At 40.5% G+C, this 71,410-nt stretch overlaps 3 protein-coding genes across 5 annotated transcripts; 2 read left to right on the forward strand and 1 right to left on the reverse strand.

Moving 5' to 3' along the window:
* Positions 1-5,971: 5,971 nt before the first annotated feature.
* On the forward strand, positions 5,972-23,626 carry LOC110565033 (C-type lectin domain family 6 member A). 2 transcript variants are annotated; one of them, XM_060383364.1, is made up of 6 exons: positions 5,972-6,146; positions 6,618-6,707; positions 9,623-9,724; positions 12,570-12,721; positions 18,491-18,606; positions 23,009-23,626. In XM_060383364.1, the coding sequence occupies exons 2-6, from the start codon at positions 6,635-6,637 to the stop codon at positions 23,151-23,153; spliced, it is 588 nt and encodes a 195-aa protein (XP_060239347.1). In that variant the 5' UTR covers positions 5,972-6,146; positions 6,618-6,634; the 3' UTR covers positions 23,154-23,626. The 2 variants fall into 2 exon arrangements, with proteins under 2 accessions (XP_060239347.1, XP_060239346.1); XM_060383363.1 differs by having other exon boundaries at positions 5,972-6,141.
* A 9,948-nt stretch (positions 23,627-33,574) lies between these two features.
* Clec4d (C-type lectin domain family 4 member D) lies at positions 33,575-45,303 on the forward strand. Of its 2 annotated transcripts, none has more exons than XM_021662615.2 (6): positions 33,575-33,806; positions 35,484-35,576; positions 37,707-37,814; positions 38,677-38,825; positions 41,211-41,326; positions 44,809-45,303. In XM_021662615.2, exons 1-6 carry the CDS (start codon positions 33,779-33,781, stop codon positions 44,969-44,971), a joined length of 657 nt encoding a protein of 218 aa, XP_021518290.1. In that variant the 5' UTR covers positions 33,575-33,778; the 3' UTR covers positions 44,972-45,303. The 2 variants fall into 2 exon arrangements, with proteins under 2 accessions (XP_021518290.1, XP_021518289.1); XM_021662614.2 differs by having other exon boundaries at positions 33,578-33,806; positions 38,674-38,825.
* A 9,369-nt stretch (positions 45,304-54,672) lies between these two features.
* Positions 54,673-60,088, reverse strand: Clec4e (C-type lectin domain family 4 member E). Its single transcript, XM_021662617.2, has 6 exons — positions 59,887-60,088; positions 59,353-59,448; positions 57,628-57,717; positions 56,622-56,773; positions 55,904-56,019; positions 54,673-54,992 (listed from the first exon to the last, which is right to left on the reverse strand). The coding sequence occupies exons 1-6, from the start codon at positions 59,921-59,923 to the stop codon at positions 54,836-54,838; spliced, it is 648 nt and encodes a 215-aa protein (XP_021518292.1). The 5' UTR covers positions 59,924-60,088; the 3' UTR covers positions 54,673-54,835.
* Positions 60,089-71,410: the final 11,322 nt, after the last annotated feature.

Consider the following 71,410-nt stretch of genomic DNA (forward strand, 5'->3'; position numbering starts at 1 on the left):
GGCTAAAATAAAAAAACTCAAATGACAACACATGCTGGAGAGGTTGTGGAGAAAGGAGAACCCTCCTACATTGCTGGTGGGAATGTAAACTGGTACAACCACTTTGGAAGTCAATCTGGTGCTTTCTCAGACAATTAGGAATAGTGCTTCCTCAAGATCCAGCTATACCACTCCTAGGATATACCCAAAAGAGGCTCAAGTACACAACAAGGACATTTGCTCAACCATGTTTGTAGCAGCTTTATTTGTAATAGCCAGAACCTGGAAACGACCCCAATGTCCATCAATGGAGGCATGGATACAGAATTTGTGGTATTTTTACACAATAGAATACTACTCAGCAATCAAAAACGAGGAAATAATTAATTTTGCAGGCAAATGGTGGGATCTAGAAAAGATCATTCTGAGTGAGGTATTCCAGAAAGAGAAAGACACACATGGTACATGGTATATAGGTCACTTATATAGACCTATATAAGATATGATAAACATAATGAAATCTATACACCTAGAGAAGATAAACAAGAAAGAGGACCCGGAGTAAGATGATCAATCCTCACTTAGAAAGACAAATGGGATGTGCATTGGACATAGGAGAAAACAAGTATCAGGACAGGAGCCTACTGCAGAGGGCCTCTGAAAGACTCTACCTAGCAGAGTATGAAAGTAGATACCTAGACTCATAACCACACCTTCGGCAGAGTGCAGGGAATCATATGAAAGAAGGGGGAGTTAGTATGACGTGGAAAGGATAGGAGCTCCACAAGGGCCAATTATATCTGGGCCCAGGGGTCTTTTCTGAGACTGATACTCCACCAAGGACCGTGTATGGATATAACCTAGAACCTCTGCTCGGATGTAGCCCGTGGTAGCTCAGTAACCAATTGGTTTTCCATAGTAAGTGGAACAGGGACTATTTCTGACAGGAACTCAATGGCAGGCTCTTTGACCTCCCCACCGGCAAGGGAGGAGCAGTCCTGCTAGGCCACAGAGGAGGACTTTGCAGCCAGTCCTGAAGATACCTGATAAAACAGGGTCAGATGAAAAGGGAGGAGGTCCTCCCCAATCAGTGGACTTGGAAAGGGGCAAGGAGAAGATGAGAGAGGGAGGGTGAGATTGGGAGAGAATGAGGGAGTGGGATACAGCTGGGATAGAGTTAATAAAATGTAACTAATAATAAATTTTTTTAAAAAAGAAAATATTTTCTGGTTCTTGGAGCTGGGAATCTTCTCTTTCTTCTATTCCTATTATTCTTAGGTTTCATTTTTCATCGAGTTCCTGATTTCTTGAATGTTTTGTGTCATGAATTTTTCGTAGTTAACATTTTCTTTTATAGATGTATCAATTTCTTCAATTGTATTTTCTACAGCTGAGATTCTCTCCTCCATCTCATGTATTACATTGGGGATTCTTACCTCTGTACTTCTGGTTCTCTTCCTTGAGTTCTTTATCTCTAGAATTCCCTCAGTTTGTGTTTTCTTTATTCTTTCTATTTCCATTTTCAGATCTTGAACCTTTTTATTCATTTACTTCACCTGTTTGATTGTATTTTCCTGAATCTCGTTAAGAGATTCATTTGTTTCCTCTTTAAAGTACTTTATCACGTTCATAAAAATAGACTTAAAGTCATTTTATTGTGTTTCAGCTGTGTTGGAATATTCAAGGCTTGCTATAAAAGAATAGCTGGATTCTGGTCATGCCATATGGCCGTGATTCTTGTTGATTGTGTTTTTACCCTGCCCTTTAGCCATCCAGTTGTCCCTGGTGTTGGCTGGTTGTTTCTGGTACCTGCCAGATATTTCAGGAAAGGAGGAGGAGCCCTGGGCCAAGGGCTGAATGTAACTGGAGCCAGGGAGCTCTCTTCTAGAAAGTGGACCCAGCATTCACCCAGGAAACACAGATGCTTGTGTTCCACAGTCAGCAGCGCAGCCACATGCGCACTCCACAGTCACTGAGCTGAACCACCCGCTCCTCAGATGCTCTGTGTGCTGGGTGCTGCCATCCTGACCTTCTTGTTCTTTCTGGAGCCAAATGCCATTACCTGCAGAAAGTAATGCAAAGACACCTAAAGCAATAAAATTTGGCAAGTGGCTGTGTTTCATCTTTCTTTTTTTTTTTTTTTTTAAACTTTCTAGGAAGATTTCTTTTTTTTTTTTTTAAAGATTTATTTATTTATTATTTATACAGTGTTCTGCCTGCACAACAGAAGAGGGCACCAGATCTCATCACAGATGGTTGTGAGCCACCATGTGGTTGCTGGGAATTGAACTCAGGACCTTTGGAAGAACAGACAGTGCTCTTAACCTCTGAGCCATCTCTCCAGCCCAGTGTTTCATCTTTCAAAGTTTGCTAAACTAAAATTTATGCACCATAGTAGAATCACATCTTCAGAATTTCAATAAGCAATAGCTTTAGGTTCTAAGACCACTGATACTATAATTAATCACTTATTAGAAGTCATGGTAGTTATGGGAACACTTGTACAAATTATGACTGACAATAAAAAAATCAGACAAAACAAAATTACATTCCCTGTGTCTGTGTCTCCAAGTATACCCCATGCTTCTAGTTTAATCCTTACTGGTTATTATATTTTCCATAGTGACTTTTTACATTTTCTTTTCTGGATAGACACAGATGTTTTATATTTGTCTGCACATCTGATTTGAGTTCAGCCACAATTTTGCTCATGCTTTGATTTTCCATTTTCCCTACCAGCTTGCTTTCTTCTGTTTAATGTTACATTTTACTGAAGGACATTCTTCTGTTGGACTTTGTTCTATCACTTCATCATTCTTTATGCCTTCCAGCATAACCTGGAAGCTGAAGGGAGCAGAGACTAGAGTACAGGGTGTTAGTCGTCAAGACAGAAATCAGTGAGGGGAGTGCATTCTGGAGATGGGACAGGAAGCAGCGTATCTCTGCACCGCTTAGGGGATGTTTTCTCTTCCTCAACCATCAATCAACTCTACACTATAGTTTGTGCTTTCTCATCCCTTAGGGGAACTGGAAACACTTGGTGGGCGGTAGTGCGTTGGAGGTAACCACTTCTTCCTTCTCATTTTATGACTTAATAAATCTCAAACAACCACAGGAAAAAAAGGGGGGGACTTAAATCTATCCCATAATTAGTTGTAGCTACCCCTAATGCTGGTTCTTGAAAAGCTTCGTTGAGTTTAATCTACATTTGAGCTTTCTCTGAAGGTCTTTAATTGATCATGGGAGGTTGAACTACGTCTTCATCTCTTTTCCCCTTTGTGAAGGAGTGGGAGTAAGGGTTCCAACTGTCTCACCATAGTTGGTTGGTCCCATTTTGAAACAATCTTGGGGACTGGCAAGAGTCATCTCTTTAGCGCAATGTAAGGCCTGGTTAAAATAAACTGTTATGTGTAAGAAAAGCTTTTCCTTTTATATTTATTGCTCTGGAACTAATTTTTTTTTTTTTGGAATTTAATAAGTTCCCACAAAAATTGCCACAGAAGGATTTCTATGATCAAAAGACTTTTAGAAGTTCTGTGCTAAGAACCAAGTATAGAGTTCATATATGAACATGTTCTGCATCCTAATATCATACTTATCCTGTTGTATACTGCTTCCCTATGAATGTGGACGTGCTGGTAGTAAAAGCAGAGGGAAGGCTCCAGAGAAGAGAGAGTGGTAACAGATTTTATGAAGCTTGCCTCTGCTTTCATACCAATTTTTGCTTCCCTTAACCTACTGAGAGAACTCAAAAAATGTTCCTATCCTAATGAAAGAAGTCACAAAATGTTACTAACCAACTTTTGCCCACTGTAAGTAAGATTTTGTCTTATTGGACCAAGGTCAGTCTTATTAATTGGTCCCTGGCAACAGTTTCAAGCCTAAGGATTATAACTCCTGCCAGAGGAATATGCTCTTTCCTCTTCAATCATATGACAAGTCAGGCCCCACATAAGAGCAATTCACAAATCAATCAGTTTGCTTCAAGGAACACAAAGGCAGAACACAAAATGAAAAATAAAAAGGAAATAAAATGAAGACACGACTATGCCTAAGGGGTTGAAATATTTATTATAGATAAAAGGGAGCACATAGCCAGCAGCATCTGAAATGATCCAGAGTGGACCAGGCCATGGATGGGGATTGCAGGGAGGGCACAGGAACCAGAGGCTAAGAGTCTAGGAGTGAGCCAAGAGATCAGGAGACCAAAAGGACCACATAGCCAAAATGTCTGGGTTACATAGTGAAGAGAAGCTGGGGAAGGGGACATTCCAGTCCCTGGGCTGGAGAGTTAGGTACAAAAGTAAGGGAAAGGAATATATGGATATGTAGGCAAAAATGTGTAAAAGAAAATTAGTTGACACACAGCTTTAGGAATGAATGAACCATGCACTCCTGAATGAAATCCTATGGATGAACATTTTGTGACTTCTTTCATTAGGATAGGAACATTTTTTGAGTTCTCTCAGTCCCTTCCATGATGGTAATGGAAAAGATCCAGACTGCTCTGAAGTCATCAGCTTTGAAGAAAAGGACTTATTTGCCCCAACAGTCTCCACACCTATAGAATCAAGAGATGTGTCACACATGGCATCTGATACGCTGGTCACTATAGTCTAAGGAAGTGTCTATCTAAGAGGCCCAGATTCCAGCAGTCTTATTTGCATATTGACCTACAGCCATCAGTGTGATTGCCACTGTGAGGTCAAGATGATCAATCAGTTATTTGCCTTAGTTACAGCTTGTGTGACAAGAGGGAGTTCAAACTGGAGTTAGTTCTTTCAAGTGTATGGTCAAAATAGTCATAATTCAATACCACTTTCCTCAGATTCAAAAGAGCCATTACATAGCAAAATGCACATCACAATACCATCCCCATTTCACAATACCACTTCTGAATAATGCTCAGTGTCTTGTCTTTTTAGCGTATGTATGTATGTGTATGTACAGGTTCATGTGTGTGCGTTTGCACATATGTGTGAAGGACTGAGGACTGCTAGGACTCCAACCCAGGACAAACAGCTAATTTAGATGCCTACTAACATATCAAAACAGATGTCATCCGCCAGCCTCCCTCCGCATTGCTAGTACCTGTTACAGGACATCCTGGCTTGCATACCTTGCCCCTAAACCTAACTCTCCAGCACAGGGACTGGAATGTCCCCTTCCCCCAGCTTATCTTTGCTATGTAACCCAGACATTTTGGCTATGTGGTCCCTTTGGTCTCCTGATCTCTTGGCTCACTCCTAGACTCTTGGCCTCTGGTTCCTGTGCCCTCCCTGCAACCCCCATCTATGGCCTGGTCCACTCTGCATCATTTCAGATGCTGCTGGCTATGTGCTCCCTTTTATCTATAATAAATATTTCAACCCCTTAGGCACAGTCGTGTCTTCATTTTATTTCCTTTTTATTTTTCATTTGAGAACAATCTCAGGTATAACTCTCGGGAACACCATCCACTTTCTTTGAGGCAGGGTCTCTCATGGTTCTGGAAACATCAATTATGCTGGATTATATAGACAAGAAGCTCCCAGGGACCTGCCTGGCTCTGCTATCTCAGTGCTGGGACTGCAAGCATGGATCATCACACATGACATTTCCAAGTAGGTTCTGAGCATCAGTCTCAGGTCGTCATGCTTACAAGACCACCAACGACTTTACCATCTCCCATTCCTCCATGAACTTCTTATTATTTACTACATTAATTATAATATCTAAGTTTTAGCCATTCAATCAGACTTTTTATTGCTTCCAGAACCCTCTTAGATATCTGAATGAAGTGTTATATGAACTAAATAACCCACATAAGGTTTTGTAAGGAAAACCTAATTTATCTAAAGCTTATAGATAAATTTCTTTTGACATGGAAGAGAGTTCCACATTAGGAACCAAGCAAGCAATGAGAACATTCATGTCAAAGTTGTCATGCACGTTTCTCAACTTCCTCTTTCCTGTGTCTTTAAATCACCGGACGCCAGTCTTCTGTGTGCATCATTGGCCATCCTTGGGACGTTTAACTCGGAACTTGTAGAGGTTGATCGGAGCTCTGGCCTGTTGGAAGGAAGCCAGGTCCCTGATTCGTATCACAGAGAGACAGATCCAAGAAGACTGTGACCCTCTGAAAATAGACCTAAATAATGGTGCAGGAAAGACAGCGTCGAGGTGAGGTGAGCGCCCTGTCTCCCTTCGGAGGAGACGGTGGACGTGTGTGGTGTGATGACGAGTTACCTGGGGTAAAGACACAGAAAAGTGCGCAGGCTGAGGGCATAGAGGAGAGCCAGACAGCACACCTACGGGAATTTGAAGTAAGTGTGATATCTCAGAGCCAGAAGCCCTTGGAAAAATAAGAAGCCAGATACTGAGAGGGAATGTAATAAGATGGGGCATCAATGGAAGAATGTGATACTTAAGAAGAAAGTATAAGGACAAGGGAATTTCAGGTGTCTGAGGGTAAAATTTTTCTAGATTGTGTGTGTGTGCATGTGCGTGTGCTTCAGAGATGACCTGGTCATTTATTCTAGGACTTTGACAGATTTTTACTGCTTTATCTTTATAATTAGTCTGAGTGTTTTGTCTGGTTAGTCATTGCTCTAAGATTTTTGGTCTTGTGGTAAGTATACCTGCTTGCTCTCTCACAGGAAAGGGAGTCTGCTGGATGCTGAGACTCTGGTCAGTTGCTGTGATTTCCATCTTACTCCTCAGCGCCTGTTTCGTTGCGAGCTGTGTGTGTAAGTTCTTCACTGACGCATGTCTCTTCTGGGCACTTTCTTATCTGTTCTGTAGAGACTCCCAGGTGATGCTTTTTCAGTTTGGTTTTGGCTTTTTGAGACAGCGTTTCTCTGTGTAGTCTTGGCTGTCCTGGAACTCTGTGGACCAGGCTGGCCTTGAATTCAGAGATCCACATTCCTCTACCTCCCAAGTGCTGGGACTAAAGGTGTGGGCCACCACACCCAGCTGGGGCTATTTTTTGAGTCCCATTAACTGCTCAGACCTTACATGTACTGCTCTTTTTTGTTGTTGCTGACTTCTATTTCTCATTGTTTTCTTTCCATCTTTTAACCCCTGGGATTTCACCTAGCATTGCTAACACACTATTATTTGTAGATACCATCTGTAACATTGCCTTCCAGCACTGGGTTCACCAGCAATCCCATTCTCTGGTCACAGCATCAAGGAGTGCAACTCCAGTTGATTTTATGTCGGCAGTTTACATTCTTTGATTCATATGGGATTTTTTTTCTCAACACGGGAGGAAAAAGTAACCAAATTAAACAGTGAGGATTGAGGAGATAAAACATTCCTGCCCTGTTTCATCTGCCCACAAAGCCATATCTGAAGTCTATCGTGTGAGAAGCTTTGAGGATGTCCTTTGCGGTCTACAGTCTGCTTCTCTATTTGCTGTGAAGATGGTCACAGTAGTCACTGCACAGTCCAGGAGGGAGTGGGAGTGACTTACATCAAGTGCCTCATGTCTGCCATGAGACATCATTCTCACTAAAGCAGGATCTGCTCTAATTGGCACAGCCAGGTCTAAGAGGGCAGAGTATGGTAGTTAAGGATAGTTACTTTACTAGTCAAGAAGAAACAGAAGTTCAAGATCCAAAACATGAACTAGAAACATTTGCTTAAAACAGTGAAGAAATGTTTTTGTTAACATTGTTTAATATGCACACTCATGAACAAAATGATATTTTTATTATTACTATTTTTATTAATTTTTTAAATTTAAATTTAATTTTTTTCACAATTTATTCATTACATATCCTGATGAACTCCCCTCCCTCAACTCCCTCTAGCCCCACCCTCCCAACCTCTTCCCCCCATCCCCTTCCCCTAGTCCACTGAAAGGGCGAGTTCTCCACTATTGCCATCTGTCCATAGCTTGTTAAGTCTCATCAGGACTGCCTGGATTCTCTTCCCTGGTGGCCTGTCAAAGCCACAACATCAGGAGCGAGCGAGTGATCAAAGAGTAGTCAACTGAGTTCATGATAGAGGCAGCCCCTGATCCCCTCACTCAGAGATCCATATGGAGACTGAGCAGGGGGTCTAGGTCCTCTCCATCCACGGTCCTTTATTGGTGCATCAGTCTCTGCAGAACCCACTGAGCTCAGATCTTTTAGTTTTGTTGGTCTCCTTGTGGGGCTCCTGTCCCCTCCATGTCCCTCTATTCCCACCCCTTTCTTCCTCTGTAAGACTCCCTGCACTCTGAGCAAAGGTTGGCCTTTAGTCTCAGCATCTGTTTCGATCCCCTGTTGGGTGAATCTCTTCAGAGGACCCTCTATCTTAGGCTCCCATCCTGTTTCCTTTCTTCTGCCACTTCTGGTGTCTATCCTGTTTGCCATTCTGAATGAGATTTAAGCAACCCTACATCCAACAGATGTATATATCCAGGATATATAAAAAACTCAATAAATTAGACACCAACAAACCAAACAATCCAATAAAAAATGGGGTGTAGTGCTAAGCAGAGAACTCTCAATAGAGGAATATAGAATGGCAGAGAAACACTTAAAGAAATGCTCAACATCCTTAGTCATCAGGGAAATGCAAATCAAAACAACTCTGAGATTCCATCTTACACCTATCAGAATGGCTAAGATAAAAAACTCAAATGACAAAACATACTAGAGAGGATGTGGAGAAAGGGGAATCCTCACCCACTGCTGGTGGGAATGTAAACTTGTACAACCACTTTGGAAATCAATCTGGCACTTTCTCAGAAAACTGGGAAACTACCCCAAGACACATCTATACCGCTCCTGGGCATATATCCAAAATATGCTCAACTATACAGCAAGGATATTTTCTCAGCCATGTTCACAGCAGCTTTATTTGTAATAGTCAGAATCTGGAAACAACCCAGATGTCCTTCAACTGAGGAATGGATGCAGAAATTGTGGTACATCTATACAATGGAATATTACTCAGCTATTTAAAGAAATCATGGCATTTGCAGGCAAATGGATGGAACTAGAAGAGATCATCCTGAGTGAGATAACCCAGAAACAGAAAGACAGGCATAGTATATACTCACTTATAAGCAGATATCATCATATAATATAGGTTTAGCCATCTACAGACCTAAAGAAGGTAAACAACAAGGAGGACCTGAGGGAGGATGCTTAAATCTCATTCAGAATGACTGAATGATAATCTTAAAAAACAATTTTTGTTTATCCTTTAAAACTTTCATGCTTAAATACAATGTATCTTGATCATATCTACCCCAGATGTTTAAAGGACTCCTACCTGCAACCAGGAATGGTTAGGATATAGTAACATAGCCATTATTCTTGCCTAGAAGTTGCTCAAACAAATGAAGTCAGACATTGGTGTGTCAACAGATAATCACGAAGAACCTGTGGCAGATCCCTGATGCAGGGGATTGTTATTAATTGATATAGAGGATGAAATGTTTGTCCCAGAAAATAAAACAGATGTTATAGTGGGGGGGAGCAAATGTGGAGCTGTAGAAATCAGTGATGTAAGTGAATACAGGGAAGCAATACTTTAGTCTGGGCTTCAGTGGGTTTGCCTGGAGAAGTGGGGGAGGTGGAGAGGAAGTGCTCTGGCCTGGCCCACATAGAGGACATGAGGCTGCAGGGCTGGCTCTGATGATGCTCATTCCCTTCTTTCTTCACAGTGACTTACCAGTTTACGACGGACAACCCCAATAGAAGACTGTTTGAACTCCATACATATCATTCCAGTATCAGCTGCTTCAGTGAAGGGACCATGGTGTCAGGTGAAGATTCTCAGTATTTCCCTTGACTTGGGAGAAAGGCGGGGGTGTGGTGATTCAACTTGGAAACCATCAAGCTTTCTCTAAGCTTACATAGTCAGTTCGGGTTCTGGTTATTTCTATGAAATGATTCAATTCAGTTCCCAGGCATCTTGATTTTGGGAAACACTGTGAGCACACAACACACAGTCTGTCACTTAAACTCCGGAAATCATTCATAAAGATTCTCGTGAGTTTTACATTCATTGTGTAAAATTCTTTTCACCATTTACGTTTCTCAATTAATACTATCCATCCCTATTCCAAGTATCAGCTTTATTACTGGGGAAACTGAGCCTGCCCTTGTCCAGAATGCATAAATGGTAAAGTCATGCCCAGAGAGTTAAGTTGAGTATCATCTCTGCCTTACCTCTGTGTGATGCTAAAGACAGTTAGGCCCTTGTCTGTAGTTTTCCTTACGGACTTAATACTTACACATGAAAAGAATGCCGTCTAGACATCTGTCGGAGTCCTAATCCAAGAACTCATTCACTCACCATGCTACTTTCGTGGAGAAATTCTTGAGAAATGAAGACAGAGCAAAAGCTCCTCCTACATCTAGGAGATGTTGGGTTTCCTCCTTTTCCCCTTTTAGTTACTGGTGAGGATGTGTTGCCTAGCAATGCGACAGTGTTGTCAGCTCGCTCTAAGCATGCTTTTCTTAACTCGTTGAGTTCTTTGGGTCAAACAACTATGGAGCTGATTTTTCCCCCAGCGAAACATAATTTCGCAAAGATAGTCTTACTCCTATTTTTTGGAGATACTTATACAATAATAGCTCATATATCAAATTTAAGACAGAGTTTGACATATAGTCCAAGAAGTGTTCGACTCCTTGGGAAGTCTAAACTAGCTTGTATTCCCAATCCTCCTGGTTCAGCCTCTTGAGTGCTGGGATTACAGATGTGCAGGACCTCACCAGGTTACAACTGCAGTGTTAAAGAGTATCTTCCTGGAGAGGAAAAATGCTCCCTTTGCCTTCAGGAGGCCCTGAAATGAGACAGAAATGGATTTTAATTAAATTAACTTTGTATCCATCCATAAACACAATTCTTAAGTGTATCCAGCTTAAAATTACGGCCAAGCACACTGTTTGGCAAAGTTAATTCTATATGTAGATAAGTTTATGTGATGAAATTACTTTATACAATACCATATGAGAAAATAAAAATAATGGACATTTTGACAATACTCTTGAATTAATACAATAAAAAACTTTCAGTAAAAAACATTTTTATTTTGTCATTCGTGGTGATGCATTAAATTCTCTAATTCCAGCACTTGGGAGGTAGAGGCAGAAAATTTTCTTCAGATCTGCATTCAGTCTGGTCTACCTAGAGAGTTCTAAAGCTACACAGTGAGATTCTGCTTCAAAAAAAAAAATAGTTAGCTGGGTATAGTAGTCTGGGCTGGCACCTGTGGTCTCTTAGAGTATGTAGAACATCCATTCAGCCCCTTCTCTCTTTTTCAGCCTTCAATGAAAATTCAGCTGTTATTCTAATGCAGTCTTCTTTTATATGTCACTTGGGCTTTTCCCCTTGCAGCTTTTCATATTTTTCTGTGTTCTGTATGTATACTATTTTGATTATTGTGTGTTGTGGAACTATCTTTTCTGGTCCAGTCTATTTGGTGTTCTGTATGCTTCTTGTACCTTGATAGTCATCTCTTTCTTTAGGTTGGAGAAATTTTCTTCTGTAATTTGCTGAAAATATTTCCTGTGCATTTGATTTGTTTCTTTTTCCTTCCTCAATTTTTATAGATACGGTCTTTTTATAGATAGGATCTCAGATTTCCTGGATGTTTTTAGATTAATATTTTTTTGGCTGGGGTATCCATTTCTTCTATCTTATCTTCAATGACTGAGATTCTCTCTTCCATGTCTTGTACTCTGTTATTGAGGCTTGTCTCTGAGCTCTTGTTTGACTTCCTCAATTGTATCTCTGGGTTTTACTTAGCGATTATATTTTTACTTCCACGTCATGAATTATTTTCTTTATTTTATTCCACCATTACAGACTTCAAATGCAATGGTATTTTGTAGGTGATTTTGGTCTCATATTGCTTCATTTGGGTATTTAAAAAAATCTTACTGGTCTTTTGCTTGTATGTAATGGTTTCCATTTTTTATGGGCTTTGTTTCTTTCTGTGTCTCTGTGTGTATCTCTGTGTGTTTTTAGTGCTTTACTTTTATTTTAAATTATATCCTTTAAAAATTTGTCTGTCTTCTAAAGAAAGATTGACAGAAGGTATATATTTGGATGTGTGGAGAGGTGACAAGGGTCTTGGAGAAATGGGAAAGAAGAAGCCATAATTAGAATATTTTGTGTAAAAAATATTTTTAATTTAAAATAAAATCCAAAAAATAAAATTAGCTCATAAAGATGAGAAAAATGTCTATTTTGATCACAATTAAATAACAGTTAAAAAGCATACTTTATCTTCTTTAGTTCATTCCTACTCAGGGAAGGTGTTAAGAAGTTTCGATGCTCGAGTCAGAGCATAAGCCCATACTCTGCATCCTTAATAATCCACAAATGATGGTTATGATTCTTGAATGTTTGATATTCCATAAAAATTAGTAAGAAGCAACATTTCTGGCGCAGTTATTCTGAGCTAAATACTGTATAAAATGCTTCAGAGATATTATGTGATTAAATAACCCATGAAGTCAGCGCTGCTCTCAATATCAGCTCCCGGGCTGCGAATTATACACTCAGAGAACAGTACATGCTGTGGTTATAATGAGAAAGGGCCCGGAGTAGGGTAGCACATGCCTCCTTCACCTTATTTGCCTCATCTCGCGTCACAGAAAAAATGTGGGGATGCTGCCCAAATCACTGGAAGCCATTTGGCTCCAGCTGCTACCTCATTTCCACCAAGGAGAACTTCTGGAGCATCAGTGAGCAGAACTGCGTTGAGATGGGAGCCCATTTGGTGGTGATCAATACTGAAGCTGAGCAGGTAGCTCTTTCTCATTTTTCATTAAGCCCTTTTCTCTGCTCCTTGAACAGACTGTCCACTTCCTAATCCACAAAGGCTCTGGCAATCACACCTTTACTTCCTGGTTTTTATGAGTTTGATTACTTTAGAGTCTTCATGTAAGTGGAATCATGTATTATTATTATTATTACTTGTGTGTGTGTATGTGTGTGCATGTGTGTATTTTTCTCTGGCTGATTTCATTTGGCACAATACCCTCAAGGTTCATCCATGTTGTAATATGTGACTTTTTCCAATTTTAAGTTGGATTTATTCCATTATATGTTTATGTATATTGTTTTATATGATATTTTAGCATCTTAAGGTGTAACTGACAAAAAAAAAGTATATATTTCCAGTGTATAATGTGATTGTTTGCTATAGGTATACATTGTCAACCGAGTACTACAATGAAATTAATGCTCAAACCCAATACACGCATGTATGTATGTGTGAGAAAACACTCAAAATACCACCGTCTTTCCATTCAGTGAGTGGTTTTCATGCAGATTGCTTCCATTCTATGGCTGTTATGAATAGTGCAATGAATCTACTTGTGTAAATATCTTCTTTAATCCTAATTTTAAAAAAAGGTATTTCACACTCAAGAAGGCAGAAGCAGGTGGATCTCTGTGAGTTCAAAGCCAACCTGGTCTACAAAGCAAGTCTAGGATGGCCAAGGCTACACAGAGAAACCCTGTCTCAAAAAAACACAAAACAACAAAACAGCACTTCATAATTTCATTCTTCTAGAATCTTCTTTGATCAAAGTTTCCTGCATCATTTTCTCTTATCCTCTTTCTTTCCCTCTGAATTCCCTCTTCTTTCCAAATCTCCCTCTCTACTTTGTGTGTGTGTGTGTGTATGTGTGTGTGTGTGTGTGTGTGTGTGTGTGTGTATGTGAGACACTCATATTTCAATAACCCCATGAGCATGGGTGAGCATCTACTTGCTTGAGTGAGGTCAATGCCCCATCGGCAAAAGCTCTGAGAAATATCACTCCCTTTCTACTGCCGACTGCTCACTGCCCCTGGCTCCTCAGGGAGGGATGCGGTCTTGCCAGCCCCTCTCACATCCATGATGGAATGTTGGTGGTCCCAGTCTTGAGCATGTCTTTCACAGGTAGCCATTGCTGTTTTAACAGCATCCCTTTTCCTCTGTGATACCCACTGAGGTTGGGGTGGTGTAGATGTCCCATTGAAGAGCATTGACTTGTTATGAATCTCTACGTGAACTGTCACCTGCTGTAAATGGAAGCTTTTCTGAAGGCTCTGTGGCCTTCCTGATCAATATCTTATAAGGAGGTATCTCAGACCAAACACTGGGATTTTAATGATCACTTTATTTAATTCACATTGGTTAATAACTTCTTGAGCAGCTATATCCATAGAGGATAACTCCCTTCAAACTCCATTTTTTTCAGATTTACTTATTTATTATATATACAATGTTTTTATATGTGCAATGTATATATCCAACATACACCTGAAGAGGACACCAGATCTAATTATAGCCATGGTTATGAGACACTATGTGGTTCCTGGGAATTGAACTCAGAACCTCTGAAAGAGCAGCCAGTACATTTAACCTCTGAGCCATCTCTCCCATGCTCCATTATTTAATTTTAATTTTATTTTTTATTAATTACAGTTTACAGGTTGGGAAAGGCGCTTCACCAACCCTATATCTGACAGAGCGCTAATATCCAGAATATATAAAGAAGTTAAGAAATTAAACAGCAACAAATAAAGTAACCCAATTTAAAAATGGGGTACAAAACTGAACAGAGAACTCTCAATAGAGGAATATAGAATGGCAGAGAAACACTTAAAGAAATGTTCAACATCCTTAGTCATCAGGGAAATGCAAATCAAAACAAGCCAAACTCCATTTTGAAAATTGTATTTTTAATTGGCTTACAAAACAGTAGGTTTTCACATTGACTTTTTCACACATCCTAAGTTTTGGCTAAAACCTCCCCCCATCCATTCAGTTCCCTCATCACCCACCACACTCCCACCCAATTCCCAGTATCCACTCCATCTATTTTCATAGCATCTTGGTTCTACCATCCCTTCTTGGGCTGAGACTAACTAGTAACTTTTCCCACGCTGTTAATTTATCTGCACAATTCACAATTTCATTTTCTTTACAATTCCATGGTGTACCTGTCTCCCATTTTCATCTTTCATTTTCAGTTGGCGGACATCTAGACTGATCCCATTTCCTAGCTACTGTGCATAGAGCAGCAATGAACACGGATGAGTAAACACCTCTGTAGCAGAGTCCTTTGGGTGTGTGCCCAGGAGTGATATAGTGACAATTCCCACGTGGAATTTCTGGTTTTCATTTCTGTGGTGGTTGCACCAGTTTATACTGCCACCAACAAGAACAAGTATTTCTCTTTCCCTGTATCCTTGTCAGTATTTGTTGTCATTTGTTTTCTTGTGACTGCTACTCTGACTGGGGTGATTCTGAAACCAAAACAAGTTCTAATTTGCATTTCCCTGATGAATAATGATGCCAAACACTTTTAATCAGATAATTTCTCATGTGAGTTCACCGCTGCATTCCAACCCTTTCCTAAACCTGATTCCCTGTGTAGAATATCTTTTAACATTCCTGTTGGCCATTTGTAGATTTTCTTTGGAAAAAAAATGTCAGCTCAACATTACCATTCCCCACACTTTTTTTAATTTAATTTTTTTATTTTTGTATTAATCACAGCATTCCCCACACTTTTTAATTGTATTATTTCTTTTGCTCTTGTTGGTTTATAGGTATTTTTAAATATATCTTGGATATTAGTCTCTTATCAGATATATGGCTTTCAAAAATCTTCTTTAATACAATTGGTTGCTTTTTTTTAATTTGCTGTTTTTGTTGTTGTTGTTGTGTTTTGTTTTATTTTTTGCTTTTCAAAAGCTTTTTAGTTTAGTTTGGTATATTCCTTTGTCTATTTTTATTTTGTTGCCTGTTCTTTTGTTATCATATCCCAGAATGCATTGCTAATTCCAATGCAATGATGCTTTTACCTTAGGTTTTCTTCCAAGAGTTTACAATTTTGCACCATTCATTTAGGTCCTTTAAGTGCTTTGAATTAACTTTTGCATGAAGTATAAGGGAAGGGAACTAACTTCGTTCTTTTCCCACAACATTTATTCCCAACTCATTTTAAAAAGAGTTTGTTCTTTTTTCATCATGTAATCTTGGCACTTGATCAGAGACCACATGGGTATACATATGAGTTAATTTACCTACTCTTCATATGAGTTGACTTATGCACTCTTCAAGAAAATGGAATGTCTCTCTACTTACTAGCATAATCTCTGATTTTCTTATTTAGTGACTTCAGATTTCAGAATACATTGTTTTGCTTCCTGAGTGAGTTGGCTGTCCCCTGGGTTAAGCTTATTCTTACATAGCTTATTCTTTTTGATTCTATTGTAAAGAGCTGTCCTCTCACTTGCTTTTCAGATTTTTTTTGTTACTGTGAAGAAATGGTGTTGATTTTTGTATGTTGATTTTGTATCCTGCAACCTTGTTGAAAACCACTGGTGTATCTCCAGACAGAGTCCAAAATCCTGAGAACCAGGGGCATCAGAAGGCAGATAGGCAGGAAGCAAAATAAGATGAACTCCTCTCTCCTTTGACTCTGTTCTAGTCAGGCCCTCAAATGTTTGGATGATGTCTACCCACATGGATAAGGGCAAGTTATTTTACTGAGATCTCAGATCCTGTAGCCAGTTATATCTGAGAACATGTTACAGATATACTCGGAAATGGTATTTTAATCTGGGCATCCTTGGCTCTGTCAGGTAAAGACATAGAATCCAATATATTAACATTTAAACACTTAACATTTTATTTTATTTTTTTTGTTTTTTGTTTTATTTTTTTTATTTTTGTATCAGTTACATTTTATTAACTCTGTATCCCAGCCATGTCCCGATCCCTCATTCCCTCCCAGTCCCTCCCTCCCTCCCTAATCTCCACCGTGCCCCTTTCCAAGTCCACTGATAGGGGGGACCTCCTCCCCATTCATCTGATCCTGTTTTATCAGGTATCTTCAGGACTGGCTGCAAAGCCCTCCTCTGTGGCCTAAAAGGACTGCTCCTCCCTTCGGGGGTGGGGAGACCAAAGAGCCAGTCATTGAGTTCCTGTTAGAAATAGTCCTTGTTCCCCTCACTTTGGGAAACCAATTGGTTATTGAGCTACCACAGGCTACATCTGAGTGGAGGTTCTAGGTTATATCCATACATGGTCCTTGGTTGAATGTCAGTCTCAGAAAAGACCCTGTGCCCAGATATATTTGGTCCTTGTGGAGCTCCTATCCTTTCCCCATCAGACTAACTCCCCTTCTTTCTTATGATTCCCTGTACTCTGCCAAAGGTTTGGTCATGAGTCTTTGCTTTGAAAACACTGCTAGTTAGAGTCTTTCAGATGCGCTCAGTAGACTCCTGTCATACGTTCAATGCACATCCCATCTGTCTTTTTAAACGAGGATTGATCATCTTACCCCATGTCCGCTCAATTGATTATCTTTTTTAGGTGTATAGATTTCATTATGTTTATCATATCTTATAGGTCTATATAAGTGAGTATATCCCATGTTTGTCTTTCTCCTTCTGGGATATTTCACTCAGAATGATCTTTTCTAGATCCCACCATTTGCCTGCAAATTTCATGATTTCCTCCTTTTTGATTGCTGAGTAGTATTCCATTGTATAAAAATACCACAATTTCTGTACCCATTCCACCGTTGATGGATATCTGGGTTGTTTCCAGGTTCTGGCTATTACAAATAGAGCTGCTATAAACATGGTTGAGCAAGTGTCCTTTTTGTGTACTTGAACAAACTTTGGGTATATACCTAGCAGTGGTATAGCTGGGTCTGGAGGAAGCACTATTCCTATTTGTCTTAGAAAGTGCCAGATAGCTTTCCAGAGTGGTTGTACCAGTTTACATTCCCACCAGCAGTGGAGGAGGGTTCCCCTTTCTCCACAACCTCTCCAGCATGTGTTATTGCTTGAGTTTTTCATCTTGGCCATTCTGATGGGTGTAAGGTGATATCTCAGGGTCGTTTTGATTTGCATTTCCCTGATGGCTAATGAGGATGAGCATTTCTTTAAGTGTTTTTCTGCCATTCAATATTCATCTGTCGAGAATTCTCTGTTTAGCTCTGTTCCCCATTTTTTAATTGGATTACTTGTCTTTTTTACTTTTTTACTTGCTTTTCAGCTTCTTTAGTTCTTTGTATATACTGGATATTAGTCCTCTGTCAGATAAAGGGTTAGTGAAGATTCTTTCCCAATCTGTAGGCAGTCGTTTTGTTTTGATGACGGTATCCTTTGCTTTACAGAAACTTTTCAGTTTCATGAGGTCCCATTTATTGATTGTTGCTCTTAGAGCCTGTGCTGTTGGTGTTCTGTTCAGGAAGTTGTCTCCTGTGCCAATGAGTTCTAGGCTGTACACTTAACATTTTAGAAGAGATTAAAAGTAGAAAAAATAACCTAATGAAATTAGAGATGATCCTTTTAATTGGTGGAAATGAATAATGAAGGTTCATAGGTTAGGGTCTTCTGGCTTTGCAAGAAATGTTGATATTTTTGGTTCCTGTGCTATTGATTCAAATGACCATTCCTTTCACTTATGTTTTCTTCTATTTCATATGGCTGTGAAGTCTGTAAAGAATGCTCACTTTGTTCAACATGAAAATTCCAAGTTGTTAACTCCCTTTTATTCCTACAGACTTTCATTACCCAACAGCTGAATGAGTCACTTTCTTACTTTCTGGGGCTTTCTGATCCACAAGGTAACGGCAAATGGCAATGGACTGATAATACTCCTCTCAGTCAAACTGTCAGGTAAGTGCAATCCTAGATTAATGAACCATTGGGATTATTTACATTGAAAAGTTATGGAAAATTTGCTAGATGTGACTATTTTTTTATGTTTAACTCTATTTATTTATTTGTCTTTTCTTTTTAATTCTTTATTAATTACACTTTATTCACTTTGTATCCCCCCGTGCTTCCCTCCCTCCTCCCATCACACTCCCTCCCTTCTTACCCCCTCTGCATGTATGCCCCTCCCCAAGTCCACTGATAGGGGAGGTCTTCTTTTCTTTCCTTCTGATCCTAGTCAGTTAGGTCTCATCAGGAGTGGCTGCATTGTCTTCTTCTGTGGCCTGGTAATGTTGCTCCCCCCTCAGGGGGATGTAATTAAAGAGCAAGCCAATCAGTTCATGTCAGAGATAGTCCCTGTTCCTATTACAATGGAACCCACTTGGATACTGAACTGCTATTGGCTACATCTGTGCAGGGGTCTTAGGTTATCTCCATGCATGGTCCTTGGTTGGAGTATCTGTCTCAGGAAAGACCCCATGCTCAGATTTTTTGGTTCTGTTGCTCTCCTTGTGGAGTTCCTGTCCTCTCCAGATCTTACTGTTTCCCACTTCTTTCCTAAGATTCCCTGCACTCTGCCCAAAGGTTGCCCATAAGTCTCAGCATCTGCATTGATAGTCTGCAGGGCAGAGCCTTTCAGAGGTCCTCTGTGTCAGGCTCCTGACTTGTTCCCTCTTTTCTCCTTCTTCTGATGTTCATCTGTTTACCTTTCTGATAGGGATTGAGCATTTTAGCCAGAGTCCTCCCTCTATATTAGTTTCTTTAGGTGTACAGATTTTAGTAGGTTTATCCTACATTATATGTCTATATGAGTGAGTATATACCATGTGCATCTTTCTGCTTCTAGGATAGCTCACTAAGGATGATCTTTTCCAGATCTTACCATTTACCTGCAAATTTCATGATTTCTTTGTTTTTTTTATTGCTGAGTAATATTCCATTGTGTAGATGTACCACACTTTCTGTATCCATTCCTCCACTGAGGGGCATCTGGGCTGTTTCCAGTTTCTGGCTATTACAAATAAAGCTGCTACAGACATGGTTGAGCTAATGTCCTTTTTGTGTACTTGAGCCTCTTTCAGGTATATGCCCAGGAGTGGTATAGCTGGATCCTGAGGAAGCGCTATTCCTAGTTGTCTGAGAAAGCGCCAGATTACTTTCCAGAGTGGTTGTACCAGTTTACATTCCCACCAGCAGTGGAGGAGGGTTCCCCTTTCTCCACAACTTCTCCAGCATGAGTTATCACTTGAGTTTTTATCTTAGCCATTCTGATGGGTATAAGGTGAAATCTTAGGGTCATTTTGATTTGCATTTCCCTTATGACTAATGACTTTGAACATTTCTTTAAGTGTTTCTCTGCCATTCGATATTCCTCTATTGAGAAGTCTCTGTTTAGCTCTGCAACCCTCTATCTGACAGAGGACTAATTTCCAGTATGTATAAAGAACTCAAGAAGTTAAACAGCAACAAATCAAGTAATCTAATTAAAAAATGGAGTGACTATTATTTTTAATTATTACATGAGATTAAGTTCTCACTGAATACATGCATAACCTAAAGTTTCACAAAACTTTCTCTTTTAGAACTCACTTTACATATAAAATATTGGATAATGACTTCCTCAAGATTAATAGACCAATAAGATGAAAAACTGCATGAACCCAGTCTACCTGACTCTAAAGATGGTGTTCTCAGCCATTAGATTTTTTTCTGCCTTTAAACACAAGTACAGACTAAATTAATTTAATAATCTCATAATTTAAAATGACTAAATCAGAATTGTGACAAATATATCAGAATAATCACATAACAATACATTTTTATCTTAAGTGAATTTATTGATATATTGTCTTGTTTTATCCTCATATAATCTTGTGATTTACTTTGAAACTATTATTAATTTTGTTTCTATTTTATTATGATTTTCATTGTTATGTATAAATTTTTATACATAATGTCAAAAGACATTAAATTTCTTAATCAGGGCCAAAATGAATAAGAACTTAAACAAGTATTTTATTTATTTTATGTCTGTTTCCCCTTTTATTAAACATAGATTTTTTTCTTAAATAATATAATCTGAGGAGTAGTTTTCCCTACTTCTCCCAGTTCTTCCACACAGCCTCTTATACTCCCTTTTTTTTGCGCTCATTGGAAAAGAACAGGTTTTTAGGTGATAACAACAAAACATAACAAAATAAAATAAGGTAAACCAAAAACCATCACATAGAAGTTGGATAAGACAAACCAACAGAAAAATAAAAGAGCCCCAAGAGAAAGCACAAGAATCAGAAACCTACTCATTTACACATTCATAACTAAATTTTATAAAAGTACTAAACTAAAAACTGAAAGTACTAAACTAAAAACTAAAAGTACTAAACTAAAAGGACACCAGTGTAGACCCTGTGAATGCTGCTTCAGTCTCTGTGAGTTCATAGGAGCTTTGCTCATGTTGATTTAGAGAGCCTTGTTCTCCTAGTGTCCTTTGTCCCCTCTGTCTCCCTCATCCCTTCGGCCTTCTCTTCCACACAGGGTTCCCTGAGCTCTGAGGGGAGGAATTTGATGGCGATGTCTTGTTTAGTTAGAGCTGTATGGTACAAGGTCTATCTGTGTGTAATGTTTTGCTGTGGGTCTTCCTATCTGCTGCAGGAGGAGCCTCTCTGATGATGGCTGAATAAAACACTGACCTACGTGTACGCAGAATACCATTAGGAGTCATTTTATTGTTACACATTTTTTTTAGACCACTTGGTTTTGTGTTTACCCTACCAAATACTACTAGAATTTGGTTTTTCCTACCCCCAACCTATATCCCCTTCTGTAGTCTTCAGATGAGAGGGATAATTCACATTCATAATTAGGAAGCTGACGTAAAGAGGCAATCTCTATAAATGCCAAAAAGAAAATATTTACATCATTGTCAAGGAGTTGTAAAAATAAGAAAGTAAATATATGTTTTTAGGGTAAAGATTAAAGTATACCACACCAGAAAAAAAAATGCAGTGCTGCCTGTATTTGGCATTTTAGAAATGGGTTGTGGGAGAAAGTGGAGAAAATGCTGGAATGTTCTCTCATTCAGTCTTATTTTTTGTTGTTTTTTAATTTGTTATAATTTATTCACTTTATATCTTGATTGTGGCTCCCTCCCTCCTCTCCTCTTGGTCTCCCCCTCCCCCTATGAACACAGAAAGGGAGAATCCTCTTCCCCTACTATCTGACCCTAACCTATCATCCTCTTCTTCTGTGGCCTAGCAAGGCATCCTCTCCAAGGGGAAATGATCTAAGATCTGGCAACTAAGTCCATGTCAGAGATAACCCCGGCTCCCCTTACTAGGGAATGGAGACTGAGCTGCCATGGTACATCTGAGCAGGAGGTTTGGTTCTTCTCTATGCATGGTCCCTGGTTGGTGCATCAATTTCTGCAGCTCCTCTCCACCCAGGCCCAGATGTGTTGGCTTTATTGATCTTCTTGGGGAGCGCTGTTTCTTCTGGGTCCTTCTATCTCCTCACTCTTTCATAAGACTCCCTGCACTCTGCCCAAAGTATGACTGTGAGTCTGAGCATCTGCTTCAATCCCCTGCTGGATGGAATCTTTCAAAGGACATCTATGGACGGCTCTTGTCCTGTTCCCTCTCTTCAACCACATCTGGTGTTTATTCTACCTGGCCTTCTGAATGAGAATTAAGCATCCTTCTTAGGGTCCTCCTTGTTACTTAACTTCTTCAGGTCTGTGGATTGTAGTGTGGTTATTCTGTATTCTGTGGCTAATATCTGCCTATAAGTGAGTATATACCATGCATGACTTTCTGGTTCTGGGTTACCTCACTCAGGATGATCTTTTCTAGTTCCATCGATTTGTCTGCAAATATCACAGTTTTCTTGTTTTTAATAGCTGCGTAGTATTCCATTGTGTAGCTGTCCCACAATTTCTTTATCAGTTTTTTGGTTGAGGAACATCTAGGTTGTTTCCAGATTCTGCCTATTACAAATAAAGCTGCTATGAACATGGTTGAGCAAATGTCCTTGTTGTGTAGTGGAGCGTCTTTTGGAGATATGCCCAGTAGTGGTATATCTGGGTCTTAGGATCCCGTCTTACACCCATCAGAATGGCTAAGATTAAAAAAAAAACTCACGTGACAGCACATTCTGAGGAGGCTGTGGAGAAAGTAGAACTCTCCTCTGTTGCTGGTGGGAGTGCAATCTTGTCCAACCACTTTGGAAATCAATCTGACACTTTCTCAGAAAATTGGGAATAGCGCTACCCCAAGATCCAGATATACCATTCAACATTAAATTTCACTTTTCAAGCAACCTGCCCTGCACTCACAGAGGAGTTATTTGTGACTTTTGTTTCCTGTAGGTTCTGGCACCCAAATGAGCCCAATTCTCCTGCAGAGCGATGTGCTTCGATAGTTTTCTGGAATCCTGCGAAATGGGCTTGGAACGATGTTTTGTGTGATACTAAACGGCGTTCAATATGTGAAATGAAGAAGATTTATCTATGAGTGGCATTTTATTCATTTATACCTTTAAAGTCCAGGCCCACCAAGAAACCATGTCTTCTTGGCATGTGCGTGTGACTGTAGCCATTCTCTCTCTAGATGCTCCTTTTCCCTGAAGACAGAGTGTGTCCTTTCTCTCTGTGATGGCTAGAGTTTTGCCAGCTTGGCACAAACTAGAGCCACCTGGGAAGGAGGATCCCCAGCTAAGGAATTGCCTCCACCAGACTGGCTTGTCAGCAAGTCTGTGGGGCATTTTCTTGATTAATGATTGTCGTAAGACGATCCGGTGGGCACCTGGGCAGGTGGTCATGGGTTGTGTAAGAAAGCAAGCTGTGAAAGCCATGGAGAAGAAGCCGGTAGGCATCATGCCTCCATCTCTGCCCTCGGGTTCCTGCCCCAGGTTCTTGCCCCTGTCTTCTTTCTATGACAAACTGCTATTAGTTGAAAGTATAATACGAAATAAACGGTTCCTCCAAGTTGCAGTATTTTATTTCATAGCAAAGGAGGAGCAGACAAGGACACCCTCTTTGTTCTGTTCTTTCACTCGTCATTCATAGGTTTCCTCTTTTCTTCATACTTCCACAATCTCTTTCCAGATCATGCTATTTGAGCTTTTAGAAGACTTAAAATACAGTATTCTTTTAAAACCACTTTATTCACAAAATGCTATAGAAAACTCTCATGGTAAAGATTGTGGCTACGGCTAAAACCACAATCATCCAGGGATCTGACAAAATCTCAAATCTGCTTCCTGGATGGCTTACTCTCACAGCTGGTGCCTCGGTGCTGATTATGGCCAGTCAGCTCCTCACATACGGAGAACTCCACAGTGTAGCCTGTGTGTGCTCAGAACACAGGGGGCCACCTTCCACTTGAGAAAGTAAGCAAAAACCTAAAGCTGCAGTTTTTCATGAGGCAGCTTCAGGATTTAACCCAACTTCTGCTTCACACAACTGAAGAAGATAATACCCCAAAGTGTAAAAAATGGAAAGTGAGAGTCTGTGGGAACCTTCTTGAAATGTGATTACCCCAACTTCCCTTTTTAGAAACAAAACAGGTATAACTGGAAGGAATAGAATTAAAAGTCTTTGCTATAACAATGGACCCAAAGAAGCTAAGTAACAAGGAGGGCCCAAGGGAGCATGCTTGACTCCCCTCAGAACGGAAAATAGAATAGACATCAGAAGTGGATGAAGAGGGGTAACAGGATGACACAGGGTATGTGGAAGGGAACAAGGGTGGGTATGGAGAGATCAGGGGAGGGGTCAAGAGAGCTGAGAGAGAGAAGAAAAATCGAGGGGTGTGGTCCCTGTGGGACAACCCAAAGACCTGCAACAGAAGAGCCTCCTGGGAGGATATGGTGGTGACTCTAGCTGAGGCTCCTAGCAGCGGGGGATATGGAGAATGAAGTGGTCACCGACTAGCCAGGTAGGAGTTCCAGTAGAGGGACAGGGAGGGGGACACCAACCCACCCACAAAACTTTAGGCCCCAAATTTACCCTACCTACAAGATGTGTAGGCGTAAGGATGGACCAGAGATTGAGGGAAAGGAAAACGAATGACTGGCCCAGCCAGAGCGTCACCCCATGGGAGAGAGCCAACCCCTGACACCATTATCAATGTTCTGCTCTGCTTGTAGACAGGAGCCTATCATAATTATCCTCTGAGATGCTCCACCCAGCAGCAGATGGAAACACACACTGAGAACCACAGACAAACATTAGGTGGAACTTGAGGAGTTTTGTGGAAGAGTTGGGGGGGAGGGGGAGACAGAAAGATCCAGAGGGGACAAGAACTCCACAAGAAGACCAACAGAGGCAACTAACCTAGGCCCAAGGGGCCTTAGAGAGAATGAAGCACCAACCAAAGAGAATGCATAAACTGGATCTAGGCCCCTGACACATATTGTAAACAGTGGGCAGTCTGGTCTTCATGTGGGTTCCCTAGTAAGTGGAGCAGTGGGGGGGGGGGGGCTCTCTCTGACATAAACTCTATTGCCTGCTTTTGAATCGCTTTTCCCTGGCTGAGCTGCCTAGTCTGGCCTCAGTGGAGAAGAATTTGCTTGGTACTGATGTGGCTTGATGTGCGTTTGATAGGTGGAGGTTTGGCTTTTTTGATGAGAAAGGGAGGGGAGAAACATGAAGAGGTTGGGAGAATGGGACAGGGAGGAGCTGGGACCCGGATGTAAAGTGAAAAATAAAAAGATCAATGTATTAAAAAAGAAAAGGGGGCAGTATAGGAACATCACATAGAAAATATGTAGAAATAATAGGGGAAAAGAATAGATTATTGAATATGCTCTTCAACTGTAAAACTTTCGTCATCCTCAGATATTTTTAATTTGTTAGTATAGGATTCTGTATGTTTATACAGAAATAAGGTTATTTTGATACATGGGTATAGAGTTTTATATCTGATTCGAATTTAAAGTTATTTTTCATACATATATGAATATATGTTTTTCCTCTGGTATGAGGTAATGGACCTACACAACTCATTTACAAATGTAAGGTTTACTTCCAGTTTTGTTAAAAGCTGCTTGTACAAACTCTTTGGTGTAGTGAACTTATACAAGTCAATGGTTAATCAATTACACTCATGGTCCTGTCAAATACTAGTCTAGTTTATCATAGAAATATATATCCTAGGTTGAAGAGATGGCAAATATCTAGAAACAGGCAACATCTACCATTCAGGTTTATGACAGGTAGATATGACTTCACGCTATGTGAATATAAATGTAAATAAATAGTTGGTCTTCAAAAACTTCAGAGACCTACAGAACATGGCATTTAAAGATATTTTTATTAATTTAAGGCCTTTTTGACTTGAGGCATGTCAGCTCCTGGCATCACCCCCAGCCTACCTCAATGAAGATGATGAGCATCATAAAATTTCCTTTTGGAGGCAGTTTCACTAACTGTAAGTCAGCCACTGGGCAAAAATGCCAAAGCTCTCTCTACAGACAATATGCTGTCCAAAACGGACAAAAGTTGGACTCAGGCTGAGTTGACTGTCAAGCTCTGCCATGAAAGCAAGTCCTTCACATTTCCTGCTTCACAATCATGTCAGCCAGATATCCTGGGTCAGAAAACTGAAGATGATGCTCCAACGTTATAAAGAAAGAATGGGTAACTTACCAGGAAGTATACTGTCTCTGTCATCTCTTAGTTTTGGAAGCTGCTTTCCTATACTTTCTACTTAAGTAATAATTTTATTCCTTCTCAAGCTCCTGATGGGGTTGAAAACTAGAGAGTTATAATTTCATAGTTAGGCTTAAGTTGTTTAGGATTTAAGAAAATGTTTTAAGGTCTAGAAAAATGTTTTTAAGCTAATAAATACAAGATATAACAGAATGATTTAGGTACAAAACTATAGACTCACTTAGATAGGATAAAGAGTATTTTTTTCAAAGTTGCCAAATACAAACAAACTAAACATTTTGAATCTAACTTTTATATATGGCTTTCCTGATTGTTTCATAACTATTCTTACTGTATGTAGTTTATCATAAATAAAGTCCATCTGCAAAAAGAGAAATGTTCAACATCCTTAGTCCTCAAGGAAATGCAAGTCAAAATGACTATGAGATTCTATCTTACCTCTGTCAGAATGGCTAAGATTAAAAACTCCAATGACAGCTCATTTTGTTGAGGATATGGAGCAAGAGGAACACTCCTCCATTGCTGGTGGGAGTGCAAACTTGTATAGCCACTTTTGAAATCAATTTGGTAGTGTCTCAGAAAGTTGAAAATTGATCCACCTGAAGACCCAGCTATACCACTCCTGGGCATATACCCAAAGGATGCTCCACCATTCAACAAGGACATTTGCTCAACTATGTTCATAATGACTTTATTCATAATAGCTAGAAACTGGTGGTTCATTTACACAATAGAGTATTACTCAGCTATTAAACACAATGACGTCATGAAATGTAGAGGCAAATGGATGGAACTAGAAAAGATCATCCTGAGGGAGGTAATACAGACCGAGAAAGACAAACATAGTACGTACCCACTTATAAGTGGATATTAGCCATCAAGTACAAGATAACTATACTGTAATCCACAGACCCAAAAAAGCCAAGCAGCAAGAAGTGCTCAAGGGTGAATGCATGAATGTCACTGAGAAGGGGTAATAGAGTAGACCTCGTGGGTGGATAGAGGGAGGGAACTAGATGGGTTTGGGTGGGGACAGGAACAGGAGGGATCAGGTGGGTGGATCAGGGAGGTAGAAAGTACTGGGTGAGACAACAGGAGTGGGGCATCTCTGGGATGAGCTAGAAATCTAGGGTGATGAAAACTTGCAGGAATCTATGAGAGTGATGCTAGCTAAGACTCCTAGCAATGGAGGATATGGATCCATAACTGGCCATCTACTTACTCTAACCAGGGAAACCTTTCAGTGGAGGAATTGAGACACCAATCCAGCCACAAATACTCAACCTACAATTTTTCCTGCCTACTAAGATGTATAGAAGTAAAGATGGAGCAGGAATGGAGCTAGTGGCCAACCAGTGGCTGGGCCAACTTGATATCCATGCAATGAGAGGGAGCCCACCCCTGACACTACTACTGATACTCTGCTATACTTGTAGACAAGAACCTAGCATAACTGTCACCAGAGAGGCTTCACCCAGCAACCAATGGAAACAGATGCAGAGACCTACAGCTAAGCATTAGGCAGAGCTTGGGAAATAGATCCTGTGGAATAAAGGGAAGAAGAATTGTTGGAGCCGGAGGGGTCAAGGGCACCACAAAAAAACCCACAGAATCAACTAAGCTGGGCTCATAGGAGCTCACAGAGACTGAACCAACAATCAGGAAGCCTGCATGGGACTGATCTAGGGCCTTCTACACATAATAGCACAGTTGTATAGTCTTCATGTGGAACTCCTATTAGTGGGAGCAGGAGCTGTCCCTGACTCTGTTGCCTGCCTTTGGGATATTTTCCTCCTACTGGGTCGCCTTGTCTAGCCTTGAAAGGAGAGGATATATCTAGTTTTACTGCAACTTCATATGCCAGGGCTGGTTGGGAGGCTTGCCCTTTTCTGAGAGAAACAGAGGAGTAGATGGGGGTGGAGAAGTGAGGAGGGCTGGGAGGAGAGGAAGGAAGAAAAACTGCAGCAGAATATAAAAATAATTAAGTAAATGAGTAAGTAAGTAAATAAGTGAAATAGCATTAAAATGGATTTGCGTTCAAAAAATGCAATTGTTTATTAACATTAGCCGAAAAGTCTTCAGTCTAGATCTCGAGCCCTCCACAGCAGCCTCAGTTTCTGCTTCTACTCCTACCTCCTCTGGGCCCTGACTACCACACAGCTCTCCCTTATTCTTCTCTGATTTTGTAGTTTTGTTCCCGCTACCTTCTAATTCAAGAAATTTTTTTCACTCATGGAATTTTCTCCAGTGTTTAAAGGACCACCTCAGTGGCGACATCTTCTGTACAGTTTTTCTGATGAGCCAAGTTTATCTTTCTCTTCTTTGAACTCTCTGAAGTACCAAAACACTTTCTGTTTCTTCCCTAGGTGGACAGTTAGGTTTGTTATCTTTCATCACCTGCCATGAGCAGACAGAATTCTAAGCATCCTATAGAGAAGATGGATTCTCACTCATTCCTACTCACATACATCACTAATAAATACACAGAAATGCCTGGACCCAGGGATGTTTTTAAATGGGAATTTGTTTTTTTATGTTTAGTTAACCTCAAAAACCGATATACTAAGTTTAAATAAACATCAAGAAAAGGAACTGCCATGTAGTGGGGCTTCACCCAGTTACTAAGAATAACCACATTACTTGTAGGTAGACAAGCGCTTCATGCTTGTTCTTATATACAGAAGCTAAACTTTTAAAAGGGGGTAAAAGCAGAAACAGACTATTTGGGAAAAGGGGGAGAGCACTGGGAGGGAAGAAGAGAACAGGAGATGGTGATGAGCAGCCGGTGTCTGCATTGGTTATATTAAGTGATTGCTAATTTTCCTGGTGCTTTCCAACAGAGATCCACCTTGCAGAGTCCCTGTTTTGTCTGAAGCTCACTTTATTAAAATATACATAAACAGAAAATGCCATAAACAAACACAATCAAGCTCTGAGACAGCAAGGTTTGCTTTCCTGCATATACATACAGAGAAGAACAGATATATAGAAAGGAATTGGGAAAAGATGGCATTGAGTGGCTCAGCAGCAGCAGCATGACAGACTTTAGCCGTCAAACACATAAGGAGGATAAGGATAACAGAGTTAAGCTGAGCTGTGAGAGGATTCTATCTAGGGGTTTGAAAACTACTAACCTTTCTGGCCTGACCATGTCCATCAGAGGTCTTGCTAGCTCCCCAGACAGCTTCCTCTTTCCTAAGGATGACTCACCAAAGTCATCCTGGAAAATTGGCAATATGTTTCATAATCTGCCCTAAAATGCAATCATGCCGAAAAAATGCCATCTCTCCATGAGCAATCAAACTTCCTGTTCTAGTCAGACTTCCTGCTCATAGTGAGCTCCATTCTGAATCTGTCGTATGTAATCCCACTGCTTCACATGGAGGTAAAAAGCATTTCAAACTGAATGTGTTCAGACAAGACTCTGGATTTTAGCAACGATGCTCTGCTTCTTGCAGTGTTCCCTATGAAAATAAGTAGGAAACTTGCAGTTTAAATCTAAGAATCATTAGAAGTTTTCCATGGTTTTATTTATTTAAATATATATTTAATTTAAAATTAAAATATAATTATGTAATTTCTCCCCTCCCTTTCCTTCCACTTTGCCCACTCCATGTACCTCCTGCAACACTCTCTCAAATTCATGACTTGTTTTTCTTGTCATTTTTACTATTACATCTGTGTATAAATGCACAGGACTATAAAGACAGCCTGTAGAATCTGTTTAGCGTTGCTTGTAGATATGTGATCTCAGGAATGATCACTTGGAATTGGATAATCATTTTGGGGGCTCATCCCGGGGAAAGACTAATTCTCCCCACAGCAGTTGTTTAATTGCCTTTAGTTCTTTATCTAGGGGTGGGACCCTGTGAGATTATCCCCTATATGACAGAATGTCCATTGGTGTTGTCATAATTTGGGTCCTGTTTAGGAAACCATGTTGTTGAGGTCTCGTGGGTACAGATTTCCTGTCAGCTCTAAAACGCATAATCTCATGGATGGCCTCGTCTACAGAGCAAGTTTCAAGACAGCCAGAGCTACCTAAGTGAGACCCTGTCTCAAAAACAAAACAACAAAACAAAAACAAAGGAACATGGAGATTCTATTCTCAATGGCTTCCTCAAGGAAACAAAAGCTGACAAGGATGTGAGGCATGAGGAGCCATCAACATTACTAGTGGAAATGTAGGCTAGTGGCTCCTATGGAAATCTGCATGCCCATTAAAACTAGAACTGTCACCTGCTCAGGCTAACTGCTCCACCACTCACTTTCACCCAAATGATGTTTAGTTCTGTTTAATTTCAAAGAAATGCCTTAAAAATGATGACACGATGAGAGGCAGTGGAGTTCAGAGCCTGAGCCCCTGGGAAGCTAGAATCTGTGTCTGGGACATTCAGACTGTTTTGCTTGTGTCAGCATCCAGTGCCATATTCATCAGGAAGGCTCTATCTTGTCTTCATAGCAGCGGAACACAGGGGTACATACACTAGCATCTTCAGTGACTCCATCCTCTAAAATAACCGGTAAATTTATACTCAATTTCCTTTCACACATGTTATAAAGCCCATAATTTCCTCTCTCTCTCTCCTCTCTCTCTCTCTCTCTCTCTCTCTCTCGTGAATGATATAAACTCAATAATTTCATTAGAAATTTTCAACTTCTTGTGAAGAGAGTCAAATTTAAAAATAGGAATGAATTTGTACCAACCCCAAATGAAATTATTAATTTATTTATTTTTGTGTTTATGGTACACACATGTACACCTGCACAGGGCTCTCCTCTGTGGCTCCTTCCCGTATTCTCTCAAGACAACATGTCTCATGGAACAATGGATGTGGCATCTTTTCAACCATGCTGGTGGCCGCAAGTCCTAGCACAATCCTCCTGTCTCCACCCACCACCCTACTCCAGCACTGAAGTTCAGTTGGCCGCTGCCATGACATTTTAGACGTGGTGCTGAGGATGTGAGAACGCGTCCTTGAGAAGCATCTCTCCCCAGCCTTTTGACAAATCCTTTGAAATTTAACACTGGATTCCCTGGTAGGACGGAACCAGTGGCCCGTGCTTGATCTATCTGAGATGGTGTCGGGCAGGTGGGGCTTACACATGTACATTCACTCTCATAAAGGTCAGTTTTCCCGCATTACATTTCTACTGTGAAATTGTGCATATGTAGCTTATAGTTATCGCTAGTGTTGCCTTTAGCTTACTGAAAAAAAAAAATGTTATCGTTTAAGAGCTGAGTGTGGTGGGACACACCTATAAGTCCAGCACTCAGGGAGTAGAGACGGGAGCATCGTAGATTAAACCAGCTTGGGCTTCATTCTGGGCACAGAGAGAGCATGTGTCAAAAAAACCAAATGCCCAAATCAGACTGAAAGAGCAACTCCCAAAATGTCAACCTGAACAGCTTATACAAATTCGATGGTCACAAAAGCGGACGCCACATTTAAACGAGTATAAAGCAGTAACATCGCATGATTAAGATTAATTCATGAATGAGATGATTTTGAATTAACCCTTCCAAGAACACACACACTCTTACTTTTCTACTTACTTGACAGAGAGGCCACAGCATATCTCATACTTTGCTTTCTAGTCCTGCAAATGTGCAGGCACTTCTGGCACTGAGGTGCCCCCGTGCTCCCCTCTCGGAAACCCACATTAAGAAGTTGCTTGAATGTGCCCTTCTCACCTAGGCAGACACGTAGCAATCTATCTAAAATCATACCTACCCAACCCCTAGCACTCTCTGTATCATTTCCCAGCTCTCTCTCTAGAAACATCCCACATGAAGTTTGTGACCGTTATTTACTCAATAGCTTACCAAATAATGCCATTGTAATATAACCAAATGCTTCTCAGATGACTTAGCAGTTTTTGTCCCTTCCATAAGCTTGTGCTTCTAAGAGTATGTCTGGCTAATGTCAGGGTTTTACCTTCGAGAGGGAAGCCTGCATTACTGGCTCTTTTGATGAACATATTTGGCTCCATTTTGTTGCATATTATGAACTTTAAGTATGTGTGAGTGCCTGGCTTCTTCTTCTTCCTCCTGTTATTAGATGTGATAACTTACACATGTTGGCCTTTGATGTTCTGGGCACAGAATAGACTCTTTTGCCCGTGATCACCTGTCTTGAAATTTCTTGTATTTGTTATATAATTTTTACAAAACCAAACAGTAAACATCTGTACTAGAAAATGTTACTATATTTTAATGTATATATTCATAATGCTTTGTTCACTGAAATCCATTGAAAATGGATGACATATATAACATTTGCTTATATTTTATGTCATATAAATTATTTCCTGCCTGAATAATTATGAATCCATGATGAGCCTTATACATTCAAATGGTAATTGTCATAATTAAAGAAATTGTTTTTGCTACTGAAGTTAAATCTGTCTTTGGAGGCCTGTCAAGATGGCCATTTTGCCTTTTACTATTTGTAAAAATTATGTCTTTTGAACAGAATCTCACACTTCCTGTTTTTTCTTCTGGTTTTGTTGCTTTTTTCCCTTTGACAAACTTGTTGTTGGTCTTCTAGGAAAATGTTTAGCCAACATTTTTAGCCAACAGCTCCATCACTTCACCAACTTTGAAACAAGACTATTACAGCAAGAACTATGACCTAACCTCCTCCAAGCCTCCAATGACTCTAAGGAAGAATTCAGGAAAGGTATTCTGTGCTATAAAATAGACTCCAAGAAACATTTCTAAGCTGCTAAATATTCATGTTAGTAGACTTTAACCACAAGAGTAGTGTCATAGATGTTTGGTGGACATTTATTCTCAAGGTTATGTGGAGGCCAGATGTACAAAATCAACAAATTCCTTTGGGGTAAGAGCCCTTCTCCAAGCTTGGACAAGGCTGCTCTCTCCACTATCCCAGAATTCTAGAGAGGGTTGAGGAAAGAAGGGAAAGGGGAAGGGAGAGGGAAGAGGAGTGAAAAGAGTAGGGAAATGAGGGAGGAGAGAAGGGAAGAGGGAGCCACCTCAAGATCTGCATCAAAAACCCGTGTCTTTCCAGCTTCAAGATCCAGATCAAAGGCGTCTTCCTGCCCCCAGATCCTGATTACAGGTGTGCCCTCCATTTCTTAATTGTAGTTCATTCCAGGTATAGTCAGGCTGACAACCAAGAATAGCCATCACAAGCAGTGAAAACACATTGAGAAATCCTACATGACACACTTCTGGAAGTTCCTACTGACTGTTTTGGGGTTGCTTTCTCAATTTCCTTTTTTCTTTGTTCCATCTGTCGGAGTACACTAGAGGAAACCACGTGTTTGAAGATTTCTTCTTTTCACTTAGCTCTCTTATACTGGACACTTGCTGATCTTACTAGAATAGGTGAGAGGTATTTATGTCCAATCTTAAATGTTTCTGAGCATACACTTGTGGTGGAAATATACACTCTGGGAAAGAAGTAGAAGAGGCTCTGGAATCTCCTGACACACATAATGAAGCTGGAAGAACCTCAAATAAAATGTAAGTTTCTCTCTCTCTCTTTCTCTCTCTCTTTTCTCCCTCCCCCTGTCCCTGCTCCTTCTACGCCTCCTTTTATCTTTCTCACCTCCTTCTTTTCCTCTTCCTCCTCTTCCTCCTCTCCTCATTCTTCTCCTCCTCCCCTTCCTCCACCTTCTGTAAGACAAAGTTTTGCTACGCAGCACAGGCTGGCCTTGAATTTTCTGTGTACCCTGGGTTGGCATCAAACTGGACCTTCTTGCCTCAAACTTCTGCAGGCTGAGACAGTAGGTGATACGCAATCATGCTCAGCCCTTTTCATGTTTAACTAGTTGAAGTATTTATGGCTACGACTTTAAAATGTGAACTGATGGCAGTGCAAAGATTTAAGACGATAGGGATGAGAACAAATGAGGATGGCATTGGCAAAGAGAAGGGACATAGCTAAATCTTAATAAGTTGCATAACAGATGCCAAAGCCAGATAGAACTCAGAGAAGAGATGCAGTATATAAAAAAGAAATTAGATAAAAAGAAAAGGAGAATTAAATACTTTGGAAGATTATTTTGAAGGGCAAGGAAAGAAAGATGATAGAGAACACACAGACATGGGCTTATGATATGTCAGAGGCTCTATCTGGTTTTCTGATTGATTTAAAAAGTGCTACTGGATTTTCACAGTGAGACCGTTGAATAATATTTTGTTATATTATTATATTATATTAAATATAAGCAAGATACAGGTGCATCTTCTGGACATGACATGGCCATTGCAACCATGAACTCATGAACAAGATCAGTCAGCATTCCAGCAGACGGCGCTTAATGGACTCCATCAATTACAAAAACAAAACAAAACAAAACAGAGAGATCATAAAAGGGGAATTGGAAATGTGTTGGGGATGCCTATGGATGGGAGAAGGAGGGCAAAATGGGAGGGAATATAAGGATGATATAATCAAGATACATTGCTTAGATTATGAAATTATCAAAAAATAGATAAAAGATGTTCTAGTAATAAAAAGAAATATATAACAAAAAATGTTAAAAACACACTTAAAATTTAACTCTTGTTTAATCTCATCAGTCTGTTACAACTAACTTCACCAGGACCATGCTGTACTGTGATCCTGGAAAACCTGATTGTTTTTTAAGTTTTGTGTGTGTGGAGTTTGGGGGTTTTTTGTTTGTTTTGCTTTTATTTTAGTTTTTTGTTTTTATCTTGTTCTGCATGCTTTCAATATGGTTTTTGGATAGAAATGAAAAATCTTTCCACAATATTTTAGTTCATGGTTCCCACATGGAACATATTGGCATTTGTTTGATGATCATTTATAACTTCAGCAGATCAAATTTACTGCTCATTATTTTGCTCAGTTTTTGAAGTGATTTTTGAAATTCTTTATGTGTGCTCAATAGTGATATATAACAAGAGTTTTTTTTGTGAGTGTTTTACATTACTAATGTTATATAGAAGCTTTAATTTTTATGCCTTTATGTTCAATTTATAAAAACAAGTATATATATATATTTGTCATTATTTACTAGGAGGCGCTAAGATTGGTTTACTCACAGAAAATATTTAAGTTTCCTGCACTCCTAAAACATTTTATAAACTCTCATTTGGTCTGCTCCTTGATAATCTTGGCTTTCCTCATCTTACAGCAGAAAGGAGACTAACCTACTTTTCTCTTTATCTTAGCAAAAGCTGTCCAGCATCCCCAGCTGATCCCTTGGGTTTTCGCTGTTGTTTTCATCTCACTCCTCAGTGCTTGCTTTATCACAAGTTGTTTCGGTAAGCCACTGGCCAAAGTGAAGGTCATTTTGAATTATCTTCTCCAAGAATTTCCAGCATTCCCAACACCTCGCTTTTCCTCAGGGTACCCACGTACAATGCCTTCACTGTCTTAGGCCTACCATCAGAGCTGTGCACTTGATTTTCTAATCTTAATGAGACTGCTCTGTTTGCTTCCAAACCACTGAACTTTGCTGGGGTACAACTGACATTTTAAAGGTTCTAAGCATTAAATGTGTTCACCTCAAGGTTTGGGATAAATATATATCCATGAAGTTATTAGTACCGTTAATGTTATAGAAAACCTTGTTCTTTCTGACATCAAGCTGCGAGGCAAGGTTGTTATGACAGAATTAGTATGGTGTAGGCCTAAGACAAATAGGCTTGAGGACAGAATAAACAGTGGCATTATAGAATTCGAATATGTGATTATTTATCTGAAAGTAAGGGGGATATTGCAGAGTTACGGGGAAAGAAGAGTTCTGTTCAATTAATGTTGTAGGCTTCATCGATTATACTTAATAAGTGAAACTGAGTTCTTGCATCATAGATGTAGAAACAACAGCCCGCTATAGTGAAAACAGAATATTTATACTGCATTAATATGTGAAATGAATGTTAATCTGTCAAAACAACCGGAAGCATGTCAACAATATAATTAAGAGTGGACGGTCTTGGTAGACACTATGGAAAATAAAAACAGCAAACAACCACCGAGTCAACCTCTGTCGGGGAAGTAAGTCTGCAATTCTCAATGAGTCAGCGCTGCAGGAACACCAGGATGGCGGCGACTGATGTCGAAGGCGTAGGAAACTGGGCCTCTGTTGCTTACCGTCAGGAAGGCGCCCAGCATAACAAACCTGTCTGGAACGGGGCTTTCCCAACCCCGTTTACCACGTATGTTCACTAACACCAGTAATTCCACTTCCAGGCACACACCTTCCAGAAATGTGCACTTACTCTCGTTAGGATGCAAGGTTAAAGATGCTCAGAGCAACACAGCTCACAACAGCCAGACTCTGGAGGCGATGAAAAGGGCTAGGAGCCAAAGAGATCAGAGCGCTTCACTCCCTGAAGACGATAGTTATGAAAACGGATGAACTCTGTGTGTAGCAACTCTGCTTCAGAAACGGTGCTGGGCATAAGGATGCAGGTCATCTGAGTCCACCCGTACAAAATTCTAACGAAGGTCCTTCTGATCTGTATGGCCCCAGGCTGAAACTGTGAAGCAAAGCCCGGGTTGAAGACTCTAAAAGCCACGAAATGGTTAACTGCAAAGGAAGAGTGGGTTGTGTTTTGACATGATAGCTACCTTGGGCGTTGAAAATATTCTATTTTTTTTTTTTTAACTTGGCGGTCTTTGCCAGGAGTGTTCAGATACACTAATTCACTAGCCTGTGCATTTTTATTTTTGCTTTATTTTATTTTATTTTTTTCTTATCAGTTACATTTTATTAACTCTGTATCCCAGCCGTGTCCCGATCCCTCATTCCTTCCCAGTCCCTCCCTCCCTCCCTCATCTCCACCCTGTCCCTTTCCAAGTCCACTGATGGGGGGGACCTCCTCCCCATTCATCTGATCCTGTTTTATCAGGTATCTTCAGGACTGGCTGCAAAGTCCTCCTCTGTGGCCTAACAGGACTGCTCCTCCCTTTGGGGGTGGGGATATCAAAGAGCCAGCCATTGAGTTCCTGTTAGAAATAGTCTTTGTTCCCCTTACTATGGGAAACCAATTGGTTACTGAGGCTACCTATTTTTGCTTTTTAATATTTGATTATCTTTCAAAATAAAGACATCATTAAATTTGCTCATAAAACTTTGTGGAATTAGCCCAGTGTTTACCAAAATCCTCACTCATACACAAATTCTGATGGAAGAAACTGAAAACAGCGTTGTACCTAAAAGATTCCAAAAGTTCCAATCTAAATCACAAAATGGACAACACAATAAAATATCAGCTTTCTACAGTTGCCTTCAGTGAATTTACCTGGTATCATGAACTAGCATAGGAAAGAAAGAGAGTGTGGGAGCCTTAACTGTGAAGGAAAAAGAGTGGTGGGGAGATCAGCCCGTTTTTCTAAATCAGTGGCTACCCAGAGAAATAAAAATAACTGCTTTTCCTGCCTGACAGTGACTCATCGCTACTCTTTACATGGGAAGAGAGGAGGAGGGACGAAGTTATATGACTACCACACAAGGCTAACGTGCATCCGAGAGGAGCCGGAGGTGGGAGCTACAGGTAGCCGAGGAAACCTTTTTATTATTTGCTTCCCTCGAGCCTTTCAAGAGCATGTGTAGTGAATCAGGAAGGTACGCAGCATGAGAACTGGCTGCAAGAATGGATATCAGCCATTTGGGACAGAATAAGTACTCATGACTGTAGTCAATGGTGCAACACATTAGTCATTTATTTTTGTGGTGCTGGGAACTGAATGCAGGGCCTTGTGCATGCTAGGCAATTGTTTCACATCAAGAGAATTTGTTTTTGTTTGTTTGTTCGTTGAGATAGGGTCTCCCTGTGTAGCCCAGGCTGGCCTGGAACCAGGAACCTTCTTGCCTCTGTCTCCTAAGAGCTTAGGTTACAGTCCAGCAGATTAGGGGTATTTTTAACATCTAAAATATAACAAGAACTTCATTCATTTTTTTTCCTTCACCCAAATATATCATGAGGACAGTTTCTTCTCAATTTACATAATTTTGCTGAGATGCCTATTTCTTTATATTCTGGAATCTATAAGATTAAGTAGAATTAAGAAATGGTTGAGTTTTACATAGTCTTTGCTTTTCTTACAAATTCAATATTCTGCAAAAGGCTTTGTTATGAGAACATTTAGCTTAATTTTAATTTAAGTCTCCACTTTCTTAATTCTTTTCTTCCTTTGCTAAATAACAAACTCAGGATTTTTTACATTCTAGAAAAGTGTTTTACCATTGAGCCACACTGTTAGCTCTGGAAACTTTTTAATACGAAAGCAAATACGTGCAGGGACATGGAATAATAACATCTTCTAAAGTAACACTCATAGCAAGTTAGTTATGCAACTGTCACAAATGAAATGCTCCTTGGTAACTAACATCTGTTTCATTTCTCACCTGAGGAGGTACCTGGACCTGCTGCCCTGTCAGCTGGAGAGCCTTCCAGTCTAATTGTTACCTTCCTCTTAATGACAACCAGACCTGGCATGAGAGCGAGCGGAACTGCTCAGGGATGGGCGGTCATCTGGCGACCATCAACACGGAAGCAGAACAGGTATGCATTGGCTCAGCCCATGCTGATGCTCTGGTTTCATTCTGTTGGTGTGACAAGCACCACAACCAGAAGCAACTTCAAAGGTGGAAGGGATTATTTTCAGCTTACGGCTTGCAGTCTATTGTTGAGGGAACTCATACGGGAACTTGAAACTGAATCCGAGGAGGAACACTGCTTTCTGGCCCACTCAAAGGCTCATGCTTAGCATAGTTTCTTTTCAGCCCGGGGAATGGTGCTGCCTGCAGTGGACTGGGCCCTCCTTCGTCAGTTAACAACACACACAATTCCCCAGAGACATGCTCACAAGCCAATCTGACTCGAATATCCTTCAGCTGAGGTTCTCTTCGCAAGTAATTCTAGGCTGTGTCAAGTAGACAGTTAAAGTTAACTAGGACCACCAGTTACTCTCTTGCTTTAAATCTCTTCATAGAGAAGAAATTTCTTGTCTATGTATTTTTCCTTCGTCATTTCCATCAGCCTGGGAAGTCTTTTCTTCCTCTGTCACTCCCTTCCCTTCCCTTCCCTTCCCTTCCCTTCCCTTCCCTTCCCTTCCCTTCCCTTCCCTTCCCTTCCCTTCCCTTTCCATCTCTTTGGTTTTCAACTAATTGATTTTCCTAATAACAAAGTCCAATATACATTATAGCATACTTAGCCCTTTATCTGATAATAGAAAACATTATACACATGAGAAATTATATGCTAAATGTTTATTCTTTCTTCTTTTTTAAAAAAAATGAAAATAGGTTCTTCCCAACCACAATTTCCACTCTTCCTAGCTCCTTCCCACTTTCCCTCTCCCACCCCCTCCGTTTCCTCCTCAGACAAGAGCAAGTCACCAAGAAATGACACCCGAATAGGACAAAAAAAGAAAAAGATACAGTAAGAGGCAAAAGCCCTCCTATTGAGGCCGATTACGGCAACTCAATAGAAGGAAAAGAGTCTCAAATGCAGGCAAAAGAGTCAGAGGCCCATCCACTCCACTGTTCGGAGTCGCACAAGAGCACCAAGCTAACAGCCGTAGCATATCCAAGGAGGATCTGGTGCAGACCCTGTGCATTGTAGAAGTGTAAGTACTGTTAGGAAACTGGTCAGTTTTCTCTATGTGGCCAACTTCTGGTCTTTCTAGAGGTTAACAATGTGCCATTTCTCCCAGAAACCCATTCTTTCCTGCTCTGTGCTCCCTAGTCTATGAGGTGGGCTCTACTAAGGCTCTCTGAGCGTGGTGGGGTGTCAGCATTTACTCCAGTGAACTGCAGCTCTTCCAATGACTCCCGCCTGATGGGAGGCTCGAGTCAACTTTCTTTAATTTTATATTTCCAGTTCCTGCACAGAGCCAGGTATAGAGTAAGCCTTGCGCACAGATAACTACATAAGTGGTTAATCAGGACTGAAATGCCATCTTATAAGTGGAAAACAGTTCTAACATGTGGTGCTAATTCTACAAATAATAATAACATTTAAATGTAAATTCAGTTTGTTAAGATCTGGAATTCCTCTTTTTGTGTGATATATTTTCATATATGTGATCTACCCCAGCTGCTGCTGCTTCTCCTTCTCCTTCTCCTTCTCCCTCTCCCTCTCCCTCTCTCTCTTCTCCTCCTTCTCTTCCTCCTCCTCCTTCCTCTTAGGTCAACAGAATATTTCCTTAGGGATTCTGTCTTCTTGACTCTGCCATCGGTAAGTTTTCCAACTCTTCAAATGAAATAGAATTGAATGAAATACAGAAAAGTTTTTTTTCTTTTATTGAAAATTGATTCTTTCCTCATACAATATATCCTGATTACAATCTCCCCTCCCTCTTCTCCTTCCAGTTCCTCCTACCTCCCCTCCCCTCCAGATACATTCCTTTTCTGTATCTTATCAGAAAAGAATAGTCTTCTAAGAGATAACAACCCAACATAACAAAACAAAATATAATATGACAAGGCAAAACCTATCATATCAAAGTTGTACATGGCAACCCAAGAGGAGAAAAAGACTTCCAAGAGCAGGCAAGAGAGTCAGAGACCCACTCCTTCTCATAGCCAGGAGTCCAACAAAAACACTAAGCTAATAGTTAAAATACATACACAGAAGACCTGGTATAGATCTATGTAGACCCTGTTCTGGTTAAGTCGGTCTCTGTGAGCTCATATGCACCCTTGCAAATACCATCTCACTTAATCTTTACATTGATTCTATGAAGCAGTGGAATTATCAGAAAACTCAGGGTTTGGTGAAGCTAAAGCTCCCCTTATCACACTAAGCAGATTCGAAGACAGACTTGTCTGATACCATGATGTTTACATTTAACCTGTGATCTCATTGACCTCTTCCTCCTTATCAGCCTAGTGGACATCATCCAAGTGCATTTACCAAGAAAAAAACTTTATATTTTGTATGCAGAACTTTGTGACTCAGTCTTTGGATCGACGGTTCTCCTATTTCCTGGGACTTACCACTGAGAACATGGAGGATCAGTGGCAGTGGGTGGACAAGACGCCATTTAACCCACGCATGGCGTGAGTATATTGATTAGGGCTAAGGGTGTTTATAGGCAAAAGTGAAAAGAAGGTGGCAAGGAGAACTCTTTTAAAGTAGGAGAAACCCATGTAAGTGCTTATTCAACAACACTTATTCAACAGTGATCTCTACGTCCTGTGTTCTCACTGCAGAATAACCCTATGAGTTCAGCAAGATGTTCAGTATTCTTCATTGTTCAATGTTGATTAAAGAACAGATAGCATGAGAGTAATGTGAAAAGGGATTTCTTAAGATTATCATGTAGATAAACAATGTTATAGGAGCCATAATTATTTTTGAGCTTTAACATGTTAATTTTGTTCCTTGAAACCATAATTGTATAATATAAATATAACATAAAACTACAGGTACAAGCTAAGTTTTTCTAGTGTCATGTTAAGAAAATAAAAAAGAGTCAGACATAGTGGCACACACATATAATCTTGTGTTTATGAGTTGGACTCAGTAGGGGTGATAGTTTGAGGCAATGTGGGCTACATAGGGAGTTCTACAGAGGCCTTAGATACATAGCAAGACCGTGTTTCAAAGAGAAAAACAACAAAGCAAACACACACACACACACACACAAAGCAAAGAAAAGAAAAAACTGATGAATTTTATTATAATATAATAATTACCAATTATTAACACAGTTAAATAACACAGTATATCCATGTGCACCTAACACTTAAAGGACACCTCAGTGTGGAGAAACAATATTTCTTTCTCTTGTACAATTAGTTCTTTTCTTTGAGATTCATACAATGTGTTTTGTTCATATTTGCTTCACCCTCCGACTCAACTTTGTGTCATCTTTTTTTTATTTTTTTTACCCATTTTGTGTTGCACAAGGTGTGTGCATGCTCCCACAATCACTGGGAGTTCATGTGTGCAGCCGCCATGTCTAGAAGACACTGGTTTTTTGTAGTCAACCGTCTCCTCCACCAAGATCCCTGAACCTCAGTAGGAAGGGATGTGATGCAGATGTCCCACTTAGGGCCGAGCATTCCATAATCTCTTGTCACTTGCACCTTGGCCAGTTGTGGGTCTGGGTGCTAATTTTTATCTACCGCAAACAGGACCTTCCGTGACGAGGACGGTAGGATGCACTAACCTATGGGTATAATGATGATTCATTAGGAGATGGCTTAGGCTGTGTCCATGTAGCAGGCTAATGGTGTAGGCTCTCCTCTGGAACCTAGGAACCTAGGAACCTAGGAACCACAAGTTCTTGAGCTGTCAATGGCCAGACACAGGTTTCGTTCTTTGGTGCAGGACTTAAATCCAATAAGAAAGTTCTTTATCCCTTTTGTGTTCATGTCACTACAGTACCAGTTGCGATGTTATTGTTGCCAGATAGTTATTTTTATTATAGCTTGCCAGGTTCACAGCTAGGTAAGGCTGATGATTACTGTTTTTCCCCAGGTAGCATTCACCGCACCTTCCAGCACTATAAAAGCTAGTCAGTAGAGACGAAGCTTCCAAGCAGTACCAGCTTTATTTTTGTGACTCAAGTATGTTTCTGTCTTTAACAATAGGGTCATGCTGTCAAGTTCTGGGGGGGGGGTAATCACTAATGTTGGTAATAAGCTGTAATATTTAGGGGTCTGTTGGACCTCTCTGGCTAACAAACCCAAAGGAAGTAACCCATTCCTGGCACTAGACTTTTTGTTAGCTCTAGGTATCTAAAAGGGGTAACACAGGACAACTTCACTTTAAATCTATCTGTGCATCTACCTGTATCTGTTTGCTTGTCTTTCTGGACAAGCGTTTTCACTCAGAATGGTTGTTTCCAGCACCACCCTGTAAACGTCATAATTTGTATTTTGTTAACAACTGAATCATAGTTCACTGTGTAAATATACCCCATTTTCACTCTCAGTTCCTCAACTCATGTACACCCAGGCTACTGTGACTAGAGCAGCAATGAACATGGACTAACAGGAATTTAGATCTGCAGAACTACGTAGTTTTTCAGATATATGACCAAGAACTGTATAGTGGGATTATAGTAGTAGATCTGTTTCTAGATTGTTGAAGACACTTCACATGGATGTCCAAAGTGGCTGTACCAGTTTGCACTCCCACCAGCAATGAGCACGTATTTCCCTTTCTCCGCATATATGTCCCCACGCACCATCATTTGTTTGTTTGGATCTTAGGCATTCTGGCTGGGGCAAGATAAAAATCTCGCAGCAGTTTTAACCTGCATTGCCCTGATGGCAAAGAATGTCAAGCATCTTAAGGATGTTTTTCGGCCACTTGGATTTCGTCTTTTGAGAGCTCTCGACTTAGTTCCAGTCCCTATTTCTTTTTTTGCTGTTTACTTTTTTTTCCCTTTCAGTTCTTCATGTGTTCTAGGATACTTAACCCTCTGTCAGATATATATCTAATAAACATTCTGTCCCATCCTGTAAGCTGCCTCTTAAATGGTGGTGTCCTTTGGTGTACAGAAGTTTTCTACTTCCGTGAAGTCCCATTTATTAGATACTGCTCTTAATGCCTTTAAGAGGGATCACTGGGGTCCTGTTCAGAAAGCCTTTCCTATGCCAATGAGTTCAAGGGTATTCTCTACTCCCTCCTCTGTCAGATACAGGGAGTCCAGTTTTATTTGAGGTCCTTGATTCATTTGGAATTGAGTCTTGAGCAAGCTGAGAGGCGAGGACTCAGTTTCATTATTTTACATGTAGCTATCCAGTTTTGCCAGCACCGACTGGTGAAGATGCTGGTTTTTTCTCCCATCTTTATTGCTGGCTTCAGTGTAAACAGTCAAGTAGATGTAGGAATGGGTACTGATGTATGGGTCCTCAGTTCTATTCCATTGATCCAGAACTCTGTTTTTATGCCAGTGACACGCTGATATATATTTAGGTATAGCTCTGTAGTATGATTTAAAATCTGGGTGTTGTTTTTTTTTTTTTGTTTTTTTTTTTTTTCTCTTCAGGATTGTTCAGCTATCCTGGGGGCATTTGTGTCCCCATGTGAAATTTAAGTTTGCCTTTCAGTTTCTGTAAGAAATTGCCTTAGAATGTTGATGGGGTTGAGTTGAATCCCTAGATTATTTTAGTTGGGATGGCCATTTGCACAATATGACTTCTACCAACCCTTGAGCATGGGGGACCTTTTCATCTTCTGTCATTTCCTTTATCTCCTTTGTCAGTGTTTTAAAGTTTTTGTCGTTGGAGTCTTTCACTTGCTTGGTTAGACTTATTCTAAGTTCTTTGGATAAGGAAACAAAGGCTATTGTGAGTGGTAGTTTTTCCCTGATTTCTTTGTGTGCTTTGTCACAATATATAGGAAGGCTACTGATTATTATGAGTTAAGGAGGTCATACCTCAGACACTTGATAGCCACCTATGGCTGGTGACCTCGTAGAGGAGGTCGCAGGTCTGTTCTGCCCCCATGTGCACTGTTGCTCACTCTGTTTCTCTGGGTCATTCTGTGATGTCATCTCTATCTCACTGCTCTGCTTCTCTTCCAGGTTCTGGCAAGATGGCGAACCCAGCAGCATCATGAAAGAAAACTGTGTTGTCCTTGCTTATGATCAAGATAAATGGGCCTGGAATGACATTCTTTGTCACCTTAAGGAGAGAAGGATTTGTCAGTTAACTGGAGCAACATTCATTTGGAAGCCCTTAAAGTGATCACTATGATCGAGATGGCTAAGATGAACCTATCAGACCCCAGGAAAGTGTCTCCACATCATAGAAATGGAAAGCATACTGGTCATAGGGCACTTTCCACCATGAGGATGTTCTTCATTATTTTTGCTTAAAATTGATACAATATACATAGTGTGGTTTGTGCTCTCTCTGTGTGTACACATACTCACATTTTTTAAGATAGTGAGGTTTGGTGTGGTGTTTTGGTAGAAGAATAATCATCATTCTATGTACAAACCAAAAGCTTATCTATGTAGAAATCCAGTTGTCAATAAAATATGACGTCTCTGTGATTTTCTTCACTGTCTCTGCAACTCTGTCTACAGTCTCTTTTCTGCTGCTAAGAATGATCAAACCCCAGAGCCTTTTTCTTGCCTCAGACTCCCAGCCCTCCTGCCCAGCTGAAAGCAGCAGCATCTGGATAGGTCCATTCCCATTGGTAGGAAATCAACACATACATGTATAATTGTAAACAGCAAGCACATTAATAAGAACAGGAAGTAACAGCAACCTACAGGCACAGGCATACGTAGGAGACAGTCAGACACTCTCTCCACCAACCCTGTTTGAACAAGAAACTCACTCAACTCAGTGAATCCCACACAGGAAGAAGGCATGAGAGTGGGTGAAGAACTGATTGGGAAGGATTCCAGCTGGAGAGGAAGAGGAGTGAGAGGAGGAGAGAGGGTGTGTGAAAATGACTAAAATCATGTAAGTGTGGGAAACTGCAAAACAATAAAAAAAAAGGAGAAAAATGAAGTAAGTTTCCCTTTTAAAGTCTCATACTGCAATGCCTCTTTGGAGTAATTACAATCACCAAGGTTTCTTTTAAGATTTATTTTTTCACTTTGGCAAAGTGCAGAGAAAGAAGGGAGACAGAAAGAAAAGGAGAAAAGAAAGAAAGACCTAGAGAGGACAGGAGCTCCACAAGGAGAGCAACAGAACCAAAATATTTGGGCCCACAGGTCGTTTCTGAGACTGATACTCCAACCAAGGACCATGCATGGAGATAACCTAGAACCCCTGCACAGATGTGGCCATAGCAGCTCAGTCTCCAACTGGGTTCCCTAGTAAGGGGAACAGGATTTGTCTCTGACATGAACTCAGTGACTGGCTCTTTGATCATCTCCCTCTGAAGGCAGGGGTGGGGGGGTCAGCCTTATCAGGGCACAGAGGAAGACAACGCAGCCAGTCCTGAGGAGACCTGATAGACTAGGGTCAGATGGAAGGGGAGGAGGACCTCCCCTATCAGTGGACTGTGGGAGGGGCATGGGAGGAGAGAAGGAGGGAGGGTGGAGTTGGGAGGAGATGAGGGAGGGGGCTACAGCTGGGAAACAAAGTGAATAAATTATAATACATTTAAAAATTTTTTAGAAGATCAGGCTATAGGCAAGCAAGCCTGTAGGACTTTTTCTTAATTAGTGATTGGTGGAGGAGGCCCAGCTCATAATGGGTGGTGCAGGTGGTCTTGAGTTCTATAAGAAAGCAGACTGAGCAAGTCATGAGGAGTAAGCCGGTAAGCAGCACCCCTCCATGGCCTCTGCACCAGCTCCTGCTTCCATGTTCTTACACTTTTTGAACTTGTGTCCTGACTGCCTTCCATGATGAACTGTGATATGGAAGTGTAGGCTAAATAAACCTTTTCCTCCACCCCCCAAAAAAAGATTTATTATTTTCTGTATTTTAAACATTTTTTTAGAATTCCATACATGAGTACTGAAATTACATCATTTCATCCTCCTCTTCCTGTTGCAACTACTTCCATGTCCCCACCCTCACAAATTCATGACCAATTCTTTAATTATTATGCTCTTACATACATAAATATAGCCTGCTGGGTAGTTTAGTGTTGCTTGCTTCTGTTCAGGGCTGACTGCTTGAGACTGGATAAATTATCAGGGCGAGAGTCCATAAAGGTCCACCCTCTCTTAGTAGCCATTAATTGGCCATAGCTCTTCATCTAGGGCAGTGCTTCTCAACCTCCCTAATGCTGCTAAACTTTAACACAGTTCCTCATGCTGCTGTGGTGACCCCCAGCCATAGAATTAGTTTCCTTGCTACTTTGAAACTGTAGCTTTGCTGCTGTTATGAATTGTAATGTAAATATCCGATATGCAGGATATTTGATATGTGACCTCCATGAAAGGGTCATTCAACACCCAAAGGGGTTGTGACCCACAGCTTGAGAACTGCTGATCTAAGAGTAGGTCCCTGTGAGAGTTCCCAATCCGTACTGGCATACATGGCAGTTCGAATGAGAATGGCCCCCATAGGCTCATGTATTGGAATACCTGGCCGGAAGTTGGTGAAATTGTTTGGGAAGCATTGAAAGGTGTGGCCTTATTGGAAAAGGCTTGTGACTAGGAGTGGGCTTTGAGGTTTCAATAGCTCTCTCTCTCCCCTTCCGACTCATGCCTGTGGATCAGACATAAGCTCTCAGCTATTGTTGCAGTGCTGTGTCTGCCTACATGCTGCCAGCCTCCATGCCATGATGGCTATGGGCACTAACCTCCTGGAACTGTGAGCCCCTAATTAAATGCTCTCTGTTTATAAATTTCCTTGGTTGTGGTGTGTTGTGATGGCAACAGAACAGCAGCTAAGACACCACCAGCTGTCCCTGTGCAGGTCTTGTGTAGGTAATGACACTTTTGATATTTCATGGATACAGCATTCCCATCTCATATAGAAGACACTATCCTGTGGCAGATGTCCCAGTCCTCTGGCTCTTACAACCTTTGACACCCCCTCTCCTGCAAAGCTCCCTAAATATGAAGTGTAGGGATGATGTGGTGGATATCTCAGCTGGGATCTGTTCACCTGGCAGTCAGTTCTTCTCTGCATTTTCACCAGTTGTTGATTTCTGCAGCGGTTTCCCTCTGCTGCAAAAGGAAGCCTCCTTGACGAGGGAGCGGGAGAGAACTGTACTCATCTGGGGGTATGGGATAGACATTTAGAACGCCATGACCCAACCAGCCACAGGGAGCTCACTAGATTTTCAGTAGCAGGGATGACTTCCTTCTCACCGAATGGGGCTTAAGTCACGAGACGTCAGTGCCAGGACTGCACCTTTTTGTCATGCTGGTAATTATGGTTTGTAGGCATCAGTGGTCAGACAGGGCTATGGTTGCCTTTCTCTCTTGGCAGCCTGCATAGCATCTTTGGATACCTGAGAACTAGTACTGGAATGAGGCTTCCAGGTCAGTTCTAACTGGATTCCTAAGTCCTCTGTCTGGAGTGTGTGGTGGCAGCAGCAATGGGTCTTAACCTGCAGTTTATGGGAGGAAACCAAAGACAACGGCCATATCCATGTATTATTGTGGGAATCTCTTCAACTATCTTGCCAAACAACTCAAAGGGAGGTTTTCCCTGGCTGTCACTGAAGGTTTTGTTAGTCTATGGTTCTTGGGGCAGTATTTTCAGACCTAATGCCATAATTTATATATATTTATATATATATATATATATATATATATATATATAGAGAGAGAGAGAGAGAGAGAGAGAGAGAGAGAGATGTAGAGAGATATATGTAATGCATTATATATTATAATACATCATATATTTTAAGCAAACATAAGTTGTTTTCCCTATGGCTTTTTAAACATTGTTAGTGCATTTATCCCCCCTCCTTTCTTTCTTTGTCTCCCTCCCACCTTCTCAGCTAATTCACACACACACACACACACACACACACACACCATTTTTTCTGTGTCGCACTTTGTAGCACTTGTGTCCTTCCATCCGCCTTTCTAAACTCCTTCTTCAGCACAATATGGTTCCTTTTTTGCTTTTTTAGTTCTTGTGCTAACACCAGGTTATTCACTCACAGCTACAGATTCAGAGCTAAGACCCACAAATAAGAGAGAAAACATTACATTGCCTTTCTGGGCCTCGGTGACCTTGCTCAATATGATATTCTCTAGTTCTGTCTACCTATATTTGTTTTCTTTCTATTGTGTCTTAGCTGTGTCAGTTCCCTTCTTAAGTCCAGTATTTTCTGTAGAGCTCATTTGGTGGACATAAATTCTTTTAGCTGCTTATACCATGGAAAGATTTTTTTTTCTTTCTCCTTCAACTACGGCAGACTATTTTTTTGGGGGGTACAATAGTCTAGGTTGGCATCCAGGTTTATTTTTTATTATTATTCTCACATACAATACATCCTGACTGCAACTTCTCCTTTCTCCACTCCTTCCAGTGCCCTAGATCTCCTCTTCTCCCTGCTCCATTTCCTCTGAGAAAAGAGCAGGCCTCCCAGGAACATCAGCCCAACACAACAAGATACAGTAAGACCAGACACAAACCCTCACATCAAGGCTGGGAGAAAAAAAAATCCAGTAGGAGGAAAAGGGTCTCAAGAGCAGGCAAAAGAGTCAGAGACATCCCCACTCCCACTGTCTGGAGTCCCACAAAAACACCAAGCCTAGAACCACAGCATGTATGTAGAGGAACTAGCACAGACCCATGTATGTTCTGTGATTGCTGCTTCAGTCTCTGTAAGCCCCAGTGAGCCTTACTTAGTTGATTCTGCAACAGTGCTCTCCTGGTGTCCTCGATCTCCAAGGCGGGGGGGTGGCACCAATTGGAGACCTCCAACCTGGGCTATCTTTCCTCCAAATGTTTGGCTGTGGGTTTCTGCATTTGCTCCCATCAGCTGCCAGAGGCAGCCTCTCTAATGATGATTGGACTGGGCACCGACCTGAGCAAAGCAGAGCATCACAACACTTGAGGTATATTGCTTCAGGATTTCCTGGCTTTTAAATTTCCCATTGAGAAATCAGCTGTTACTCTGTTGACTTCTCCTTTACATGTGGTTTTTCTTTTGTTGCCTTCAGTACTATCTCTTTGTTCTATATGCTTAGTGTTGAACTATAATATGCCTTGTGGAGGTTTTTTTCTGGTCCTGTCTAATCAGTGTTCTGTGTGCTTCTTGGATCTGCATAGTTATGTATTTCTCTATCTGGGAAAGTTTTCTTCTATGCTCTTGTTGAAGATCTGGTCTATGCTATTGAACTGGGATTAGTCTCCTTCATCTGTGCCTATAATTTGAAGATTTTGTTGTTTCATGTCTCATAATTCTTCTATATTTCTTTTGTGTATTTAAATTTTCTCCCCATTCTTGGCTGGAGTGGTCCAGTTCCTCTAGTTTACCTTCAAGTCCTGATATTCTACTTTCATCTTTATCCATTTTACTTATAAGGCTTTACTACAAGTTTATTAATTGAATTGTTGGGTTTTTCAATTCCGTCTTCATTTAACTTTGAGTTCTTTTCAATAATTCCATATTTTTCCTAAATTCAGTATTCAAATTGAAATTGAGTTTATCATTTGATTCAATTGGACACTGTGTGTCTTTGGACATAACTCAAGCATTTATTCCTACCACCTTTAAGATTATTGAGCTCTTTGTTCATTTCGTCATTAAATTCCATGAGTTGTTTAATGAGACTTATAATTTTTTTTTATATTCTGCTTCCTAAGGTTCAGTGATTATTTATTTGAGAGCATTCCCACAGGACTAGTGGGTTTGAGAGAGTGCATAATGCCCTGGCCATTCACGTTGCTTTTATTTTTGTGACGTCATTCTGGGTTTGCATGCAAGCTGTGCTTCCCAGACCTACATCTGGGAGTACATGGATGCTGTGGTGTGTTTGGGAGACTCATTAGGTTAAGCCCGGGGTTACCTTTGCCTCCAGAACTAGGTCTAGGGGTGTAGGCTTATTTTTATTTTTTCTTTATTATTATTTATTACAATTTATTCACCTTGTATCCTGGCTGTAGCCTCCCCCTTACCTCCTCCCAGTTCCCCCACCCTCCCTCTTCTCCTCCCATGTCCCTCCCTAGTCCACTGATAGAGGAGGACCTCCTACCCTTCCATCTGACCCTAGCCTATCAGGTCTCATCAGGGCTGGTTGCTTCATCTTCCTAAGACAGGGAACAGGACAGGAGCCTTCCACGGTGGGGGGAGGGAGGCTCTGAAAGACTCTACCAATCAGGGTAGTGAAGGAGATGCTGAGACTCATAGCCAAACTTTGGGCAGAGTGCAGGGAACCTTACGGAAGAAGGAGGAGATAGAAAGGTTTATTTTTATTTTAAAATATGAATATACGCATGTGCCCATGTGTGGATATGTGCACATGAGTGTAGTTGCCTGAGGAGGCCAGAGGTGCTGGAGCCCCAGGATCTGGAGTACATGCAGTTGTGAGCTGCTCAGTGTGGGTGCTAGGAATTGAATTAGGGTACTCTGCAAGAGGTGTATGCATTCATACATCACATGAATAAGACATGTCTATGTTAAAAGATTCTACAAAGCTGGCAAAATAATTTGAACTTCCTGATTGTGAGGTGGTTGATATGTCGTAGATCTAGAGCCAAATATACACAGGATATCTTTAGTCTTATTAGCCATGCATGGCTCATCTCTAAGCCTGACTACATATCATTTCAACAACCAGGTAAAAAGTTATTAACGAAATACTGGCTTCTAACGTCTCCAGAGCTAAGAGTGTCACCAGATAACATCTGAAACCTGTCCCTGGGTTCCCCATCCTTTGCTCTGACAGGTCTACGTGGTTTTCCTACCAATGTATTGGAAAAAATGCCTGAATTTATGTGTTGTTTTTGTTATGTTATTGTAAAAGTTCATATAATCATTTCCATATAGAAATGCATTGAGGGGAAACTTGAATTCATGGTCCTGGGCTACAGTCACTCATATTTGACTTATAATAAATTATTTCTTATTCCTTATGAGATGAAAGATAATTTACCTTGAAAGTTTCTATTCTGATTTCAAGATATATTATAGAGCCATAGTCACAAAAACACCATGGCACTGGAAATCAATGGAACATAACAGAAGATCCAAATATGAACCCACAGAGCTACAGCCACCTGATTTTTGGCAGATACAAAAACAATGCATATTGGAGAAAATGTGGCCTGTTTAACAAGTGAGGCTGAGAAAACTGGGTATTCATGTGTAGAAGAATGAAACTAGATACATACCTCTCACTCTGCAAAAAATCATTTCCAAATAGATCAGAGACCTCAACTTAAGATCTGAAACTTGCCAACTGCTACAGGAGCAATTAAGCAGAATTTCAAGGCTGGTACTAAAGATGTGCATTTATACACCTGGCCCCATGCAAACCCTTTTTTTTGCATCTCGTTTCCCCATCATTTACATCTAATGCTTAATGTTGTTTGTAGGTGAGGGAAACCAATATTTTTCATCACCAGATGCGGAGTCCATGGATGAATCCTTGAGGACAGATTGCAATCCTCCAAAGCTTAGGGTATCATCAGGTAACATTTGAAACCTATATCAGGATTTTCCCTGCTCTGCTGTAACAGCCCTACGTGGTTTACTTACTAATGTTTGAGAAAAAAAAAAGCCTTGATCTATGGTTTGTTTGTTTCCATTATGATACTAATTTTCATATAATTACTTCCATGTAAGGATACATTATCTGAGGGCATGTATCTAAGAGTATAGATTACAAGAAAAAGACACACACACAAATATATTTAGTTTCACAAGATACAAGGTTATTCAGAAATAAAGAAATGGAAATCTATTTTATGATAAGTCTGAAAAAGAGGTGAATAATCCTGGGGAGGAAGTGTGCAATTTAAGAAATAAAGCACGATCTATGGCTGATGAAGTCGGGGGAACTTACAAGGCCTGTGCAGAATCTTCTCATAGCGGGAGAAGCCTTGTAACCTGATGGTCTTGGGGGAGGAGGAGCGGGGCTCAGCATTATGGCTCCCTTTAGGGAAGAAAGGCAGGTAGGAGGCAGGCCTGACTATCCTGCTTTTGCTACTTTCTGATTTTCCAAGGTGCCATACTGTGAAGTAGCACTTCCTGTATGGAGGAGAAGTCACCCACCATGGTTAATGTTCATGCTAAGTATTTATCTAACCGGAGAATGTTTTCATCCATACATTTTTGTGCCCCGTAGAAAAATTGCATAATGAACATGCATAACTTTTACTAAAAACAGTATAGTAAAGTGACTGTTCTTTAAAATTATTTAGGCCATAAATGGTGTATTTAAATCCTACTGGTGGCTTATTTAGGAAAAATGTCATTGAGAATGTGAATGGTTTATTACTCTCTTTTTGTGGCTAAAGCTGTTAAGTTTTTCTGTAGCCTCACCTACAAAACACTATATTTTCAAAGTTTCTGTTGGATAATTCCAAATAAATAACTTATTTTAAGAAACAATAAACCTTTCCTGGTCTAAGTTAGTTTTCATCAATATTTTATCACAGCAATAGAAAAAAGCACAATAGAGCAGCTGCCACCATGATCATATCAGCTTCATCTCAGAGATGCAGGGATGTTACAACATGTCCATGGGCGTAACCAACCACCTAAACAGACTCAAGGACAGAAATCCCAGAACCCATGGTCATTGCCCTTTGACAGAATTCCAAAGTTCTTTGTGATAAAATGCGTGGAAATTCTAGGGACATGAGGGACACATCTCAAGATGATAAAGGCAGTATAAAACATCCCACATCCCCATGTGGGTGGTATGGAGCTCATGAAATCCCATCACCAGCTGAAGATTGGCAATTGTTGGCTGCTGGGGCAGGTGGAGTGTTGAGATGTGGTTCCCAAGAGGCTACCGACGCTCCAGGAGAAGGTCTTATGCCCAAAGGCATAAAAGCAGCCCTAAGCGGACACAGGGGTTTAAAAAAAAAAAAAAAAAAAGCCACACATGAAATGTGAAGGAGAAGTAGTGAGGTGGACAGCAGCAGGTTGTAGTGGAGGCATAAGGATGGTTTTGTTAAAAGCCAATTATATACATTCATAAAATTTTCAAAAGAATAAATAAATGAGTTAGAGAGTCAAACGTATGGTTTTAAGAATTCTTTTGGTTTAAATGACTTCATGTTTAAAAGAATGTATCAATTTCAAAATCAGATTGTTAAAATGCCTAATAGAGGTGCTTGTAAAAAATGCTACTATATCAACTTGTTTTGTTTAGTTTAATTTTCCTACTCAAGGATACATATTTTTTCCAGTGTGTGAATGCTGCTGAAGGTCTCTTTACGACTCCAGTTGGAAGGAACATGGTCTGTACTGGGAGAACTTTGCATTCAATAAATGCAAAGTCTTGAGTCAGAAAAATGTCAAACTGAATTTTTAAAGGATGTTTTCACTTTGAACTCTGGCTATGCTTGAGCAGTAGATACAAATGCAGTTGATATCCAGTTGACAGAAAAGAATGCAGAAAAAATAGGGGTTCAGGAAAACGTGGACAAGACCCAGTCTGTTAGGAGCTGAGGTCTGACTGGCTTTTCCCTATGGAGATGCTCTGAAGGTTATGCCATTCTCTTGAGCAGCAGTAAGTTCTAAGACTTAAAGGTGTGTCTTCCTCACTGCTGGAAACACAAAAGTGATCCAGGTGTTGACAGTATGAGGAGATAAGCTGGACCCTAGGATGTAGAAGGAAGAGGATGGTCTGGTGTCCATCCAAAGTCTCTTCCGATAGACCTCTTCTTTTCTGGACTGTGTACTTGCTCTGCACCTGTCCTTTCACACCTGTCTTCTCATTAGCAAGACAGATGTCAAAAGGAGAACCCCTTCCCTCTCGCTGCATTTATCAGTGAATTGCTTTGTAAGTTCTGAAAAGAGAACTTATGGCAAGAACATCAGTCAGTACCATGGATTTTTAACAATGGGAACAACCCACTTTTACTTATATCAGAGTAACACATACATATGTGGCCGTTATGATACATAACGGATGTTTCCTCATGTTGGATGTTGGATGTTGTCACACTCTTGTCCTCCTCATGCATTTAAACCATGTCTCCTGTGTTCCCTTGCACTTAGCGCAAAGGACTCATCGCTGGCATTTCACAAATCCACGGCATGCTGTAGAAACAGGGTATATCATTCCAGTTCTTCCTGGGATTTGAAGAGTCCCTCATGGTGGCACAGTCCTCCACCAAAACTATGTTGTTGGGCTCCCCAGCATCCCAGAAGCTGTGAAGGGGAAACATAGGAGATTTTAAGTTTCAGAAAAAGTAGCACACTCAACAGCTTACTATTTGATGTTTGACTATCATTTTGTGAGGAGGGAAGTGCAATCTCCATTTTCATCAACAGAGAAAACCCACTTGCCTACGCCCTCAGCGGGTGGGATCTTCCTGGATTTCTATGCTGTTACGCAGCTCTGTGAATTTGAACCCAGGAAGAGAGGTCACTTTAAGAACTCCTGGCCTGGCAGGCTCTACCCTTCTACCTCATGACCCTCTCACTCTCTTTGTTCTGCTAGAGTCTGTGCACTTCCTGCAAAGCAGATCTTCTCAGGACTCAGGGCAGCCAAGCCCTGCGTTCACAACTGCTGCCTATTAGCTGAGTGAGCCACTCCGTCCCTTTGACATGTCGTTTCCTCAAATGCTGGATAAAGATTAATAACATGTCTCAGAAATGAGTAATTTCAATAGACTGAAATAATGGAAACCAACCACTAACTGTAAAATGTGGTACTCTGATGACACAGAGGAAAGGGACCAGGATCGTCATTTTTCCAAATTACTGCTTTTCACTTATTTCTATCTTAGGGTATAAGATTAAATTTCACTCTTTTTTAAATCTGCATTGTAAGTCAATGGTTCTTTCGTTCTTATTGCCTTAGCATTTTCATCTGTTACTTCTCTTTCATTCTTTTGGCAACCCTTGGGAATGGAAACGCTAAGAGCCTGTGCCTCCTGCTTCCTGCATCCAATATCATCAGTGATAACCTCCCATTTCCTTCTTCCTGCATCTAGTATAACTAGTGATGGGCCTAGACTTGCCTCATTGCAACAAAAGCCAGTCTGAGAATTCCTCTCAATGTGACCTCACTTCAGGATTATCTGATGTGACAATTTTCCCTCAAAGGCAGTACTTACCTCAGGGACTCCGTGAAAGGTGTGTCATCTACCCATCGCCACTGTCCCTCTACTACCTGGTCGGTCAGTCCAATATAAAACTCTTTCTTTTTAGGTTTTGTGCGAAAAAGGAATTCCTAAGGAATATACATAAATTATTATTATTATTATTATTATTAATAGATGAGATCAATTATTTGGTTCTGAAGGGATGTTGAAAGTAGTATTTAGAAGAGGTAAGGCAGAATTGAGTCGAGACTCAATAGATAAGCTTAAAATTGTAAAATTATTGAAGGCTACCAACCAATTTTTTTATTGTGAAAAACTGTAAGTAACAAAATTCAACCAATGAAAACTTCATAACTCATAAGAGGAGATTCTTAGAGATTCTCAAAGTTTGTTTACGATGTGTTGATTTATCATGAGAAATTATTCAGAGCCTGAAGACAGTGGTTTGCCCTCATTCAAACAAAGTATTCATCAACAAAATATTATTCTAGAGTTAGCTTCTTAACCCTCCCCCAATTCCAGTTAATATCAGAGCTCCTCATGGACACCAGCTTTTTAAAGGTTCTAGTAACTCTGAGACTGAAAGTCACGTGGCCATGAAACAGTGGCAGCAGCACATTTCAGCCCACACCTTTGGCAACAGTTGTGGCTCAGACCTCGTGCACAGGTCTGGGCAAACATATCTGTGAAGAGCATGGTGTCAGCACTGAGGAGCCCTTTGGCCAGTTACCTGCTCTTCCAATGTGTTGATAACCACCAGGTGAGCCCCCATGTCTGAGCAGTTCCTTAAACTGGACGGCCAGACCAGGGTGGTCGTGGAGAAAAAGTAACAGCTAGATTGAAAATGTTTCCAGTTCAAAGGACAGCAAGTCTTCACCGAACCTGGGAGGAGAGAGGCTTCAGTGAATGCTGGGGAACCTTGCCAGTGATCCTGTGAAGTCTAACACGGACCTAGAATCTTCCTGTACCCCTCATCTTGTTCTGTAAGACTGTTTGGTAATCCCGATGCCAATTAACGGCAATTTTGTCTGTGGAGCACAAGCTTGATATTTTAGATGGCAGGACGAGCAAATACAGCGACATGTGCACTTTACCTTGGTCATGTAGTCCTGCCAGAGACCTCAAGGCTCTGTGCTTAGGCTAAGAAAGGTCAGTCTTGAGTCATTACTAGGTGACTCTAAGGCTAAGCCGCCTTTAATGATACTCTCGCCAACCCTCTGGACCAGAATTTCAAGTCGTTGAAATTAATTCAACAAAATCTCTCTTAATTAAATGACAAGAAAACTGTACCTCAAGGAAGTAACGTACTTTGCCGATGTTCATTAGCGTTTTCTGATACAGAAGAATATCTGAGTATTTTTTCTTAGGTATTTTAAAATTCTCTGCCATGCTTTTCTTCCCCACCTCATTTGGGAAGCAGACAAACGAAGAAAAACTTCCACTCTTGGGAATAAATCCTTTCGTTTTTAGACTTCCCATTTAGATATATAATTGAAATTTGTCCTCAGAGTTTACTGTAATGCCTCAGAGATTTCTGGCCCAAAGCTACCTCACTTCCTGAGTTTTGCTCCTCTGCTCTTATCCATGTTTTCCCACTCTGTGCACAGATAGGATTTGTCATTCCTTTTGGAAAAAAAAATCCCACTATAGTTTTCTTATTCTAAAGACAATCTAGAAGCTTAAAAAAAAAAGTCATATATTCTTTAATGTTCAACTTTGCACACAATTATACCTACCTGATGCTTTGCTGTAGCAGGAGAGCTCCTTAATAGTTTCATGTGTCTGTAACTCTTTCTCCCCATAAATTTGAAAGGTGCGGTACGTTACTGTAGGAGAAAGGGAACACGGTTAATGCTAAATGTCCTTTTTAGCAATGAAACCCTTGGCCTCAGGATCGTGCTCATAGCAAGATGGCCGACAGTGATCACCTATTTTCCTCTCCTCGCTGGTATCCACTTCTTCAAAGAAAGAGTAATTCACATCTCATGGCTTTCCTGACTTAAAAAAGAATAAACCTTATTTCAGATTAAAAATTTGTTTGCAGTCCCTTCTGAGCCAAGTGTAAGCACCTAACCCTTCCATCCACAAAGCAGATTGCTGTGCCTTTGGTCCTGACCCGGTATCTAATCTGCAGGGCAACATTTCATAGAGAAGGATGGCCTAATGATAGGGGTCTGAAGGGAAGAATTCAAGAGCACCAAGAGAATGGAAGACATGCATTGCAAAATAAAATAAAATAAAATAAGTAGAGATGACTGAAATTCAGTCATGGTTTTTGACTAGTTGAGTTTCTGGCCTAGGAAATAGCTGGCAGACTGCGGATGAATAGGGAGAAAAGTGAAGTAAACTCTAAATGTGGTCAAAAACCCGTTGCAGGGAGCATCATAGACCATAACTGATCCTATGTATACTGCTGAGCTGCTAATCAGTGGTTCTCAACCTGTGGGTCTCGATCCCCCTGGGTTGGTTGCATAGCAGATATCCTGAACATCAGATCTCTACATTACTATTCATAGCAGTAGCAAAATCACAGTTATGAAGGAGCAGTGAAATAATGTTATGGTTAAGGGTCACTATAACATGAGAAACTGTATTAAAGGGTGACAGCGTTACAAAGGTTGAAAACCAATGAGCTGAACTAATACAGTGTCAAGTTGCCACTGAGATGTTTGTGTTTATATTCGTAGATAGACAAACACAACTCAGTCTCCATCACAGGAGCCTCTCCCTCCGGTGAGTGGCGGAGGATGCAGAAGCGCATGGCCATACGAGGTGCTGAGAATAAATGATGGATGGATGGGTGCTCAGCTCTAAACAAGACATTTACAACCCAGAGTACGCTGCAGAAGAGGGAAAGGATATAAGAGCCAGAAGATAAGGAGAACGGCTATAAAACATCATCTTCTGGACATAACACAGCTATCACAATCACAAACCAATAGTAGCTTCAGATGGCTTCACTGGGTTTTCCAAAGAATGGGCCCAATCATCCCCAGGCATGGCTGGAGGACGGCCTCAGGAGGCCCCACCCCCTGTTGGACTATTTCCCACTGATAGATTCAGGAAGTGGGGAAAGTGTTCCCTTCAACTGTGTACTCATTGAAGACCCCATCAGCCTCCAATGGACACCCTCCTTTAGTGACCACACACATGATCCATGTTAAAGTAAATGGGTCCCAAAACCAAACCGAAAGTCAGGAAACTGGGAAAGGGTCTGGGTGGGGATTGATAGTGAAGGGAGGGACATAAGAGAGGGCATGAGAGAATGACTAATCAGAATACATTATATACATATATGAAACTGTTAAACAACAAAAAGCAGTCAAGAATAATAAAATGCAGCATTTACAAAACTTAAAAAAAAAAACCAACTCTTTGTTAAACGAGTGATGCACCAATCAAGAATCTACTGCTAGTATTTGCCATGGAGAACTAGAGTGAATTTGACCTTCAGAACCCACCAACACATCTGGTGATGAAACAGACACCGAGAAACAGGATCGAGGCCCCAGCCACAGTCCATGGGAGCGCTTGGGAAGTTTTGAAGCATCTTTTCTCTGTAGGAAGAAAGATACAATACACAGTGGATTCCTTTCTTTTCCTTTCGTTTTACCCCGTTTCCCCTTTTGCTGTTTTAGTCTCTCTCCTACTGTCCTCCTCTCAGCATCTCATTTTCAAGATTTTTGTAAATTAAGTAAAATATGGACAGTCATGTAGTAGGTGCTTTCTTCTCCCCAGGATACATTTCACAGACAGTTAGAGTAAATTCCGCAGCAGTGAAGGACTTGCCCGAAGACATCGAGAGTATCTCAAAGGTAGAACAGTCAACAGGTAGCCTTCCCCAACTCCACAGCAAGCTTCCTGCCAATCCTGATGACTTTTCTTCTCTTCCCTATTCCTTCCATCTCACTGTGAACTTTCCCATTGCCCTGGCCCTTAACAAACCTCTTACCTGTTCTAATAAGAGAGCCATGCAAGCAAAGGAAGCTTTGTACCTGTGTGGTGGGATGCGGGAGATTCGGTTGAATTCATTCTTCTTCTTTCCCTTTCTTCCTTTTCCTTCTCTCCTCAGCTTAGTAACTGGAAAGTAACTCTCGAAAGGGGGATTCTTCACCCGTTTGTAAAGTTCAACCCCAATAGACCCGGATACTGCCGTATGTTAACGCGTCTGCAGCTGGGCAATCAAGTCAGAATTTCCTTTCTTGCACAAGGACAGGGAGTTTATTGGACGCATGTCACTTCTCCCTCCAGGCCACAAAAAGAGGAAGTGGTGAGGCAGATGGTAAACATCAAGAGCAATGACTGAGAGGCCTTAAAAAAAAATCTTGTCTTATTTTGGTAGGTAAATGCCTTACTTTCTTCAAGGGCTAACTTAGTCCGAATTTTCCTTTGGAACTGTGTGGCTCAGCACTGTGTTCTAAATTCTGATGGTTTTTTTATTTTGATTTTTTTTTTTTTTTGGTCTGTATCAAGTACACATTTGTTCACTGACAGGAGACTGAGGGGTTCTGAATTCTCTCCACACACACAACACAGTTGGGTACACACTGTTGCACATTTACAAGTTAGCAATGACACATTTTTCTTGTCTTTTTTTTTTTTTTTCTTCACCCTCCTTCTTTACCAGCTCCTGGACACTCACTGTGAGGACTCTGATGCCCTTTATCAAGACGTTAACCGCTGGATTGTTTCATAGACCAGCCTCACGCTGCCTCGTAAGTCAGTTCGGTTTCTTACAGTAACACACAACTTCTACAGACTCGCTTAATTCTATTTTCTATTTATTTGGAAGTTTTCGAGCAGGAACAGATTTTAGTGTCCGAAGAAGCAATTTCAGCTAGGCATTAGAATTCAGTGATCCTCTGGAATGTGAGTTTGATAAATGGCATCTCTCCTAAAGACGCTTCGAGTCACATTAGCATCAGCTGTCTTAAGGTTGCGTCAGGAGGCAGAAGTGCTACACATAAGACTTGGTAATCCCCACCCTTCCCGAGCCAGACTTCCTACATGCTGCACAAGATTTTTGGTCTCAGAAAAGCTTCCTATTATTTCAATAGACAGGAAATTTTCCTTTGTGCTCTTCCTTTCACAGACAAGTGGAATTTTTGAAATATTTTAAATTGATGTGGGTTGGATGAGTTTTCACTAAAATTTCATATGTAAAGATTTGGTCCCTGGGGAGGAAGTTTTGTGGACTTAAAGAGGCGAGCCCTCTTGAAAGGACCTTGGCTTCACTGGCTTGGAAGGACTCTGAGGTGTTTCAGGCTCCTGTGGTTTCTTGGCTTATGTCATCGTGCGCCATCTTCCCAGCACTCAAACCATGGGGCTGACCAATCTCTGACCTCATGCTCCAGACAAGTATGCCAAAAGAAAACTCCGTTTCCTTCACAAATGACCCATTTCAGACATTTCATTATGGTGATGGTGTCTTAGTTAGGGTTTCTATTGCTGTAAAGAGACACCACGACCCCAGCAACTCTTATAAAGGAAAACATTTCATTGAGACTGGTCCACAGTTTCAGAGGTTTCGTCCGTTATCATCATAGCAGGAAGCATGGTGGCATGCAGGCAGACATGGTGCTGGAGAAGGAGCTGAGAGTTCTACATCTTGATCTGCAGGCAGCAGAAAGAGACTGTCACACTGTGCATGGCTTGAGCATCTGAGACCTCAAAGCCTGACCCCAGTGGCTACTTCCTCCAAGGCTGTACCTACTCCAACAAGGCCACACTTCCTAATAGTGCCGCTCTTATGGGCATATAGGGGCCATTTTTATTCAAGCCACCACATTCCACTCCATGGCCCCCATAGGCCTGTAGCCATAGGACAATGCAAGATGCATTTGGTCCAGCTTCAAAAGTCCCCATAGTCTATCACAGTACCAGCACTGATCAAAAATCCAAAGCTCAAACTCTCTTCTGAGACTCATGCAATCTCTTAACCGTAATCCCCTGTGAAATAAAAATGAAAAATCAGATCACATACTTAAAACATATAATGGCACAGGATATACATTAAAAATCCAAAAAGGAAAAAAAGGAGCCTAACAACATATAATGGCACATTATATTCCATTAAAATTAAAATTCCAAAAACATGAAAAAGGGAGCCTAGTGAAAAAATACTAGACCAAAGCAAGACCAAAACCCAGCTGGACAAGCTCCAAACTCTGCATCTTCATGACTAATGTCAAAGCGTTCTCCATATCTCTAACTCCTTTCAGCTTTGTTTAACTCAACATACATCTTTCTCCTGGAATGCTTCCACTTCCTATTAGCAGCATTCCTTGGCAGATATAACACAGGCATGGTATCTCCAGCATTTGGGGGTCTCCAAGAAAATACAGGCTTCATCTTCATAGCTTCATATAATGGCCTCTCTAGGCCTTCATGAAGGGACACCCTGACAGATGCCTGGCCTCAGTAGCTTTCCTTAGTCATGGAGGGAGATTCATAACCCCCTTCACCTATTCTTGACTCTAAAGCCAGAACCATGTGCCTGAAGCTGCCAAGTTCCACTGCTTGCTGGAGCTGGAACATGACCCTCTTGTTAAGCTCTATCTTCACCACCTTTCAGTTTTCAGTGGTTTTCTTCACTGCCTAAGCTTGGCTGTCCAGAAACTTTATCTGTAGACCAGGCCAGCTGCAAGCTCAGAGATCTGCCTGCCTCTGACTCTCCAGTGCTTGAATTAAAGCCATGTACCTGGTTCTAAGCTTTTCTTCACTTCTTTTTCACAAAGGAAACTTTGCTGGGTGGGGTCTTAACCCTGAGGTCATTATTCCCTTTATTCCACTTAATATCAGGCTTTTCTTTGGCCCATTTATCTCCTTGAATAGAGGACTTAGCTCTATTCCACTTCCTGGTGCCCTTTTCTTTCTCAAATTGTAGTTTTTGTATTTTTCCTTGTTCAGCTTTCTCCTTTTCATTATAGATTTTCATAAGAGTGAATACTAATAATTAAACAACAGAGTCAATACTAGGCTGTTTTGAGATTTTCTCTGCCAATGCAATTAATCCAAAACTTTTCAGTTTAGCCTCACGCAGACTTTTCAGCCAAGGGCAAAAAGCAGCTACATTCTTTGCCAAAATATCACAAGAACAGTCTCTAGGCCACATAGTAAAGTTCTTCTCCTCCAAACCTCTTGATCTAGGCCACAACAGTTCAAAAATCACTATCAGCACCACTGACAGCATCTTCCATCCTCCTAATAGTTTGGCCCATTAAGTCATGCTTGAAGCATTTCACTGATTTTCTAACCCAAGTCCCAAAGTCCACATTCTCCCAAGCAAAAACATGGTTTAGCCTATCACAGCAATACCCCACTTCCAGTACTAACTTCTGTCTTAGTTAAGATCTATTTCTGTGAAGAGACACCATGACCAGGGCAACTCTGATAAAAGGAAACATTTAACTGGCTTACAGTTCAAAAGTTTAGTCCATTATCACTAAGCACGGTGGCATGCAGCCAGACATGGCGCTGGAGAGGGAGCTGAGAGATCTTGATCTACAGGCAGCAGGAAGAGACTGACACACTGGGAATGGTTTGAAGATCTGAGACCTCAAAGCCTGCCCCCAGTGACTGCTTCCTAAAACAAAGTTGTGCCTACGCCAACAAGGCCACACCTTCTAACAGTGCCATTTCCTATTGGCCTGTGGGTGCCGTTTTCACTCAAACCACCACAAGTTGAAAATTAAATAACACACGCACACATTATGCACCATACACAAATTTAATACACATGTTGTTAATAAAAGCTGTTAAGAATCAAAATTATTGTAGTAAGTTTTTTATTAATCATGATAAATTAATAATAATCTACATTAATAGAGTTCTGCTGATTTTTATATTATTGATTATAAATTAACTAGATATTAGTAAGTAAATATTTTACAGGTCATAATTCATATTTATTCAAATATATATAAATTCAAATATATGTAAATTCATATTTATATATCTTTACCTCTTGTAAGTATTACTAATGCATTATAATGGGATTCATTATGACATTTCATGCATGTATATAATGTATTTTTATCATATTCACCCCATTACCCACTCTTGTTTTTCTCCCATTTTCGCTGATCCTGGTCTTCTTATGAGCTAGCCTTCCTATATTTATGGGGGGTTTTTCTCTTTGTTTTTTGTTGTTTTTTTTTTTTTTTTTTTTTCCTATAACATGTTTCATTTTACTAGAGTTCTTGCAGGGTGTTGGATGAGAGTTTTTTCACATATATATTCTATGCTCAAGAACAGTCTCTGCCTTCTGCATCAACTACTTCTAAGTACGTAGAGAGAGGTGGAACCTCATGCCCTTACTGGGCTCCTCCCACCAGCTTGATAACGATGAGCCTTGTCTTGTAGAGTTTCTCTCAGAATGTTCTCTGCTTGCCTTCAGTAAAGGAAAGGTTTGCACCACTTTTCTCCCTACTGCTCCCTATGAACAATGACATCCCTCACAAAACATGTTAATTAAAAAAAAATGCTTTGAAAAAAGATTTAACATATTTTTTAGCCAAAGTATCTATTTCTTTTATCATAATCTTCAATGTCTGTGATTCCCTCTTTCGTCTCTTGTATTCTGTTGGTGATGCTTGCGTCTGTAGTTCCTCTTTGTTTACCTAAATTTTTTATTTCCAGAATTTCTCAGTTTGTGTTTTCTTTATTGTTTCTCTTTTCATTTTCGGGTCTTGAAGTGATATTCGTTTCTTTCAACTGTTTGTATTTCTTGACTTTCTTGCATTTCTTTAAGGGATTTATTCATTTCCTCCAATATTTTGTTTGTCTTTTCTTTAATTTCTTAAGGGATTTATTGATTTCTTCTTTAAGGACCTTTATCATCTTCATAACTTTGTTTTTAAGGTCATTCTGCTGTGTTGAAAGTTGGGGCTTGATGTAGTAAGGTAGCTGGGCTCTGGTGGTGACATATTGCCTTGGTGGTAACTGTGTCTTATCCTGGTGTTCAGGCATTTGGTTTAGTGGTTATAGGTCTAGGTGCTGATTTCTAGGTTTGTCTTTGTTGAGTGGTGTTTTGTTCCTTGGTTTCCGTTTTCTCTCTGATCTTTTGGTCTGTGCTGCCTGTGGTTGAACAGAGAGTCTCCATCTGGGTGACTGTTGTGGTCTCTTTTCAAGCATTGGGCATCTGCTTGAGTTGTGAGCCAGAATATGGTGACAAGGAGGACAGGGACATTTGGCAGTAAGCTGGCTGGACACTGAGAGATTGAGGATAGTCTGTGAGCAGCTGGCCTGTCTGCAATTTCAGCAACCAGTGTGGTCTCTGGTGGAGCAGGGGGCTTCCACAGAAGTCATGACATAAGAGGTATTCTTAATGATAAATCCTTGGGCTGGGGAATGCTATTTAAAGTAAAATTCACTTTTTCCTGGTGTCTAAGGATGTTGAACCTTTTTCATACGTTTATTGGCTATTTGTTTTTCATCCTTTGTGAACTGTGCACTTTATTAGCACATTTACTGAGCTGTAGGATTTCTTGATGTTTTAGTTCTTTGTGTATTTTATATGTTAGTCTTCTACTAGACATGTCATTCCCAAAGATTCTCTCTCATCCTCTGGGCCAATTTCTTCACTTGGTTGTTTTCATTTCTATGAAGAAATGAATGACTGGAGGAGTTTTGGTTTGTGTGTGTGTGTGTTGTTGTTGTTCTTGTTTGTTTTTCAGTTATTTTCAGACCATTTTAGCCTATGCTTGTCTCTATAAGTACTTTTTTCCCTGATTTACATGATTTTTTTTAGGTTCAGGCTACTTGCATGAAGGTTTTTGAAGCTCTTGGGATTACTTTTCATGCAGGGTGGAAAATTAAAATCTAGTTAAATCCTATAGGCAGCCACCCAGTTTCTCCAGCATCATTTGTTGAAGAAGTTCCCATCTTCTTTATTAACAGTATGGACTTTGCTATGTATGCTGATTAATGTGTTGAGGTACATAACTTCTCTACTGAATATGCTGAAAGTTTTGATCAGGCAAGTATGTTGAATGTTTCTGATGTTTCTCTGCATCTATTGAGAAGAATATGTGTTTTTTAAAAATAAAAACTTTATCTGTTATTAAGCTATATCAGTTCAGTAATTTCTTTATGTTAGCCCATCTTTATATGTCAAGTCACAGAGTATAATTATTTTAATAAGATATTGCCAAGTATTTTGTTGACAATCACTGCATGTGTGCTCATCTAAGATACTAGTCTGTGATTTTCTTATTATATACTCATCTGACTTTGGCAGGGGGCAATGATAGCTTTTTAAAATGAGAGTAAAGTGTTTCTTGGGAAGAATGTTCTATATATAACTGTCAGGCTCGTTTGATCTACTGTGAACTTCAAGTTCAACGTTTCCTTTTGGTTTTCAGACTGAATGATCTATCCATTTCTGAAAGGGGAGAATATGGCTATCCACCACTGCTCTTTTGTTATGGCCTATTTCTGACTTTAGATCTGTTAATATTTGCTTTATATAGTTGAATATATTTACAATTGTTATATCCTCTTGATGAATTTCCCCACAGTCATTATTTGTCATTTCTTGCCCTTTGTGATAGTGTTTGACCTAAATTCTGCTCTCTCCAAAGTTACAATCAACTGTGGTGCTATTCTTGCTTCTATCATCTATCTATATCTATCTATCTATCTATCTATCTATCTATCTATCTATCATTTATCTATCTATCCACCCAGCCATCTTGTGCTATGCATTGAACCCAGGCTGTTGTGCAAGCTGGGAAGATATTATCACTGAGATCCATTCTCATCTTACCCTTTCTCATTTTGATTATCATTTACATGAAATGTATTTTTCCATTCTTTAATTTCAGTCTATATACTTCCTTATGGCTAACTTAAGTATCTTGTAAGCAGTATCTAATTATATTGTCTCTTTGAAAAACAGTTTTAGCTTGTATTTTGGGGAGGCAGGAGAAGAATTTATTTCATGTATAAATATAGTTGGTGGCACAAAAGAATGTGCCAATCAAGAGAAAACCACATGGGCCCATAGCCTGTATTTCCTTGTTATGGTATGGTCACATTCACTTATACAGTCATACTCTTAAATGTTTGCTCAATAACAAAATTTTCTAATAACACATTTCTCAGAATGTATCCCTATTGTTAAGTAACACATGGCTGTGGTTATTTTACATATTGCTGGGTAAAGATGAACTGTTTCCATTTTGTTATTTTTATTTTTATTTTTTACAGTTTCTTGGATTGCTTTTGTCTTCATTTGTTATTTCCTAAGTGGTATGATTTGATTAGATTCTTTTTCTCTCTTTGTTTTTCTCTTTTTCTACTCTATTTTTATTTCATAGCCACTATACATAAAACATCTTACAACTCTGTATTCTACTTAATTTTAATTACATGCATAACTATATACTTCTAGTTCTCCCTGTATATTAAATGTTACAATCAATATGCATTAAGTGTCCATTAACAAGTTAGTGTCACCATGATTACTTTTCTCTTTTTTAACATAATTTTTTATTTATTACAGTTTATTCATTTTGAATCCCAGCTGTAGCCCCCCCCGTCATCCCCTCCCACTTCTGCCCTTCCCCACTCCCTCATCTCCTCCCATGCCCTTCTCCAGTCCACTGATAAGGGAAGATCTCCTCCCCTTCCATCTGACCCTAGCCTATCAGGTCTCATCAGAACTGTCTTTCATAGTCTTCCTCTGTGGCCTGGTAAGGCTGCCCCCATCTCAGGGGTAGATGATTTTCTCAAAGAACCAGCTCTTGCTTTCATTGATTCTTTGAATTGTTTTATTTGTTTCCAGTTTATTGATTTCAGCCCTGAGTTTGATTATTTCCAGCCATCTACTCCTCTTGGGTGTGTCTGCTTCTTTTTTTTTCCTAGGGCTTTCAGGTGAGCCATTAAGTTGCTTGTATGAGATGTTTCGAATTTCTTCTTGAAGGCACTTAGTGCTATAAACTTCCCTCTTAGTATTGCTTTCATTGTATCCCATAACTTTGGGTATGTTGTTCCTTCATTTTCATTTAATTCTAAGAAGACTTTTTTCTTTCTTTCTTTATTTCCTTCCTGACCCAGCTGTCATTGAGTAACAAGTTGTTCAGTTTCCATGTGTGTGTAGCCTTTTTGCTATTTCTATTGTTGCTGAGGTCCAGCTTTATTCCATGGTGATCAGACAAGATACAAGGGATTATTTCAATCTTCTTGTATCTGTTGAGGCTTGCTTTGTGACCAACTATATGGTCTATTTGGGAGAAGGTTCCATGAGGTGCTGAGAAGAAGGTAAATTCTTTTGTGTTTGGGTGAAAAGTTCTGTAGATGTCTGTTAGGTCCATTTGATTCGTGACCTCTGTTAGAGTCATTGTTTCTTTGTTTAATTTCTGTTTTGTTATCCTGTCCTTTGTTGAGAGTGGGGTGTTGAAAGTTCCCAATATTAATGTGTGGGGAGCTATGTATGGTTTAAGTTTTATTAATGTTTCTTTTACAAATGTGGGTGCTCTTGTATTTGGGGTATAGATGTTCAGAATTGTGATATCTTCTTGGTGGAATTTTCCCTTGATGAGTATGAAGTGTCCTTCCCTATCTCCTTTGATTAATTTTGGTTGTAAGTCAATTTTATTAGATATTAGAATGCCTACTCCTGCTTGCTTCTTGGGTCCATTTGCTTGGAAAATTGTTTTCCAGCCCTTTACCTTCAGGTAATGTCTAGCTTTGTGACTTAGGTGTGTTTCTTGTATGCAACAGATTGTTGGGTCTTGTTTATGCATCCATTCTGTTAATCTGTGTCTTTTTATTGGAGAGTTGGGTCCACTGATGTTGAGAGAGATTAATGGCCAGTGGCTGTTAGATGCTTTGAGTTTATTGTTGGTTGTAGTAGTGTGTTTGTGTGTTTGGCTACTTTTAGCTTTGCTGTAATGAGGTTTTTAATTTCATGTGTTTTCCTGAGAGTAGTTGGTTTTCTTGGGTTGTATTTTTCCTTCTAGTATGTTCTGTAATGTTGGATTTGTGTGTAGGTATTGTTGAAATTTGTTCTTATCATTGAATATCTTGTTTTCTCCATCTATGATGACTGAGAGTTTTGCTGGGTACAGTAACCTGGGCTGACATCTGTGTTCTCTTAGGGTCTGCATGATATCCACCCAGGCCCTTCTGGTTTTCACTAGACTCTGTTAAAAAGTCAGGTGTGATTCTGATGGGTTTGCCATTATGTTACTTGTCCTTTTTCCCTTGCAGCTTTTCGTATTTTTTCTTTGTTCTGTAAACTTGCTGTTTTGATTTCTTTTCTGGTCTAACTTATTAGGTGTTTTGTAGGCCTCTCCTTTAAGTTGGGGAAATTTTCTTCTATGATTTTGTTAAAAATACTTTCTGGGCCTTGGAGACGGGAATCTTCTTTTCCCTCTATTTCTACTATTCTTGGGTTTTGTCTTTTCATGTTGTCTTGGATTTCTTGGATGGTTTATGTAAGGAATTTTTAGATTTAACCTTTTGTTTGATGGATACATCGATTTCTTCCATTGTATCTTCCACACCTGAGATTCTTTCCTCCATCTCTTATAGTCTGTCAGCTATGCTTACCTCCATAGTTCCAGTTTTCTTCCTAAGTTCTTCCTCTCCATGATTTCCTCCATTTGTGTTTTCTTTAATTTTTCCAATTCTATCTTCAAATCTTGAACCATTTTGTTGATTTCCTTCACCTGTCTGACTGCATTTTCCTGCTTTTCCTTCAATTCCTTCACCTGTTTGAACATTCCTCTGTTTCAGTGATTTAAGTATTTCCTCTATGAAGGCCACAAACTGTTTGGCTGCATCATCCTGTATTTCTTTACAGATGGCCATAATCTGTTTGACTTTATCTTCCTCTAGTTCTTTACATATTTTATTTGTTTCCTCCATTTTCCTCTTCAGAAGCATATATGTAAAGTCATCTTCTTGGATTTCACTGATGATAGGGCTTCCAGGGTTGCTTTGGATTACTGGGTCCTGAAGATGCTATATTGCTTCGGCTTTTGTTGGTTGTGCTTTTATGCTGGCCTTGACCCATCTGGCTGTCTCAGGTGTTGGCTTTTAGTTTCTGGTACCTCCTGGAATCCTGGGCTGGGGAGAATCCCCTTGGCAGGAAGATGGTTGTTTCTGAAGGTGACCTCCTCAACTTTTTAGGTACAGTCACCAAATAGCCAGTGCTTCTCAGAAATTGCCACAGCTCACCTCAGGCAAATGGACCTGTGTTGTAACTATGGTCGTTGGTAATCAGGGGGGTCTCCTCTCACCAGGAGAAATCCTGGAGACAGCTGTCCTGCTGTTGGGGTTCTTGCTCTGAATTTAGTGGGTTACTGCTGCTGCTCTTACATTGTGTTTGCTGGACACAGCCCTCTTGAAGGAGCAGAGAGCCCCACAGTTTGGTAAGTTTAGCTAGGGAGACAGGTTGCACCTTGGTGTCTGGGGCTGATCCTGTGTATCCCAGGCTTCTGTGGGTCTGAAATTGGAGCCCCAGTACCCAAACAGTAATCAGTGGCAGGTGAGTGCAGCACTCATGCATGCAGCAGGAGGCTAGAACCTGTAGCCTGAGGGAGCCCAGAAATTTTTCTGGAGCTGGGTGTCCTGAGGTCAGACCTGATGTTTTCCCCGCTGTGGGATTTCCTCCCAACAGAAAAACCCAGTCTGTGGTGTTTTGGGGTCCACAGTTCAGTCTGGGATGGTGAGTAGAGCACAGGGGCACAGATGAGGGGCTCTGCGCTGGTGACTGGGCGCCTGCAGGAACCCGGGAACTTTTCCCTCCTCCCCCCGAGAAGTTTTTTGGGGAGGAAGGTTCGGCTGAGTGCCCTGAGGTCGAACCTGCTGTTTCCCTTACCGTGGGGTTTCCTCCCCATTGGGAAACCCAGTCTCTGGTGCCCTGGGCCCACAGTTCTATCTGGGATGGTGAGTCGGGCGAGCAGGCAGGTCTCTGGGCTGGCGGCTGAGCACCTGCCAGACCCCAGAACCTTTTTCAGGGATTGTCTGGGTGACCTGAGGTCAATCCCAATGGCTTCCTTCACAGTAGGGTTTTTCTCTTGACTCGGTTACTTTTATTGTTGTTTTAAAACCACTGCACTATAGTTAGAATTGATTTATCATCATTAGTAAATTCTGGTATACTGAATTTTACTGTATGTGTATACTTGCCCTTGATTTTCTACTTTGGCTTTTTTTATGAATTAATATCCTCTAATTTCAGCTTGAAGAACTTCTTTCAGCATTACTTACAAGATAAGTCTCTTGTTGTTGGTTTTACTCTTTATTTTAATTATTGTTCTCATGTCTCTTTTAACTCCTGGGAAGTATTTTTTTTTTCCTGAAGGCTGTTTTGTCTATCTTTAACATACTTAGTTCCAACTTTCTGTTAAGTGGTGTTGGCACCGTTTGTTCTTCATGCCTTGTCAATCTACCGCTGTTTCTTTCTTACTCCTTTTTACTATTTGAAAATTTCATACTTGCATAAGACGTGTTTAGATCTAATCCACTCCTCATCCCCTCTCCTACACTTCCTCCATTATCCCTACC

Source organism: Meriones unguiculatus, chromosome 5 (assembly GCF_030254825.1).
Source record: "Meriones unguiculatus strain TT.TT164.6M chromosome 5, Bangor_MerUng_6.1, whole genome shotgun sequence".
Taxonomy (NCBI): domain Eukaryota; kingdom Metazoa; phylum Chordata; class Mammalia; order Rodentia; family Muridae; genus Meriones; species Meriones unguiculatus.

What these genes read in the sequence shown, in the direction of transcription:
- LOC110565033 (XM_060383363.1), top strand. Translation starts at nt 6,117, where the DNA reads ATGGTGCAGGAAAGACAGCGTCGAG. An exon ending in GCAGGAAAGACAGCGTCGAG is followed by an intron (nt 6,142 to 6,617) that starts GTGAGGTGAGCG and finishes GCTCTCTCACAG; the next exon opens with GAAAGGGAGTCTGCTGGATG. An exon ending in TTTCGTTGCGAGCTGTGTGT is followed by an intron (nt 6,708 to 9,622) that starts GTAAGTTCTTCA and finishes CTTTCTTCACAG; the next exon opens with TGACTTACCAGTTTACGACG.
- Clec4d (XM_021662614.2), top strand. Translation starts at nt 33,779, where the DNA reads ATGAAGCTGGAAGAACCTCAAATAAAAT. An exon ending in GGAAGAACCTCAAATAAAAT is followed by an intron (nt 33,807 to 35,483) that starts GTAAGTTTCTCT and finishes TCTTTATCTTAG; the next exon opens with CAAAAGCTGTCCAGCATCCC. An exon ending in TCAACACGGAAGCAGAACAG is followed by an intron (nt 38,826 to 41,210) that starts GTATGCATTGGC and finishes TTTTGTATGCAG; the next exon opens with AACTTTGTGACTCAGTCTTT.
- Clec4e (XM_021662617.2), bottom strand. Translation starts at nt 59,923, where the DNA reads ATGAATTCAACCGAATCTCCCGCATCCCACCACACAG. An exon ending in TTTCATCACCAGATGTGTTG is followed by an intron (nt 57,718 to 59,352) that starts GTGGGTTCTGAA and finishes TTTCTCCTACAG; the next exon opens with TAACGTACCGCACCTTTCAA. An exon ending in CCTTTCACGGAGTCCCTGAG is followed by an intron (nt 54,993 to 55,903) that starts GTAAGTACTGCC and finishes TCCCCTTCACAG; the next exon opens with CTTCTGGGATGCTGGGGAGC.